Source organism: Periplaneta americana, chromosome 13 (assembly GCF_040183065.1).
Source record: "Periplaneta americana isolate PAMFEO1 chromosome 13, P.americana_PAMFEO1_priV1, whole genome shotgun sequence".
Taxonomy (NCBI): domain Eukaryota; kingdom Metazoa; phylum Arthropoda; class Insecta; order Blattodea; family Blattidae; genus Periplaneta; species Periplaneta americana.
This window is the reverse complement of record NC_091129.1, coordinates 56,349,471-56,410,418: the sequence shown is the minus strand read 5'-3', so window position 1 is coordinate 56,410,418 and position 60,948 is coordinate 56,349,471. Positions and strand designations below refer to the sequence as shown.

The 60,948-nt window shown below is 35.2% G+C and overlaps 1 protein-coding gene across 3 annotated transcripts; it reads left to right on the top strand.

Moving 5' to 3' along the window:
- Positions 1-7,257: 7,257 nt before the first annotated feature.
- On the top strand, positions 7,258-40,787 carry LOC138711954 (SLIT and NTRK-like protein 6). Of its 3 annotated transcripts, none has more exons than XM_069843264.1 (3): positions 7,258-7,359; positions 19,042-20,072; positions 34,867-40,787. In XM_069843264.1, exons 1-3 carry the CDS (start codon positions 7,337-7,339, stop codon positions 34,887-34,889), a joined length of 1,077 nt encoding a protein of 358 aa, XP_069699365.1. In that variant the 5' UTR covers positions 7,258-7,336; the 3' UTR covers positions 34,890-40,787. The 3 variants fall into 3 exon arrangements, with proteins under 3 accessions (XP_069699365.1, XP_069699363.1, XP_069699364.1); XM_069843262.1 differs by having other exon boundaries at positions 20,158-40,787; XM_069843263.1 differs by having other exon boundaries at positions 7,265-7,348; positions 20,158-40,787.
- Positions 40,788-60,948: the final 20,161 nt, after the last annotated feature.

Here is a 60,948-nt window from a genome sequence, read left to right as displayed (position 1 = left end):
ATTCTGTCGCCATCGGAGATAGGTGTGAAACTTGTAATGTTTGCTTACTTTGTGTACGAAAAATATATTTTGAAACAAAAGAAGCGATATTGGATACATCCATTCACTGCTTTAAGACTTACAAAAACTAGATTCCTTACACCGTTTTCGGATTTATGAGAAAACTGACTACTTCTGAACTGAATGTTCAATCATTCAGTGGCGTAGCGTAGTTGCCGACGCAGGGCCCAGGGGAAGCAACCAATATTAAGTTAGTAATAAATACTCTTAAATTTCTTCATAAGAATATAATTATTTTAAATCAGTAGTTAAGAAGCATGGATTTTTGAATAAGTAATAGGCCTAATCCGTATTTGCAATACATTCGAGATATTGCTAATGGCTTGAGCAGCTACTTTCTACTCAGTTAATAGGACTCTACGAATCCTCTGCCTCCTATTTTAGTTAAATGATTGCTGTCCTCTTCTAAATTACCTAATAACGTGATGTCAAACTTATATAATTAGCTAAATTTAGGTATATAATTTTAATTGTGTACATTTTAATTCTAACACTGCTGTCTATAAATTAAATTTGTATAATTGTATTGTATTTAGTTACATAAGTTCAGTTTTCCATAGCTTAATTCTAACACATTGCTATCCTCTTCTGATATGCCTATAAAAACGTTAATACGAGTAATTTAGAGCCTGTTTTAATATAAAAAAAATAAAATACGTTAGGTGCCTAAACGTGTTTTTTAGACTTAAAATATCAGAGGTCTAGGGCCTACTCATAAATGTGACTAAAATCATTTGAATAACTTTGGTGCTACAGGCGTGGACAGATGGGCGAACAGAATCAGGAAAGCCATTCGTAATTAATATTGTTATTATTATTATTATTATTATTATTATTATTATTATTATTATTATTACTACTACTATTATTAACTATCAGTAATGTTACAGTTTATAATTATAGCATTATAGTACTGTAATTTAACTGTTCAAACGCTACACAGTACTGCATTTTGTACTGTACCACATGTTGCATGCTAATGCTTGTCAATACAACGGAGAAACGACAGAAATAAGCTGGAAGTTACTCTCAAGCGTGATGTGTAGGGACCGGATTTTTATGTAATATCAAGGTGTGAAATATGTACATATTTATGTAAGAAAAAGAAGCTGAATATGTACCAAAATATGTAAAATCATGAAAATATTTAATATCAATATCTGGCAGATCTAGGATAGGTAAGACTCTCCAGTTGTGATTTCATAGAGCACCCGACTTTTTTACGGCACACTTGATACATTACTATTTTTCCATCTGTAGTGAAAGCTTCGTCCATTGCAATCCATGATTTTATTTTTGTCATTAAGGTTGACGATACAAGGACCATTTTAGTTAGTTGAAAGCAGTAGATAAACTCACTTGCACTATATACTGTAAGTACTAAAACTAGAGAACTGAGTGGAATAAATGACACAACAGCACTGCAAGCACTGTTTCACTTTACTGGATTAGGAGAAAATAAGAGGAGATGTGGGACACATGCATTTTAGCTGCTCTCTGTAAGAAACAAAGTACCTACTAAAACCTCAAACTATAGGCATTTACAAACTGTTGTTTGAAAAGTGACATTCCTGTCTCATTGAGGAGGGTAGGATTATTTCAGCCGACAACCACACTTTATAATTGCTCGGAAAATTCCATTTCCGTATACGTCTACTAAATTTAAAGTAAAGAGGTCAAGCAATAACCTGAAAAGCTATTTATTTTAATCTTTGAATATCTTTCCAGTTTGTTCCTTTACTCCAGCTTCTTTTCAAAACTCGGCTACTTTATTGGGGCTCATAACAGACTTGACACGGATTTTCCCTGGAAGGAGTAGAAAGAGGGTGGTTAAGGTTGCAAATTGCATGGGAACGGCTTGAGACATGTGCAGAACAATTATAGTTCGAGACAAATCACGTCGTCCTCGTCCAACTCCACCACATGAAGGCAACACTACTTTCTGAGTGATTTTTACAATACAAGGTAGTTGTATGAGAAAGGTTGCCTTTTATTCACTCATATTTAGAGTCGGCAGTATGGGGTGAGTGTCTCTATTACTTCCTGGAACTAAGGATGTTATGTATGATCCCGAAATATATCCTTTCTTGGGAAGGTAAAAAAGTTTTTTAAATCTGTGTATTTCAAATTGTAAACTTCCTCAGCAGAAGTCTTTTTTTCTTTCCTTTTAGAGAAGTAAAAATGAATAAAACCCCTAAATATGTAGATTAATGTAATACCAAGCCATAATATGTAATGTGGGGTAAATATGTAAAAATATTAGTATAAAATTTTAATATATTAATGGAAATTACAAGATTCGCAAAGATTTTTTATATACGGTTAGGTTGAAAGGAATATGTAATTACATAAAAATCCGGTCCCTAGTGATGTGTGTCGCAAGTTACACACCGTGAGAGGGTTAAAGAAAAGGAAAGCATTATGCTTCTGTATCTCTCTATTTCTCCTTTTTTACTCAGCAACCCATTGTCACAACAGGTAGTCGGAAGCTAACTTCTCACATCACCCGCGCGTTCAAATGCATTCCGAGTCTAAACAATGTATAAACACCAAATAATGAAATATAAGAAAAGAAATAATAGATAATTTATTAGTATACACGAAAAAATCTTTCCTTAAAAAGTTAAAAGGAAAGCAATGCTTCAATCACATTAATAGACGCTACGCTCCTGATAGGAATATGTTAGCTCACCCATTAACATAAAATAATTTCGCTACTTACGCAAGACATTTAAAATACTGATCCGATGTGTTTAATTAAAATATAATTATTATGCTACACTACAACGTAAATATAAAAATACGCGTCATGAAAACTACGATTCTTTTATCATATTGAAAATCACATTGACAGCTTGCGGAAAAATGTTCTAAGATTAAGTTGCAAGGGCGTAGAATGATAAGTTTCCAACTTAAGTTTATCTTTGTTATCTATATATAGGCCTAGATAGGCTACTCCACTTTAGCATTGATGTTACAAATTCCACTCTAATGATATATGTCGAGTCCACCGCTGTGGAGTAACGGTTAGGATGTCTGACCATGAAACGAGAGAGCGGGCTCGGATTGAAATCCTGGTTGGGACAAGTTGCCTGGTTGAGTTTTGTTTAGGGTTTTTTCCTCAATCCATAAAGAGCAAATACTGGGTAACTTTCGGCGTGGACCCTGGACTCACCTCGCTAGCAGTAAAACCTTTATCTCATCCAGACGCTAGATAACCACAGCAGTTGATAAAATGTTGTAAAATAACCAATTAAAATATATATTATGTATACGATATATAGAGTTAGACTATGGCGTGTACTTTTTTAGGCATTGTTTTAAGATGAATTTGTAGTTAGAACCTTGTCAGTCACAGAGAAGCAAATCTCGTTGCAAAACAAGGTTAGGTAAAGGTAGCCCCTTCACATGCCATGAAGGCACTTATGGAGGCATGTAGGCAGATCCCCGCACTAGAATGAGGCGGTGTATTCATCACCACGCTCGAACAGTCTTTTACCCGGTACTAATTTGATAGGAGGCTGTGTGAATCTCTGGGCTGTTCTAGAAGTTTGGCGACGAGAAAATTCCGTCGCCAACCGAGACCGAGCGATACAAGGTTCTAACTGCAATTTTAAGTAACATAGTGTGAACTATAACTCAGTAAAATATTTAAATGAATTACAAATAAATTTTGTTTGCTTGTCTCATCCATTATTTAACATTTTAATGCTATTCACAAAATAAAAACATAAGTATTTTTAAATTAAATAAAATTAGTGACATTTCTACGTTATATAACCCATAGAAACAATTTAAAGTAGCCGATACAGTCTAAATCTTGAAACTAAAAATTGAATAGGGTATTGTAATGTTTTCTATTTTCTCTAGCATGTATGTAAACATTTCCTTCAAATCTTTCTTTTTCCTTTGGAGATGTCTGTAATTTTTCTTGTTGGTTTTGGTGTGACCTCTGTAATGTCTTGAACTAATATTGTTCTTTTGCGCCCGTTTTCCAAAAACTTTTAAATTAATTGTAGTTGTTCCTTCATTTGGGTTGTTAGTCAACTTGAATGTCACTTCATGTAGAGTCTGAGTAAATTTGAGCGTTGATATTTTTGAAAATGACATACGCTTGTAATTAGGCTGTAGAAAGAAAATCTTCGCAGTTTAGATCTATCTCCACTTCTCCAATAAACAATTATATATCTAACTCTTCAAACTTGGCAATTTATGATTACGGAAAATCAATGGACGTGTGTATGTTCAACAGACCACACGACTAGTTGCGTGTGTGGTACCGTTGCAGTGTCGTGGGAAACTGCGGCACAAACTGCACGCAAAATGGACGTGCAGTGCCGCAACGTCGCCGGAGGTGTGTGTATGCAGTATCCCATCTGACTTGTAGCACAGTCTAGTATATACAGTCGCGAAGCTTGGGGTGATTTTTTTGCATTTCTCGCTATAGTTGCCATCCGCTTGGAGCGCTGTGTGTACTAGGAACAATAGACATCGTGATCTAATACAGGCCGTAAGGCAGACCATGTGACTCGCTTAACCCGATCACGAAGGGCGGCGTTTCAACCATATAAATTAGAATGCATAAAAAGTAACATATATTTCTCTAAAATGTAGTGTAATTGCATTAATAAAATTTAAAACTGATTAGGAGACACTTCAGACATAATTCCTTGCGAGTTAAGTTGTAATATTATTTTTGGCGTGATAATTACTTTATTCGTATGTGTAATAGACCTACCTGCCTTTATTTCGATTAAATATTGCGAAATAATTGTACGTTCATTTATTCACGATTCAATAATTTTCAGTTGCACCGCACGAATATTTAGATATGTTGAAATTATAGGTTATGTTTATTGTCCCAGTTGCCCCTTTCTGTCTAATTTTAGTGGTCTCCAATACCCTGCCATTCATATGGAAATATTATAGGTTATGTTTACTATATCTTATATTCCTAAATTCTCAATTATACGAGTACATTATAATTAAGCATAATGTCATGTATAATACTCCGCACATTCAATTTTTCTATATTTTAATACAATTGAGTATTGAATTATTGTATTTATCTACTACCTAAGAGACGAAGTAACAATCGTACGTACACTAATTTCATATGGTAAATTTTCTGTCCTTATCAAGGAAGGTAGATGTGCTATATTAAAATCACAATATAAATTTTTTTTTATTAAACCTCAAAATAGCTTCCATTCTAAACTTAAAATGTTGATGCGAAAAGATTATGTAAACATGTAAAATTCTCTTCACATTAAAATAACACAGTTTTGTAATTATTTCTGCAACATATTATGCAACAAGAAGTAAAGGGAACTTGTGGACACATTACACTAGATAAAACTTAGCTATGATACGCAATAAAGTTATAATATAATAATTCACTGAGCTCCATACACTGAAATAGAAAACCCGAACATATATTACGGCCTGGTCTAGATCGAAACGGCATTGACTGTGCCGTATTTCGCATTGTTGTGAAAAGTTGTGTAAACTGTGAAATGTTCGTTATCGGTTGTAATAACTGTAAATGGCTAAAATACAATAATTTGAGTAATAATATGGGACAAGGAAACGTTTGTTGCACTATAAATTCTAAGAAAAAGAGGTCAGAGTTATCCTTCCGAAAGATCCAGGAAGGTGAGTTTATAAAATATAATATGTACTTTATGAAAATAATATATAAACCTTATGTATTTCGTATTTCAATAGTGGAAGGAAGGTGTTAATTTTTCAAAAGAACACGATATCAAAAGTACAATACATTTTATCGTCTGCTAGGGAAAGAGTCTGTGATGAGGTGATAGTAGCGATCCTGGTGGCTAGCAACTATCTATGGATGCATATTTCAACTGTCTATGTTTGCATATTTAGTAAGTATTGAGCTTCGCAACTGTATATACTAAACTGTGCTTGTAGTATGCCATACCGATTTTACGGTGTCGCAGCGGTACCGTACGTTTAAACAACGATGTGTGCACCTGGCTTTATGAAGCAACCACGGACAATGATGCGTGTACTACAACTTCCTGCGTGGAGTATCCAACTATAGTAACATTCCAGTGAATTACACGAGACGCGTACCTGAGATATGGGATTCGTACAAGTCATATGTCAATAAAAACAAACGTAATACAGAACTTGATACACTGCTGGGTGTGCTTAAGAAAATTTAGCCCAATGCAAATCGTGGGGGTGTGAGGAAAAAAATAAATACCTTGCGGTCTAATTATCGTAAGGAGCTAAAGAAGATAATAGCGTCGAAATTCTAAGGATTTGATGCAGATGATGTGTGTGAATCATTATAATGAGTGATTCATGCACTTTATTAATAAAATTATTTGTCATTCTGCATTTCTCCAGTTCAGCTATATCAAAGGAGGCAATTTTTCTTGCTGAACTGATACACGATGGTGCAATTCTAGAAGAAAGCTTTAAGTCTTCAAAACCCCTTTCTAATAAAAGAAATGCATGTTTAGGTATAATTAATATTAGCACTAGCCACAAAACGCAGAGCTGAACGAAAACAATAGGTTTAAGATTGTCTACAAAAGCGAAAGATGCATTCTCACATTAATCTGTTGCAGGAAATATAGCTTATTGATGCAGGAGATTACAAAAAGTATTTCCGAATGAGTGACCGGCTACCTTAGGCAAATTACTTCGAATGGCACATCCTCTTTCAGTCAGGTAGAATACGAACATGAGGACCTGTTTATCAGTCGAAGTGAGACTGGTTGTAACATTCCGATATCTTGCAAATGGATCCATTGTACTTGTGCATCTGTACTGAACAAGAAGGATATTAATACTGATCAGAATTAATATTGGCAGTAATACTGATCATGTAGGTTCGCTGAAATATTGATGAGTATTGTCAGTATTATTAACTCATTATTACTGAGAGTGTAAGGGTTGTATAAATGCGCTTATCATCTGAGCTATCAACTACGCTTGTGGTTCTTCAATCTTAAGGCCTACTTCGGGTATGTTGTATTGATTATATTGTGTTGAGGAAGAAAGTCTTGGGGCGTTATTTTGTCGAAATTTATGGTATAAATGATTGCAGGATCTTGAATGCGAAGTTTAAGTACTTAAAATATCGCTTGTGGCGTAGTAGTTCAGTCATTTAAAGATAAGGAATGTTGTTTGTCTTATCTTTGAGTGAATGTTTAGCAAAAGAAAAATACTGTAATTATCGACAGACATTAGAGACGTAGAACAGTTTAGTATTGCGAAGGGATTAAAACTGACAAGACGGATGATGTTCCTGGTGAGCAGTGTGTATGTATTAATTGATTTACATTTAAAACTAAATTAAAATTAATCAGCGGTAAGAAGTAAGTTAACTTCTGTCGAAAATAGCTCGCAGGGAAAATGAATCATTGACAAAGGCGAAGAAGATGGTGGTTGGATTAAGGTCATGAGTTTGGTGTTTCTTTCACTCGTCAGTTAGATGAAAAAAACTGAATGAACGTAAAATAATAATAAAAGTAATTCACAATGAATGAAGTGATTAAAATTACAAAGATATATTTTCTTTTATGTTAGTTTCTGTATACTGTTCCCCAAAGAAAGGATGGTCTGACTGTTGATGGTGGAAAGTGTATGGTCTATGGAGCGAGTCACACGATAACATTCTTTATCATATTTTGGCACCAAAAGGCTGAACAAATGCTTGTCTGTCCATCTCATCTCGGCGGCTTATACGATTAATATTTAAATGTAGTTATTTTTGTTGTTTAAAAATCAATGCTCATATGTTAGTTTTTAAATTTATTTATTTATTCTGTTAGTGTTAAGGTCATCAGACCTTCTCTTCCACACCACCAGAAATGCAATACAAAAATTATACATTATGATACAATTAATCTAATGTAATAATGTGTGACAGAATGAATATGACATAAAAGAAACAACTGAACATACAAGTAGAAATTAAATATAATAATATTTAGTCTAACATATTAAGCAATGATGCAAAAAAAAATAAAAGTAAAAACATATACAACAAATACAGACACAAAATAACAGTGACACTCAGCGTCGTTATTATTAACCAAGGGACAATAAGCTGTTGTAGTACCCTGACACAAAGGCAAGAGAAAGGTTCAATCTAAGAAAAGGAAATTATTGACGAAATACTAAAGATAAAAACTTCGGCATAAATCTAGAAACTTCTCAGAAACGGATTTCGTGAGATAGAACATAATTTTCTAGTTTACTTTTAAACTGTGACAGTGTCCGGCAATCCCTGACGTCACTAGGTAACGAATTCCAAAGGCAAGGTAATTATACAGTATAGGAGGATGAGTATAGGGAAGCTCTGTACGAAGAATAGAAAGGAGAGATTGATGTTGATTTTGTGAAGTAATGAGGAACTGAAAGCGCGAAGACAAGTAATTTGGAGAAGAGTTACATGGAATTTTGTATAGAAGTGAAAGAATATCATGATTCTTCGTTCCTTTAGACGACCCCACGAGAGGAGCTCAAGTGTCGGTGTTACATGGTCAAATTTTCGAATATTACAGACGAATCATATACATTACTAGCCGTACCCGTGCGCTCCGCTGCACTTGTTAGAAATAAATATAAAGTAATTACATAATTAAAATAGGACATTTGATCCAGGGAACAATCGTGTTTGATAGAAGGCCAAATCGTTTATTGTGTTACTTAATTTAAATTGTATTAAAAAAAATTAAAATGCGATCATTTTGTTCCAGAGACCATTCATTTGGTCATAAAAATTATTTTAGGAAATACAGGAAACGAATGTACAGAATAGCATATCAAGTTTTCTGTGCATAAGAAGCTATTTTAATCTTACCTGTCCTCGATTCACTCAGAAGTTACTGTAATAACATTATAGCATTATGTCCATCTAGAGAAACTGCACTTTCCAATGGTGAAATCATAATTAATTATACAAATCGGTTAATTTAGCTTCTGATATTACTTCATACAAACATAGAAACATTCTCTGTAGGCTATGTTTCATAGCTTTCGATTGTTGTTGTACAAAACCCCTTATAGACGAAGTCATTTGCTTTTTATTTCATTACACCGCCTTAGATGTCGTTATTGTAATTTTGAAACTCATTTATCTCATTAAATATCAGTCCTATCAAAATTTTGCATAGAATAAAACTTATCGAAAATTATTTTTAAAGAAACATTTGTTATGTAATATTTTTCATGAAAATTAATAATAAGGGAGATATTTCGATTTATTTAATTCAAGCCCCCTTATAACCCCCCTTTTAAAGAAAATATTTCGAATGCCATGTAGCCTAAAATCTAAGTTACAATGAACTTAATTTATATTCCAATTTTCATATAAATCGGTTCAGCCATTATCGCGTGAAAAGGTGACAGACAGACAGACAGACAGACAGACAGACAGACAGACAGACAGACAGACAGACAGACAGACAGACAGACAGACAGACAGACAGACAGACAAAAATGTCAAAAAAGCTATTTTTGGTTTCAGGGCGATTAATTATATATGTTAAGACCAATTATTTTTGGAAAATCGAAAATTACCAGAAAAATTTCGGCTACAGATTTATTATTAGTAATAGATGAATACGTTGCAGTCTCTCATTTAAGTTAGAACTTAAGTTTGTTGACAAAGAATCAAAGTAATCGAAATGGGGCCTAACAAGTGTCTGTATAATATTCTTTTTAATGTAAGCAGAGCGTTTAGAATAGAAAGTGTGGTAACTCGGCAAGGGTCTAATGGGACTTTTAAACCCCCTATTGTCGCCACGCAACTGAGCGAAACCTTGGCGTGGCGATCGTTCTAAGATTCCAGTTTTCCTCTTAATACTGTGGACAGGGCAGGTAAAACTCCTTCTGCTATGGAATTAAGAAGATATTTCTTGTGTTGTTCCGGTGATTTTTATTGTGCCGTTTATGTGAGCGAGTAGTAATAAGCCTAATTGTTTTGTTCTTGATGTAAATCCAATTATACTGTATAATCTGTAAGGAAGAGAAGTTTCTTTTATCCACCCAAAGACTAGACTATTTTTCAGAAGTGGTGTAGAGCAATTCCACGAACACAGAAAACCGTATGTTCATTCTTATATCTGTGATATCCATTTTTCTGCGGTTTTGATTGTGATTTTTTAAAATTATGATTTATTTAACGACGTTCGCAACTGCAGAGGTTATATCAGCTTCGCCGGTGTGTCGGAATTTTGTCCCACAAGAGTTTTTTTTACATGCCAGTAAATCAACTGACATGGGCCTGTCGCATTTAAACACACTTAAATGCCATCGATCTCGGGCGGGATCGAACCCGCAGCCTCGAGCATAGAAGGCCAACGAACGCTATACCAACTGCGCTACCGAGGGCGACTATTGATTGTAAGAGCCGATAAATTTATTATTGCCGATAAAGAGGTGGGACTTCCATGCAGTAACAGGCGACCAAAACCGTATGCCATAACACATATTTTCCCAAACTTGCCTCGATATCTTAAAAAAAGAAAAGAAGAGAAAATATCCAACGAAGAGGACATTAATACTTTCTCATAACAATGTACCCTTACCAAATACTATCTGGCTATGACCAATTCCATTGACGCTAAATAACCCAGTAGTTGATACAGCATCGTTAAATATCCGAGTAAAAAATAATTGGATGTGACACCCGAAAATCAGGAGAACACCGTAGCTAATCATGCGACTGTATGCATTTATGTGCCATTACTCTCCACCTGAATGCCCAAAATTATTATAGTTATATTGACCGTAATTCCTTCCATTGAATGAACTCCAAACCAGCATTTCAGCTGTTTAGTGTGAGTTTTTCAAAATCGATACATTTTTTAGAGTCATAAACTGTGATGGGTTCGAGAAAAGTGAAACTACAAAAGAATTCAAAGGTGAATGAACGACCTTGAACTCAAAGACTCCCTCGTCTGCCCTGTACAAATGATTCTAGCATTACACGATTTTAGAAAATATATTACACGTAATTGACAATACAAAGAACACGTTTGCTTAAGAAAGAACCCTTGAATTATTTAGAGTGACAATTCAGAGCAGTAGCGAAATATATTAATTCTTGTGGGATAGCAGATTTAAATATATTCTGACAAAAAATTTAACCAGGATCCTCTAGACTTTAGAGCGACATTTTGAAATTAGAAAATGATTATATTGTGTAATTAGGTACCATAGACTTTCTGCATCTGAACATTTTTCAATCTATGTGCCGGTTAAAAAATGTGCTGTATTCAAGTGCTAATTGTGAACTCCTAATTGAATCCAAGCACCTAGCTTCTACTTCATTAAATACACATGTTTAATTATTAATTATTTTATTTTTGATGATAACACTTTAGTCGTAATTAACGTAAAAGTTATTTCGGTAACAAAAGTACAGTATAATTCTACTTGCATCTAGGCTAGAACTTAATCTAGTTTACAAGTTTATTACATTTATTTATTACGTTTCCACATCATAAGAGATTTCTAATCGAGCATATGAGAAAGTAATAGATCTCACGGAAAAGTCGTTGATTTAATATTCTCCAATAAGTAGCATACAACTACTTAATACAGTGCTACCAAATTGTTTTAATTTTGCAAAACACAAAATAACTTAGGTATTTCAAAAGATCAGAACTTACATTAGCATAGATAGACTATAATATCGAAGCTTAATTTATGAGTCTTATTGCACGTAATATTTTTTGTACCTCTGAATTACGTATAATTCAGATACAACTGCAACTAATGACTAAATAGTAGATAAAAACTATTGGTGAAAATAAAGTGTCTCCTTTATTATATTACATTCTTTCTCGTGTATAAAAACTATAATTTCATGTCAATGCGTACTTTATCATGCCATAAAAATGTTCAGTTTTGCGATGCTGTACTTTTTTGCGTATTTCTGGCTGAAGCCGGCACAATGTTCCATTTTTAGGTTAATTATTATATTTACTATTCAGGGTTGTGTTATATAATTCACATAAAATCACGGAAGATCTGCGTGAGGTCCGGGACGAACGTAAATTAACGATAATGACTTTACTTGACTTCAGCAAAGCCTTCGATTCTGTAGAAATTGACTTGTTAATATGTAAACTCAGAAGACTACACCTAGAAGAGCACGTTGTCCTGTGATTTGCCTCTTACCTTAATGGCAGCCAACAAAGTGTGATAGCTGGAAATCGTTCTTCCTCTTGGCAGGCCGTGAGGTCAGGGATCCCACAGGGATCAGTTCTTGGCCCTTTACTATTTACAATTTATATCAACGACATATCAGAATCTCTAAAGTACTGCCGACACCATCTCTATGCAGACGACCTTCAAATATACATAAAATTCCACACTGGCGAAATAAATGATGCAATAACTAAAATTAATGACGATCTGGACTCAATCTGGACACGGACACGGAAATTCCGACTTAAACTAAATCCAGAAAAATCACAGTCAATCATTGTGGGCCATTCACGTTTGTTAAGCACTATTACCATACCAAATTTGTCTCCGATTAAAATATACGGCACCGAAATTCCGTTCAGAGAATCAGTAAAGAATCTAGGTATTTATATGGATAAAAGTTTAAATTAGAACATTCAAGTTGCAGAAACCTGCAAAAAAGTATTCTCATTAATCCACTCGTTTAGACGATTGAAGAATTTTCTACCCTTTTCCATGAAAAAAATGTTAGTGCAAACACTTGTGATGCCCCACTTCGATTACTGTGATATTCTGCTTACTGACCTAAGCGTTACTTCGGCGCAGAGACTTCAACGTGTTCATAATATGTGCGTCCGTTTCGTCTGCAATATTCGCGGGCTGATCACGTAACACCATCCCTCGAAATGTTGTCCTGGCTCCGTCTAGAAGATCGTAGGAAAATCCACTGTCTTTTCCTTTTCTTTCACATATTGCATTTCTCCACTCCTGTCTATCTCGCGTCTCGTTTTCAAAATTTATCTACCCATCATAACCTAGACACACGATCACAACACTCCTCAATATTATCCATTCCCTCCCACGGAACATCCTCATATTCTTCTTCTTTCACTGTGGCTGTTCCTCGGCTTTGGAATTCCCTACCTAGTAATGTCAGGGACTGTCAGACATCAAACCAATTTAAGAATAGACTAACGAAATATTTTTCTAACAATTCTCGTTAACAATAATAGCTGTTTCAGGTTTCTCACTGTTTAATGGTTTTATATATATCACAGATAAATATCTAAATTATCTCATTATTATTATTAATATTATTATTATTATTATTATTATTATAACTACTTACCAATATTTGTTATTGTCACACTAACATTACTTATCCAACTTTCATTATTTACTTTCATGTTGTTTTATGGTCTAGATATTAATGTAATAACTATGTAAGCAATTGTATTCAATTAGAATTAGAGTCTGGCTGGGCGGAAGAGAAGGCCTACTGGTCTTAGCTCTGCGAGATTAAATAAATAAATAAATAAATAAATAAATAATAATAAATAATTTGTTAATGTAGTAATATTACATTTTTAAAGAAGTAAAATATTGTAACTAAGTACTCTACAATACATTCTTATCTAATGGCTTATTTTTAAAAACCTCTTGCATTCACTTGGATAGCGATCCTGAAACTAGGCACGGAAAACAGGGCTAGCGCCACTCGGCGACGAACCACTGAACTAGAGGAAGTAACGTCACTTTCTCTTCTACCCGTTCTGATGTAAGTAGTAGAAAGTGTTTTACGTGTTTCAAAGGGTGGAGCAGCGACAATATTTCCTTGCATAAATGGGTGACTTGAGTGTTCCAGTTAAGATAAGATTCATAAAGATTCCAAGAGTTTTTACTGCTTAACTGTATTATATTATTTGTACATTTAAACACGATGCTAGGCAAATTCTTACAGTCTACAGTACAGTACTAAGAAGACGTTGATGACCCATCACTATTGCCTGAGATTTCTCTGGGTTCAGCCTCAATCCAAATTTATAAGTCCAAGTCTTCATTGTCTTTTTATTACGTCTATCATTTCGTCAGGATGAAAATCGTTGTATATTTGTAAATCGTCGGCGTACATATGATGTCTACAATGTTTTATCATTTTAGTCATGTCATTGACATATATAATAAACAAAAGAGGTCCAAGTACTGAGCCTTGTAGTACTCCGGACTTCACGACACGTCATTCCGAAGAGAAAATACCTGCTGTAACACTTCGTTGGCGGTCGCGAAGATAGGAGCCAAACCAAGTGACAACAGCGTCAGAAAGATTAAGTTGTCAAAGGTGTAATTCCTATGAAGCGGCTGACGCACGCGGCTGACGGATTGCGTGTGACACACTACACTGCTGCAATGGGATGTTAGGGAAGTGATTCCTATACTGCTTCAACCGTAGTGTAGGTTGAGCCGCGCGGCTGTATCCCTTTGAGAGCAGTACAGACGCAGCCGCAGCGCGTCTAGGAGAAAAGAGCCTCTACTTGACTTGCTGTATAATGTCTGAAGCAAAAGTTTCATTTACTGTTTTGGAAGATGAAAAACTGGTCGAAATGGTGTCGAAGTTTCCATGCATCTTTGATGTCGCGAGCAGTCTACAAAGACAAAATTGTTAAAAGAAATAGAAGAATTTGTCGAGAGATCAGGTAAGAAAAATATAATCTATCCTAAATTTATGTAGTTTATTAGCAGTATGTAACACATTTATATTGTTGTAAACATGTTGTATAATGTGTAAATAATTAGCTTACTGAGTTCTAGTAATAAGATTATTTTGCCAAGGTACTGTCCCTGCGTGACTATTGAAATATTTCGTAAATGAATCTCGCACATAAAACCCATAAATATTCGCAAAACCATCACCCCTAGCAAGTGGTATAAGATTTTTAGATGGGTGGTGGTTCATTAGGGTCTAGTTCATAATACAGTCTAAACCGCGATAAACTGTGAAGTGTAGTAATTTAATTAACAATTAAATTGTTATTTTTAATTCCACAGAAGCATATCCAATATTCAGTGTGACGATACAAGCACCCAAGAAGACGACATGCTAATGATGGAAGACACTGCAACGGAGGACGCTGGTGCACCATCAACTTCTCATATCACAAATCATACTTCAACACAGAATGTGGACAGAACGGTGAATTCTCTTCGACCACCGAGTAAACGCCAAAGACACCACGAAAAAAGTATAGGCTTGCTGGAGGATATGCGTATCGATAGAAAAAATAGACAGTTTGAATCAGAATCGCGATGATGACATTGACTAAAGTATTGCGATCTCCGTAAAAAAAAAAAAAAAAAAAAAAAACTTAGATCAAATGTGATTCATGAGGTGAAAATGAGATCACTGCAGATGGTTTTTGATTTGGAAAGCCGCTACACAAATCCTTTCATTTTGCCACCGGAACTTTCAGCATCAACAAGCACTAGTAGTGACTCGTATGACTATTCGGGATTTGAAACCCGGCAACTTTTGAACCACTGTGATTGTTTTTCAGTGTTGAAAAATAAAACATAAATTAAATCTCTACAGTTTATACCAATAAAGTATTTTTACTTTACACTTTTTGCATTCTTACATTTCAATGTTTGCAAGAAAAAATTGATTAAATAGTAGTAGTATTACTACAATACTACTATAAAGCATTTTTACTTTACATACCTCAGTGTTATGGCTAACTTTTCGTTCGTCAAGAGTTATAGGGTACAGATATCTACTTGAAGAATCTTTCTTGAGATCGTCTTTGTTCAGATCGAGAACATAGTTGAATTGGGCAATGTTTAGTCTGAAAAACTCTCGAAATATCTTGTCATCTTGTAACATGTGCCGATTGATTAGTGTTGTAAAAAACCTTCCTCACGCCTTGTTCTAAAATAAATATGGGATATACTTCGGCGTTTCCCTCATTTATTTGTTGGAGCAGAATTTCTTCCCCTTCATTTTTCTTGCAATAGCAAATGAGGACCTAACATTCTAAATGTGTTAAGTGCTAAAAAACAACTTTCTGAAATATTGATGAAAAACAAATTGCGAAATACATAGGCCTATTAAGATACCTACAACAACGTCTTTTGGCGCATGAATGAGTCACTTACAGTTGAGATACGACTAAGACAATTTAGTATCATATTCTCATATGGATGTTCCTTCCTTAGATTGAATAAAATGAAATTTGAAAAATTGGAAATTCGCATATTTAGAATTAGGTCTTCAAATATAACAATAAATCGCTTTCACTCACTGTGCAAGTGTCCTCTCACTACCAAAAGATCGCACACATCTGACGTTTCATAGAAATCGCCTAATAATGCGCCAGCCGTAAATGTCAGACGCTTCATAGGAATTACACCTTAAGTTTATGTGAGAGAAGTTCAACTGAGTGTAAAGTCCATATGGATGGCTAAGAAATTTTTGCTACGTCTGACTGTAGTTGAGTCTTGTCGATACCTTTTTAAGTCGCGGTATGTAATAAATTTTTATTTTGGTTTAGGACATTTCAAGGAATATACCAGATATATAATATCATGAGATGATATTTCCGGGGCTGCACATTGTCCATGCGTCAGTACTCTATCCGTATTATTGTTAATAATCAGGTCTAGTAGGGAATCAGAAAACTGGTGAGTGTGCTCGGCTAAATCAAGAGCCTGAAACATTGTAATTGTCTCGTGTGGATTGAAGATGGAACTAGTAAATTGTTATTGAATTCGTCCAATATTACATGTTCATAATCTGTAATAATATTCAATAGGGATCTTTCAATGTCTATAATATCGTTAACTTTAGGTGGTTGGTAGATAACACAAATAATACATTTTTGGAAATTAGCATTAATTCCTACGAATAAAATTTTCGGTTTTTAATAATCGCCCGTAGACGCATTTTTTTTTCTTGTTGGGAGGAAGGGAATTATCTCAAGCACTACGACCTGAGGTCTATTGTATAACTCCCTATATGGGATGAGATGCGTGCCCACCGATCCTCTACGCGCACCGACCTAACCACTCGACCCCCTTAACGACCGGTCCCTACAGCCAACAGAGTCCATGTACCACTCCTGCTTCGGCAACCCCCCCCCCAAGACTCCCTTAACGGTCCGAGGCGGAAGTCCCCCCTCCCCGAGAAGCTCTGACCCGGGTTCCGTTGCAGAAGCTATCCATCACCATATGAATACAATCCACGGAGGCCGGTCGAGAGAGCCAGCAGCTTCGGAGGGCTGCCTGTAGAGCGATTTGAAAACGAGAAGTAGTAACGGGATGATGAATGAAATGATGATAGGGGAGGAAAGAAAGTGGCGAAAATGATTGGGGTTCCAATCGCCTGATAAAGTTATTCATCTATAGGATGAAGGGGAAAAACCCCGAAGAAACCTCACCCAGGCAACTCGTCCCGACCGGGGATCGAAGTCGGACCCGCCGGATTCGGAGTTAGACTCGCTAATCCCTCAGCCACAACGGTGGACTTAGACGCATATACAGTATAATATATACAGGTTGAACCGTAAGTATAGTGAGGATCACGTAAGAACAGTTCCTAAACAGTAAATATTGCCGCCTTGTCAGTGTTGCCAATTGTTACCAGATATCACACGATTCTACGAACTGAATGGCGTATTTACTTTATCTTTATGTTGGAAGGTTATTATAAATAATTCAATAATTTGTAATATATTTTCGTAGGCAAACTGTACGACAAAGGGATCGACATGTTATGTGTTTTGTCTGGCAGTATGAAATTTATTGGTTTGACTAAACAATTGACTCACGAGACCTAACCTAAAAATGTATTTTGTTTGGCCACATGAAATTAGTACTAACTCCGAAGACTTCATTTGTTCGGATTAAATTTCTGCACATTTAAAGGACGAATCTAAAATTATTTCTGTCATGTATTATTTATTATACACTGCTCTCTTAAATTGACTGAGCATATTGGGAACTAAATCAATGGCTTCACAAAACACGTTATGAAATATTTCATATAAAACAATTTTTATTTCGAAAAGGAAGCAAAAACGAGCAAAACTATATTTAACTTTTTTTGTTTGAAATATTAGAAAGAATAACCCTCTGAAATTAAATGGCATTACTTACGGTTCACCTTGTATAGACAACGGGCAAAATGTTCGGGATAAATAGAAAATAAGTTCAATTTGGCATTTGCCTTTGCAAGTGGGGAAAAAACTCGAAAAAAACACTCAGATTGGTCGGCTTAGGGTTTTGAAACCGGATCTTCCGAATGCGAGTCCAGGACGATACCGCCTACACCACCGTTCTCGGTACTGTTAATTCTGACGTGAAAATATGGTTGTAACATAACTTTAATTTTATTCCAAGCTGATTCATTAAACTAAACTTGAATCTAAATCTTAATGTCAGTCATGTATAGTGGTGATCTCTTGTCTAGATTCTTTGAAAACAGCGGATTTTGAATGCCTGTTGTGACCTACATCGTCTACTTTGTATTGTGAATTACATGTAAAATACCTCTGCGGTCTCAGAAGACACAGAATTACAGACGCATATCTGGAAATCAAGTGAATTTGGTGTGATTAAGAATATAGTTGACCAGTACTTTTGCAAGGATGATCTATCGATCGTAAATCCAATGCAAGGCGTTTGTAGTTCTCTTGCTTTCTGAAAGAATTCATGTATAAGGATTTTTTTATTGTTCCTAAAGTAATTCGACTTAAAATGATCACGTAGCGATCGATATGATCGATTTTGAATCATAGACCACATTGTAAACTGCTAATAGTAGATTGATTTTTATTCACATTATTGGTGACATCCCTTTGCTTATAGTTACTGCTTGATTAGACAGTAAAACTTTTAAGACTTCATGAAGAATAAATAGGCTTGCACGATTAAGACTAGCAACAATGTGGCGATTGTCTGATAAAATATCTTATAAGAATGATAGCTGTAAATTAAATGTTAATGTACGATGTTTCTGTGAAATTTCAGAAAATCTGGCAGTATGTGGACGAAGGGATGGTTCTTGGCACTACTCGTTTGTCCTACCCTTCCTACTGGAACATATTTTGACTCTTGTCCATCATCGGCCTGTAGCTGTGTGGCGTCCGAAAGAGATAATGACGTCATAGTGACATGCAGTGAGCAACAGCTGATGCACGTTCCGGACATCGTTTCTTCGAGACCCATTACAAGTTTAGACTTATCAAACAATGAGCTGACTTTTCTGGACAATAGTAGCTTCAGCCAGTATGATTCCATCAAGTATCTGGATCTGTCACAAAATGAAATTGAGATCATCGACCATGGAACATTTCATTCTATGGTGCAACTGGAGGAGCTGGACCTTTCCCTCAACGATCTTTTAATCTTACACCCGGAGATTTTCTCACACAATCCTCTTCTAGAGGCAGTGATCTTGAGCGGCAATCCACACCTATACATTCCTGAAAATTCACCCTTCATTGTGTCTTCATCTATATTACTTCTGGATGTCAGTTCGTGCAAACTTACCTCCCTATATCCCGAGACTTTTTCTCTCTTACCAAAACTCCATATTTTGGACTTGAACTCCAACAATCTTCGCAACTTTCCCTTGAGCATTCTCCATAATCTGACGAATGTCAAGGTCCTTGATATAGGGAATAATCTCTGGCATTGTAAATGTGAGTTAGTGATCTTATTGGAGTGGGTAGCAAATCTAGAACGCATTGAGGGGCGGAGTATGACACATAGACCAGTGCGCTGCCTGAAATATGGAATGATCTACACATTGATATCTGCATCTGATAGAGATAAAATGTGTCAGAATGTTCAATTGAAAGAAGATATGTCTGTGAGCCCAACCCAAGAAGTCAAACCTTCAGAAAGAACTGTGAGCCCAACCCAAGAAGTCAAACCTTCGGAAAGAACTGTGAGCCCAACCCAAGAAGTCAAACCTTCAGAAAGAACTGTGAGCTCAACCCAAGAAGTCAAACCTTCAGAAAGAATTAAGAGTATTTTTGGCATCGATAGTTTCAGAGGTAAAATAATCAGTATAAGCAAGTATAAGTACGTCATTATGTTCTTATAAGACAAATTTGTAAGAAATTTTATTTCATATTTCAGATTTGGATACTGACAGGAAGGAATATTATGAAAATATGATACAAGAAATTGAAATTCTTGACGATATGACAATGGAAGAGACCGCTGAACCAGTAGGAAGTTTATCATCTTGGAACATGTTTTATTTCCTCTTAACCTTATGTGGAATTCTTGCAATTTTAATGGTGTTTTCTTGTGTGCTTGCTATCTACTGCATTGTCCGAAGCAGGTTCCAAAAATTATCAATGCATTATTCGTATACAGACAGTATGAGCACTTCGCATAATGACCATATTTATGAGATCATAAAGTAATGCTTACTTACAAATGGGTTTTAAGGAACCCGGAGGTTCATTGCTACCCTCACATAAGCCCGCCATCTGTCCCTATCATAAGCAAGATTAATCTAGTCCCTACCATCATATCCCACCTCCCTCAAATCCATTTTAATATTATCCTGCCATCTACGTCTTGATCTCCTCAAAGTTCATTTCCCCTCATGTCTTCCAACTAACATTCTATAGGCCTATGCATTCCTGGATTCATCCATATATGCTACATGTTCTGACCATCTCAAACATCTGGATTAAATGTTGCTAATTATGTTAGGTGAAGAGTGCAATGCGTACAGTTCTGCGTTGTGTAACTTTGTTCATTATCCTATGATTTCATCCCTCTTAGCTCCAAATATTTTCTTAAGCATCTTATTCTCGAACATCCTTAATCTCTGTTCCTCTCTCAAAGTGACAGTTCAAGTTTCACAAAGATACAGAACAACCGGTAATATAAATGTTTTATAAATTCTAACTTTTAGCATTTTCGAGAGCAGACTAGATGGTAAAAGTTTCTCAGTCGAATAATAACAGGCATTTAATGTTAGTTGCAAAAAATTCAAATCCACAACTCTTACAGCGGAACATAGAGTGAAGTTAAATGTAAGCTCGTTTAAATAATTATAATGCGAAACTAAGTTCGGAACTACTTTGTATATTAGCTTCACTCTACACAGTAATGATATGGAGGAAAATAATATAATCTGAAGAGAATTTTAAAAGGAATGTCGGATATCATAACAGTGAAAGAACTCGGTTCTATGGGATAAACTAAAAAGACGAACATAGGTGTGCAAGTGTTTATTCAACAGATTGTACTTAACGACTGTCAAGTGTGCTATAGCATCATTGGCTTCATTTGGTTAATTTTTACTTCAGATAGGCCTAGCCCTATATTTTGTAAAAGTAGAAATTATATGATATTTTAAAATATAATTTTTTCTGCAAAACATAAAGTAAATAGCCGAGTATAATTATAATGTAGTTACAATATTAATGTTCATCCAATGACAACAAAAGTAACGTAGTGAAATTTGTGTTCAGTATGTTGCATGTAAATCATTATAGCCTACAGACCGGGAAGTTAAAAGTCGCGAAACATTGCTCAGCCGGTCGGCGGGCCGGGCACCGTGAAATCGTGACGCTCTTCCCGCATGCAATCAGTCTTGAATGAGATTTCATCTGAGTAGGACAGTTTTGTTGTACAGTCGTAAGTGAGATTTAATGAGCGAGTACAGTATTGTTGTACAATGGTGTATATTCAATGCATCATCTTTTATTCATCTTGAAGACGTAGTCCTACATGAAATGCAAAATTATGTGTGGCAGAAGAAGTGAAACATTTAGATGTAAATTTCCTATCATTCCATTTCCAATACGAAAGTCAATAGTAGATACATACATTTAATATAACGAGTTTTGTGACTGACCGGAAAGAAAACGAAGAGGTCATGGACTGCCAAGAAATGTGCATCCAAATGCTTGTCTTATTCTGCCACACAACTTTCTGTGTTTGGTGTATTTTCTAAAGATGAAATATTACTTAAGACTGACCGAAGACGAGAAGAGCGCCGCGATTTCATAGAGGGGAATGCCAGCGATTGGATGGGACTCGGGCCACTAACCGGCCGGGCAATGTTTCGGGACTTAAACTGCCCGCACAGTAACTGAATTAAAACTTTTTATGGTGAAAATGAGCAATAAAATAGGTGATAAAATATAATCTATAGAAGCTATTAATATGTGGAGAGTATTCAGTTACGTTCAAAAAGGTATTACATTTGTTAAAGAAAATAAGGTCATACGAAAATTTGTATGCATGAAAATAGCAATAACTATATATATTCACTTAAAATGTTATTAGAAGATTGATAATATAGACCCCTCTAATACCCGTAGTTACAAGCAGATTGCATAATTTGTTAGTATAATGGCTACAAGCAGATTGCATGTTTTAAGCTTGACATGCACAATTCTATTGAAAAAATAATGAGAATGCGATATCTAGTGTCCTAGTTCTATTGTTGTGTTCTACGCAAAATACTGTTACTAAAATTTCTCATAATATGATTGTTAATTCAGCTGCATTGCTGTAGATGTGTTATACATAAAGGTTTATCATCACTTATTACCGCCTTGTGAGCATGATTATGTGAATGAGGTGCAATGCTGCAAATTTGTTCTATATGAAACTTTGTTACTGCTTGTTATCGCGTTGTGAGCATGTGTGTGTGAATGAGGTGCATGACTGAGATGTATTGTACATAAAGTTTTATTACCACATGCTACCGCCTTGTGTGCATGTGAGTGTGAATGAGGTTCATTGCTGTAGATGTCTTCTACGTAAAGCTTCGTTATTATTTGTTACTTCCTTGTGAGTATATGATTGTGAATGAGGTGCATTACTCTAGATGTGTTATCAGTGGCGGCTCGTGGATGAAAATGAGAGTGTGCTACAATATGGGAAATTTAATTTTAAAAAGTTGTTAAAATTTGGTTGATCTACTCACTAGTGGAGTAGTATGAAGTTCATGCTGCAGAATCTGTCAATCAGTATTCCCAACACATACATTGTATCCATGTCAGTCTAACACCTGGAAATCTGCCAGGATCCGTTAAAATTAAAAAAAAGACCCACTTAATATATCTATATAAAAATGAAAGCAAATAGTAACGCAACTTTCTTACCATCTTGATTAAAATAATAATAATTCATCCACATCTTCTGCCTCTAGTTCTGAAGTTTATGTGCTGGGTTGGTCTACATTCCCCCAAAAATTAAACAATTAAAAATGACAGCAGCTAAAAAAGTCAAAAGACGATGTAAATCGTAATTTCCGCCAGAAAATCCGTCACCCGTCAAAGGTATTCTTTTCCCGTCCGCTACATTGAAATTCCATCAGTTTTGACGGAACTGACGGAATTTCCGTTCAGTTGGAAACACTGCTGCCAGTTACTTTGGAGTTAAACTCCTCCATGTCCGCAACCAGCAATCAAAATTTTAAATTCGAATAATATTCCGGTGCATTCAGGCCATCTGTCGGAAGGTTGAAGGAGTAAAATAGGAGGACAGCATCTTTTAATTAAATTGTATTAAATATAGTACATATAAATAAGCTAATAATAAATGTTATAAACAATACGTTTCAGTTTCACAGTAAAGTTTAATAATTAGCATAAGAATAAAATAGTCGTCCCTACATTCTGTGATCACGACTTGTAAAATAGACACACACTCACAAATAGTACACGACTGCTTCTCAGAGTGTCGTGACGTCCGCGTTGTTTGTAGATTGCAACCCATCTATACAGTCACTCACTCCTGATTGGCTGTAGATTTTATAAAACGCCAATGCGAACGAGTCATTTCAATTCGCTGGTTTGGCTTGTAGTTCACACTGTTTATAATGGGAAACCATAGATTACGTCATAAAACAACAAGCGAATGTAAGCTCTCTGCGCATGTGCAAGGTTCACTGCAGTTCACTGCGTTAAGGAAGTCTGCACACACATTACCGACTGGGACTTGCAGATGACGCACAATCTACAGACAATAGCAGTTCCCGATTCTGCGTGCATTGGAACGCGTAACACGAATGAAAGAAAGAAAATATAAATAAGATTATGCTAGGGACAGAAGCGGCCGCCACTGTGTGTTATACGTAAAGATTTGTTGCCGTTTGTTTCCGCCTTGTGGACATGTGTATATGAATGAGGTGCATGGCTATAGATGTATTCTGTATAAAACTTTGCCTTATGAGCATGTGAGTATGATTGAGGTGCATGGCTGTAAAGGTCTTCTGTATAAAGCTTTGCTATCTCTTGCTACTGCCTTGTGAGCATGTGTATGTGAATGAGGTGCTTTGATGTAGATGTGTTCTGCACGAAGCTTTGTTACCGGTACCACTTGTTACCGCTCTTGATCCGTTCTACATAAAGTTTTGTAACCACTTGTTATTGCCTTTCGAACATGTGAGTGAATGAGATGCATTGCTGTAGGTGTAGTCTACAAAGTCTACATAAATCTGTTATCACTTGTTACCGCCTTGTGAATATATGAGTGTGAATGGAGTGAATGGCTTTTACATGGAGCTTTGTTAGAACTTGTTACCGCCTTGTAAGTATGTGAGTAGGAATTAGGTGCGTTGATGTATGTATGTATGTATGTATGTATGTATGTATGTATGTATGTATGTATGTATGTATGTATGTATGTATGTATATATATATATATATATATATATATATATATATATATATATATATATATATAATGTTCTACATCAGGTATGTCAAGGACACGGGCGAGTTACGTACTGTTGTCTATCAGAGTGCAGTTTGTGAGCGCTGTGATTTGAATAAGCGTAAGAGGAATCGTCAGTCAGGGATATTCGTTGTGCAGGGAATAAGTTACTACAACAATGTGAAATTAATACTAGGCTATACATTAGAGTCGGGTAGACTTCCTCTTATTATCGCTCGTTCTCGGTTGCGCAATCTCCACAGTCTCGCTCACAAGTGGTGCTTTCGACGAAAATCGTCACGAAACACAGGTTTATCGGCCAGAGCCTTCGGAAAGAGGGATTTAAATTTACACACAAAAATCATACCACCTAAAACCACAAAGTACTGTCAGCCTCTAGACGTCTACTTATTTCGCAAGTACAAACTATTTGCGCGACGCATTGAAGAGAACATACGTCATGATGAGGGGAATGCCGTCAAGCTGTATGATTAGGATCTTCAGTTTCAAGTTGCATTCCTTGATATACAATCAGTTGAGTGCACCACAGTACCAGCCTATGCTTCGCTATGCGTGGAAGGCGACTGGATACGTGTCACAGGACATGCCACTTCCGTTCCATAATGTGTTGGACATAAATTTTGCTGGTCTTGACATATATAGCATTCCTGACTGTGATTGCAGTTCCGCCATTATTTGCTCGTGGTGTGAAGTTCAACTTTGTTTGCAGCACTGCCTTCTTACACCACATTACCGTGAGGTAGAATGAGGTAGGCCTACGTATATGACAGTTTACAAATCTATCTGTTGTAGGTAATCTCATCATTTACATGTATCATATTTCACAGTAGATGATGTTAGGTACTCTATGACTACAAAAATTACAGTTGCGAATCCTACTTTTATACGCCTTGTTTTAGGGGTAGCAAATGATTGCGAAATGCAACACTTCACACCAATTACTTTGGCTTCATGCTTGTTCAGCCCAGAAAGTTTCGTGGCGATTTTCGTCGGAAGATCCGAAAGCAGCCCTTGTCAGTGCGCGCGAACTTAACGTAGCCAAATGACTCATTAATCGAGAACACGAGATTTTCTTGGTTCCGATATTACCGAGACTACTCACTCTCAACAGTATCTTAAGTCTGTATCTGTAGTAATGATAAGAAAGCAATGCCGCTCGAGCTGTGCAGTTCTATAGGAAGCATTGGCTTATACATTTCCCGATCCTTTAACTATATATCATGTCGTAGCTCCTATGATACTTAATCGCGCTGTAATTTTTTGAATTGATAGCTCAATGTCTAAGGAAAGCATAGAAAATAAATCGAACTGAAAATCTTTTTTGGAAAGTGAGGAAAAAAAAAAAAATTAACTTCGATGGAGATTTACAACTTCACCTTTGGTAAGCGGCAAACTTTTTTTTGTTTTTCACGTTAGATGGGGATTAAAGCGAGGGAAATATTGAGAAAGAATGGAAATTACTTTTAAAAGTGATGGCCATCAAAATCTTTACTGGTTTTCGAATAACGGCGAGTTAACCAAAGGAGCTGTTGGCGAAAGACTCATGACTCAAACGTTTGTTCCGTAAAAATTGTACGGAACCCTTGAACGCACGAAACCCCGTTATTGTATGGATGGTATTAAATGGTATTTTAATAAACTGTAGATAGTTGAAAATGAGGCTATATAGTCCAAGATGGTTTACACTTTACAATAATTAGGCTATCTTTTATTGCAACTAAATAAAAAATAGTTTTTAACACAATGATATGAAACATGAAAATATTAAAAGCTGGTTCACAGTAAACCGGGAACGGAAACGACAACGAGAACTAGTACGGAAATATTGTTAAAATAAATGTATTTAAATGTGAGCATTCACAATTAACTATTCTGAATGCTCAGATTTAAATACTGTACCTTTATTTTAACATTATTTCCGTTCTAGTTCTCGTTTCCGTTTCCTGTTTATTGTGAACCAGCCTGACAACTACACTTTCTATTGGTGTGCAAGTTATAAATTATTGTTACAGAACAATCCTTATTGTATTGTAGCCATGTTGCAATATAAAATGATGTAGGCCTATTTGGTTTAATTATCCTATATGATATAGGAACGAGAACAACAAATTAAGAATTAATAAGATTTCTAATACGTTGTACCTAATGATATGATGATAGAGACTGGATTAATCTTGCACAGGATAGGGACCGAAGGCGGGCTTATGTGAGGGCGGCAATGAACCTTCGGGTTCCTTAAAAGCCATTTGTAAGTAAGTATGTACCTAATGATACTTACAAGACAATAATAATTAATAACCATCTTAATAATCCTGATAATCATAATCTTGATCATCCTAATGATTACGTTTATGATAATGATACCAGTGATACTACTAATAATAATGATATAATAATCATACAATAATAATAATAATAATAATAATAATAATAATAATAATAATAATAATAATAATAATATCCATTGCTGTAGAGTAACGGTTAGCACGCCTGACTGTGAAACGATCGGGTCCCGGTTCGAATCTTGGTTGGGACAAGTTACGGCTGGTCCACAATAAACCGGGAACGGAAACGACAACGACAACGATAACGGAAATATTGTTAAAATAAATGCATTTAAATGTGAGCATTCACAAGTAACTTTCACGTTCCCGTTCCCGGGCTCCGGCAATCTTCTCGTTAATTGTGAATGCTCACATTTAAATATATTTACTTTAACAATATTTCTCGTTGTCGTTTCCGTACCAGCCTTTACCTAGCTGAGGTTTCTCGCCCCAACCCATTGAGAGCAAATGCTGGGTAACTTTCGGCGCTGGACCCTGGACTCTTGTCGCTGGCATCATCATCTCATTCAGACTCTAGATAACTATAGCAGTTGATAAAGCATCGTAAAGTAACTAATTTAAAATTAATAAAAATAATAATAATAATAATAATAATAATAATAATAATAATAATCTTTTATTCTCTGTTATTATGATAAACAAATATAAGTGACACTCGGGAGGAAACGCAGAATAAATATGGGAAATGCCTGTTATTATTCGGTTGAGAAGTTTTTGTCATCCAGCCTGCTCTTAAAAAACCTGAAAGTTAGAATTTATAAAACAGTTATATTACTGGTTGTTCTGTTTGGTTGTGAAACTTGGACTCTCACTTTGAGAGAGGAACAGAGGTTAAGGGTGTTTGAGAATAAGGTTCTTAGGAAGATATTTGGGATTAAGAGGGATGGAGAATGGAGGAAGTTGCACAATGTAGAACTGCAAGCATTGTATTCCTCACCTGATATAATTAGGAATATTAAATTCAGAGGTTTGAGATGAACAGAGCATCTAGCACGTATGGGCGAATCCAGAAATGCATATAGAGTGTTAGTTGGATGGCCGGAAGAAAAAGACGTTTGGAGAGGCAGAGACGTAGATGGGAAGATAATATAAAAATGGATATGATGGTAGAGATGGATTAATCTTGCTCAGGATAGGGACCGATGGCGGGCTTATGTGAGAGCGGCAATGAACCTTCGGGTTCCTTAAAACACATTTGTAAGTAATTATGAAAGGATCTACTCTATTTCGTAATTCTGTCCTTCCTCTTGCAAAAGTGTTCCCATTTCGCATTCAGCATTTTATCAGTTGGGAAACAAAATGCTGATGAAGATGCCGTTGCATAACAACGAAACATCCAGATATGAACACGCAATATAATAATCAGTTGTGTGATATCCATTCCCGGGCGGCCAAAAGGATCCTCTGCGCCGAATCACTTGCAAGACGCTACTTGAGCATAAGCTCATGACTTCGGGTGGGAGGTTTGAAGGTGTGGGTAGCGACAGGTGAGTTAACTAGAACAGTGGCAGGTTTATTGTACGCTAGACATCACTGCGGAAGTTCGTGTACTCTCATTACCATCACAATTTGTTAATTAATACAAATAAAAATACAAATAAATACATGAACTATAGACGTTGGAACAGTATAACTACTCGTAGTATAAACCATTAAATAGATTCAAAACACTTTGGAAATAAACAATTATAAGGAATTAAAAGTCCCATGTAAATTGAAATTAAATACATAATTATCATTAGTCTGATGTAAAAATAAACCAACATTTAATAATAATAATAATAATAATAATAATAATAATAATAATAATAATAATAATAATGTTTTATTTTCGCTGGCAGAATTAAGGCCATAAGGCTTTCTCTTCCACTCAACCAGCCTTAATCAATACAATACATATTTAAATTACAAATATTACACTACACTTAAAAGGTTCTCCAGCTATATTCTTCAGTTAAGTTTTAAAGTTTTAAATACTAGTACACTACATATTTATTTAAATTTAGATAAACCTATAAGGTAAAGTAGTAACTTAATTTATGAGCTAATTTAATTCAAGCAATTATAATTAATTTAAGATTTGAGTTAGCTAGTAAAATGATGAAAATTAATTTAATATAAGCTTACTAGGACTATGTTACAGGGAGAAAAAAAATATATAAATCTAAAATATATTTCTATAATGAGAATATTAATGTAATATAATATTTATGTCTACGTATAATAAGGAATGAAATGCATTCTGCTGAAATTAGCTTTCTTCAGTTTCACATTTGTTTCAGCAATATTGCATTGAAATCCGGAGTTACATCACACACTGCCAACCGACTCTGGTCACGAAGATGTTCATCTGTCATGTGGGTCCTACATTTTGACTTTGGGCTGTTTCGAATTTTGTTTATATTACGTATCACCACATCCATGACGTGCTGAAAATTCAAAGTTTTCGCACAAAAGGCTTCTTGATGAAGAATGCAATGTACTGTATAGAAATCTGATACAACACTTTCGTTAAGAAACACAGTCTGCCAATTAAACACTTTTTTGTCGGCAACAATGGAACGGGCTCCATCAGTTGCTATGGACACTAGCTTCAACCACTATAAATTATGTTTATGTACGCACAAGCAAAGGCCATTGAATATTTCTTCTCCAGTGGTGTCACTTTTTAAAGGAATCGGGTCTAATAAATATTCCTCAATATTAAGCTGTTTGTCAACACCGCGTATAAATGCAGATAACTGAGCTGTATCTGTCAAACTATTGCTTCATTACAAGCGAGAGAAAAATGTACAAAGTTATGAATTGTGGCATCAATCAGCCTAGATACGTCGTTAGAAATGATTTCAATTCTTCGTGCAACAGTTTGTCGAGAAAGGTGTAAATTGCGAAAATGTTGCAATTCTTTGGGGCACAAAATTTCTGCAACTTTAACAATGCATGTTTTTACAAACTCCCCTCCCTGAAATCATTTGAGACAATTGGCTATCTTCCATGACACAATGTAACTAACAAGTCTTCTTTTTCTGTCATGTCAGGTGCAGGAACGTCAATATGAAGAGCATGCTTACTTAACAGGTTACTCAGTTCTTTTGCTCCATCTACTCCTGGAATAATGAGGGAATAATAATAATAATAATAATAATAATAATAATAATAGTAGTAGTAATAATAATATTAATATTTCAGAAAGAGTCGCTAATTGCAGTGATGAACGGCAAATACGCCGGCAGTCAATGTACGAATTTCATAACGATAACAGTCGGCCGTGCGATAACCGAGCCCCTACCACACCGTAGCGGAGAAGTGAGAAATATGTTCCCAAATTGAAGCAGCAGAAAGCCGCCATTTGTTAGGTAGAAAACGCGCGGGATTTCGAAACCGCTATTTGAATAAGTGTTGTACTGCGTATCCGAAAGCTAAATGTTTTTGTTTAAAGGAGCAATACTTCCTTTGCGATACCTTGAATACCGTGTTTCTACTGTCAGCAAAGTTGCTAGGTTTTCTGCGAGGGAAGTCGGGATATCAGAAGCTAACCTAAGACATTAGACTTGTCAACAATTTAGCCTATCATAAGATTTATAGCAGTTTTCTGCACGTGTTCACGTGCTTTTTAATGTAATAGGCCTATTCGCCTCCGTGAGAAACACTAAAATACGAAGGACACACAGTACAGTGAACACTACAGTAATTTTTTCTTTTACTAACCGGGAATAGCCTATGTTTTAACAATTTGCTAATAAATTAATTTTGGAACCGGTACTGCAACAGTTTCACTATCTGACGATGAATCCATGTTTAAACATAGTTCACTAAACTATAAAACGCAGCAATTGTATGTCTTTGTTATTAGTGTAAAGCACGATATCAAAACGCCATCTTTCTTGCCAGTCAACGCACTTGAAATACACAATGTTTACTAATTGCGAGAACAGCGACTAGGGACCGGAACGGAATAATCAACAATGCAGTAGAACTAGAAGAAGTATTATTTTGCGAGTTTAGTTGCCTTACGGCAATCAGCTGGCTACCTCATAGACTTACTAAATATCCGCAGGTTATCTCTGTGTTTTACAATGTTACCATTTGAGTCAATACATAAATAAAAATATCGGATAATAGGAAATACAGACTAATTTGTTTAAATATGTTCAAGGCTAATATCTATAAAATCGGGATTTTTGTCAATCCCGACTCCCTTTAATCGGGACTCAACCAGAAAATTGGGAGAATCCCGCCTAAATTGGGATACCGACAACCCTGGCTGTCAGACATAGGTACAGTGTTCAGACTTGCATCATTTTCATAGGAACACTGAATGTAAACATTCATAACCAAGGCTAATAAAATAATTAATATGTCAACTTTTTAATTCAATCTGTAGGTTAAACTGCTGTATGAAGTCAAAAAAGTAGTAGCAGGAATAGTAGTAGTAATAATAGCAGTAGCAGCAGCGGTAGCATCAGAAAATGTTTCATTAATCCGTAAGTAAGACAGGAATTACTTTCAATCAGTTATATTAAAAAATATATATTTTTATAATTTATGCAGTTTCTGTATGTTTAAGTTCGGTAAATAATTTTATTATTCATGTATGCACTCAAACAACAGCTGTTTGAAAAAATGAATGATATAGAGTGAGTGAAGGACAATAACAGTGTATAATGACATAGTTTGAAAGGTAGTTACTATCTTCGAAATGACTTGATTCAATGAAGGGTAGAAATTCTCTGTGCGGATTGCATCTATCCACTTTCGGTTAAGGGAATCTTTACTCAGAGGAAACTTGAAGCATAAAGAGTCAAATGGCAAGTACAATAGTTAGTCTTCTGTAACTAATATGGAGAAAAAATCGTCGTAGAAATTAAGGATTAACTAACCAGTGAAATATAACATTCCTTCCTTCTTTATCGTTACATCTGTGTGCATTGCTGCAATAAAAAGCAGCACACGAAAGAACCATACTTCTTCAGCTCTACCAAACAAATGGCCGCTCGTCGACTGTTCAATTTGGGAACATAACACTAGCGCCAGTGAGCGGTCTAGCGGTTATTTAGTAAGTCTATGGCGATAACAGGCCGAGTTCTGGTATTCCTCGTTCCCGAGACTGACAGTCTCGAGAATACGATTCTCGGAACTGGCGTTATCGGCCAGCTAGTATCGCCTGCGAGAAGGAGCGGGACTAAGAGGCTGTTTGCCCGGCTCTACTATACATAGCCCTACTAGGATAATTTATTTAGAATATTTATTTTTCGACCATCATGTTAAATATTTCTTTTGCGGTATAGTTCTATTTCAAAATAATTCTTAATAAAAATTATTTTACATTATAACACAAACAGTCTTAAATATTACATACTGCATTGTGAATGACACTACCAGTTCATGAATAAATGCCCTGTAGGTTATATCTTGACACTTTTTCAAAACTTTTATATGACGAATTTTTCAAAATAAAACTAAAATAATTCAAATCTCTTCTGTTTTTATTCATATACTGTATACAAACATCTGGGTTTGTATATTTGAAAGTTTCAATCTTCTAAATTTGTGTGACGTTCTCTAAAAATAATTCTTTCAATGCCAGTCTTGCTGGATACTATTTTCATAATGTACTCTATGGAATAATCTGTCAAACGTGGTCTTCGCCTGGATTTATTGAGATTTATTTGTAAAGAAAACTTCCCACCTATAAGTGCTCCAAAATATTGACATTATTTCTGAAAATTTAAGAGTGAGATGGAATTTAAACAAATAAATAATCACAGTAAAACTTTTTTAAAAAATTGTTAACAACGCAGCGTTATAACTTCTAGTTATATTATCAATATTTTAGTAAAATTTTGGACTTCTTTTATTTACAAATTTTTTTATACTCATCGATAATTTTCATTCTATCACCTTCCACGACTTTCTTGTATTCATGTGAAATATATTATAATGGGATTTTAAGGTGCAAATTATGGTCGGAAAAGGAGGTAAAAAGGTTCTGAAAGTACATACAAAAAGGTGCAAAAAAGGTGTTGATGAATGACTTTATTAAGGTTTAAACAAGTTACATGATTGATCATGAACATCCTTTATCTCATTTACTGGGTTTTAATCAACTTATTATATTGGCTTACACACAACATTTCAATGTTTTCGACAGTAAGTCGCGGGCGCTTTGAGCTCAGGACATCCTTGTATGTAGAGAAACTCCGCTCGACATCTACAAAAACCAATGGAGCATATCTTGTCAGCGCTCGTAAAGGGAGTTCAGTCAAAATTGCAAAGGTTTTCATATCCGGATTGTTCTTCAAATTTTATTCGAATTTGACTTTGACAAATCCGTCAAGGTTGTCCCTAATACTCATCACCTTCTTTCACTGTTTCTCTTTCTCCATACTTTCTCCTTCCAAACTCTGAATCACATCAGACAAATACTTGTAACCATGCACTGCAAAAAGTTCCAACTCGAAGTCTTTGTTGTTGAGTAATTGTTGGGCCTGTTTGATGGCTGCTGCTTCCGTTGAATCTAGGGCACATATGAAGCATTTGATTTTATCAGACTTTGCACAAGAAAACTGAGCATCTTATCCAAGTGCCCCACCTTGTTATGACAGGGAATTGTGGTAGGTGGAGCCCAGTGACTTCTTGTTACAAAACTTGACGACTAGGGGCTTTTAGAAGAATCTTCTTCAAAGCAACAATGAAGTCATTTACACAGCTGTAATTATCCCTGATAATTTCACAAACACGGTGCAGTCCATGTCCAATACAGGTCACATGGTTGAGGTTGGGGTACATGCCCTTCAATTGTTGGAAAGCCGAAAGCATATAGCGTGCTTGATCAGTTACCACAAGCCTGACTTTTTCGTATTGTACGTTCCCTGGCTACAGCTTCATGCACGAGTCATTGATTGATTACTTTATTGTGCAGGCATTTGTCTTCTCGTGTTGGCACATCTTAAAAAGCATAGGTTTAACCCATTCACCAGATAATAGAAACACCAACAAATTCAAAATATATCTTAGCAGCTCATCAGTAGTTTCATTTAAAATTAATCCCACTTTATGTTTACCGACCGCCTCTTTTATTTTCTGGAAGAAGTACTAATAAATGGGCTGTATGTAATTTTTTCTCAGTGTGCTCTCATCCGGTATTGATCTTTGCATTACTTCTCAAGGAATGATTTTAATGCAGGATTGTTTACCTCGTGGATTCTTTACCTCGTGGATTGGAATTCCTGACTGGATTAATACCATGGTAAAATCTGCGCTGAACTCACTCAATGACCGCTGCTTTTCAGATTCGACTTGTGAAGTTGAACGTTCTTCACATGTTTCGAGTACTGGATGTGCTGTTTTTTCCTGTTTCTTTTTTGATGCTTCTAATCAATTGCAATAATGTACTTCGCAGACCGTACATCGAAGAATGAAGCCATCAGTTTCCATAAATTGCATCTTGAATTCTTCTGAAAGTGCGTACAACTTATCCTTCTTAACTTTCTCCATGTTTTTGTTGTGAAAAATACGTTCTTGTTCGAACTGGTTAAAACACTAACACGGCCAACAAGAGAGTAAAGTGTAAAATTAATGCCAGTCTTGAACCTGGATCGCCTTAATGCAGATGGCAGGCTGCTTGAGAAGTGGGTCTATGTGGCCTAGACTGCAGGTTGCGTGATGAGGAGACCTAAGTGGCTTGGATACGAACCCGGGTCGACTTATTGCAGGAGGCAGGCTGCGTGATGAGAAGTTCCAAGTTGCCTAGATTCCAACTGGTGTCGTCTGTGTCGTCTTGTTGCAGGTGGCAGGCTGCGTGATGAGTAGGCCTGAGTGGCCTGCGATTGTCCGATTCACGAGCACTCGTTTCTACACCACACACGACTCACTGCACTATTCACCAACTGTCCTCTGCTGATTCTCGTCTCCTTATATCGTCTCAGCGTCCGGGAGAGCCATGTAGGTATTCTCCCCGAAAGTAAAGGGGAGCTACCAAATTGTTCTGCCGCAAACTCAGCGTCTTGACACAGCTGCATAATTAGGGCAAACTGTCTGTCGCAACAATGCATGTTCCCAAATGTTCCTCTTACCTACGTATGGGTTTGGCCGGCCGGAATCTGTGGATGGGCAGTCTTCTTCTGTATCAAGTTCGATTCCCGAAGATGTATACATTACACATAAAGAATACTTTTACGGTCATGAAAAGGGATATTTTACAACAATTTTAATTTGATTTCACAGCTGTAGGTTGGCCATTGTTGCTGCGATATGAATTACTGGTGGTTTACATAAATTATATCTGATATGTATTGACTATTGTTGAGTTCTGATTAAACGAGATTTAAAGGAACTGTTTAAGAAGATAGAAAATATCTGTTTTTCTGTCCAATCGTTCAAAAACGCAGAGAAATGTGCTGAAGCATAAAAAAGGAGGGAAAAGGTGGTGAAATGTAGTAATCTCATGAAAAGGTGCAAAAAGGTGCAACAAATTGTGTTTATTTCGCTTTATTTCATTCCCCAAATACATATCTTGACCTATCTGTAAGAAAACAGCTATATCTTTGGAAAGGTCCTGCACCTTAAAATTCTTTCCCTAAATAATGCCGCTGTATATTAAATTTCTTACAGATAATAGGTATTTCCTTAGACATTATACCTTTCCATCGTGATTGAGACTTGAAAGCTTGAATAGCCTATCTTCATGCTGATTGAATAACAGCTACAGAACTGCTACTGCTACTACTACTACTACTACTACTACTACTACTACTACTACTACTACTACTACTATTACTGCTACTACTACTACTACTACTACTACTACTACTACTACTTTTAAGGAACCCGGAGATTCATTGCCGCTCTCACATAAGCCTGCCATAAGTCCCTATCCTGAGCAAGATTAATCCAGTCTCTATCATCATATCCCATCTCCCTCAAATTCATTTTAACATTATCATCCCATGTACGTCTCGGCCTCCCTAAAGGTCTTTTTCCCTCCGACCTTCCACCTAACACTCTATAGTAGTGCGATTTGAGTATCAATTAAGTCTTCATAATTAGACTGATATTCAAAACGTAATTTAATCGTATAATGAACAAAAATTGATCAGCTTCCCATAAATAAACGTATACATATAAAAAGGGTTAATTATAAATTATATATTTTAAAATGAAATAATAAAAAAAACAATACATGAATATATAAACTATATGCTCTCATTAACATGTGCCATCGTGTTGTTTTCAGTAGATACCGTAAAGCAAGCAATCGTATGTTTTGTATTACCAATGTACTTATTCATCCTTGCCATCCCTCTTGCAACGAAGGAGTGGAATAGTACAGACGCCTACGAGCTTGACTCTTTACACGGTAGGCGACGTACTCACGGCGAGCTGATGCTGACATGACTGTTCTACATAAAGCTTTGTTACCACTTGTTATCTCATCGTGAGTATGTGAGTATGAATTAGGTGCATTGCTGTAGATGTTCTACATGAGGCGTCTAGTATCAAAACTGGCCAAGTCACAAAATTTAAGAAAATGATTTTTAAATATAAACTGATAGTAGTAGTGTATCTCTATCTGATGAAGAAGGAATTTGCTACATAAGTGTTTGAGAAAGTTGTCTATAATACATTATACATTATACTATTATCTGGAATCCAACAATATTTTAGTTCTAGAGCAGTTTGGATTTAGGAAACAAAAATCGACAGAGAATGCTGGTTTTAGGTTGGTGGATGAAGTACTAAGTTCTTTAAATTCGAAATTTAATGTCGGAGAGATTTTTTTGTGACTTGATTAAAGCATTTGATTGTGTAGATCACAATATATTAGTAAAAAATGAAGTTTTATGGTATTAAAGATGAAATGTTAGATTGGTTACATCTTACTTATCAAATAGAAAACAAAAAGTAGAAATAAATATACCAAATAGTTACAAACTTACTTATCTAGAATTTATAAATATTAAACTTGGAGTTCACCCAGGGGTCAATTTTAGGCCCATTGTTGTTTGTAGTTTATATTAATGAGTTAACCTTAACCATAAATAATTTATGCCATGTAATTTTTATTTGCAGATGATTCAAGTGTGATTATTTGAAGCAAAATATGATCACTATATAAACCCTTCTAATACAGTGCAAAATCTAATGAATGAATGGTTCCATTGAAATAAAGTAGCACTTAATGTTGTTGAAACCAGTGTAGTCAAATTTAATACACATAATAGTGCTCAGTTTTCCTGCAGTATTAGATTAAATGGAACTCATCTGAAAGAATCTATAAGCACAAAGTTTCTTCGTTTAGAGTTGGATAATCACTTGAACTGGAAAACACACGTAGAATGTATTACAGTGGAGCCTCAATTGTAGGCAGTTTGATTTTAGGCAGTTCGATTCTAGGATGGAGCATATCGACTCAGAGTTCAGCCACCTTACAGGGTCTGCAAGAACAATGTTCAGTATTTCAAATTCTCATTGTATATCGTAATTTTACCAACAGAGAATGGGGGCAATTTCGTAAATTAGACCACAAGAATGTAACAAGTAGGTATATTTTAAAAGAAATTAATTTATTGCGGTTGAATTTAAACATCTGATAAATAAATGGACGATTATTAAAACAAGGAAAAAATTTAAACTTTGGTGACATCTTTTTCATGGAAGAACTTACTCTGCGCTCTAGAGAATGATAAATACTCAAATAAAATAAAGTTAATTATTGCTTGTGCCACCGCATAATATATACTTCCTTTATATATCACAGTATATACTGATCCTTTTGAGAGAGCAAAGAAAGATCATAATCTCGCCATTGTTTATAGTTCTCTTTTCAAGAATTGAACTAGAAATAAGTAGTATCAAAATCCCTTTTGCATGTAATAGTCTCTTCCACTTCGCTAATGTACTCTCTGGTATGAGAAGTTCTATAGCTAAACTTAGGCCTGAACCTGGATTGCCTTGATGCAGGCACACTGTCACCTTTCTTTACTCTATCTATCACAGCGAACTTAGTTTTCATCGAGTACGAATTCTTTTTTCTTTTAAGCGTGGTTGCGCTCAATACGAAACACCCGACTACAAAAGAGGCAACTGTACACTAATACTTCACCTTGGTTCACTCACTCCCCACCCTCTACTGCCATATAAAGAAAGGATAAACAAGACTTTTCCCTAAAATTGAGGCTCCAGTATACTTCTAAATTGAGCTCTGCCTGTTATGCATTAAGTTCTTTATTTTCTATTGGTGATATAAACCTACTTGAAATGTCATACTTTGCATATTTCCATTCTGTAACGAAATATGGATTAATATTCTGGGCCAACTCGTCTGAAGCTAAACACATTTTTGTTTTACAAAAGAAAACTCTAAGAATAATGGCTGGTGTGCATAAAAGGACATGTAAAAATATTTTCCAATTTAGAAATCTTGATCTTAGCTTGTGTGTATATTCTTTATTCATGTATTGCAGTCTTCAGTGCACTGCCTAATTATCTTAAAGCTTTTAAGGAGCATGAGAAAAGGTTTATAACAGAATTAACAAAATTTCTACATACTCATACTTTCTACACAACTGATGAATTGTTTATGTTTGTAAATTGAATTATTCTACTTGATAAGAAATGTACAATGTTTTATAGCTCAATTAAAATATGCTTTTTTTTTAAGTCAATATGAGAGTTGATTTCAGATAAGTTGAAAATTATATTAAATTATAGTTGTATGGTTTCAGTCTACAACTTATCATTCTAAATTAATTCAGATTAAGTTTCTATCTTATTACACTACAAAGTTATATTTCCACAAATATTTTCGATTTAGTTGAAAAGTCATTTTCAGGTGGAGAACACAATCAATGGCACATTGAACACAGGTGATGTACAGTGAGAACATTTGTGCATATTATAAAATTGAACATGTGTAAAAGTATTATAAAATTATATGTGAATACTACAGTGGTTTTGAGTCATTTTAGCCTACAATATATAACTTAATAAAACTTGTAATATATTAAAAAGTAAAAGTTAATCGTACAATATAATAACCACTTTAGTTGAGTTTATAAATGTTATATAACCAATTTTTGGTCATTTTGTATGCACATATTTGAAATTTAAAATATTTAAAGGTTTAAAATAGCAGTAATTACCCGCCAGTGATGCTATGTCCAGATGAGAAATGTCATTAAAAAGATACAAGCGTTGGCATTCTGTGTGTGTTTGATTTTCAATCACTCGTGGCGATGAGTTGTAATAGACATAATATTTAAGCTGAAGAATGTGGAGCCAGAGTCACATTCACTGTAACGTAACGATTAGACGGCTTCGACATCTGGCTCCAACTGATGAATTGTTTATGCTTATAAATTGAAATAATCTACTTGTACAATTTTGTATATCGTAACTAAAGTATGCTTGTAAATTGAACTAATTTATTTACTATCTATTGGCTAATGAATTGTACTCGTATATACTTTAAATTGAATAGTAATCTGTATATCTCAACTGATGAATTGTTTATGCTTGTAATTTGAATATGTATTATCAATTTTTGTGTATCTCAACTGATTGAATTGTTTATGCTTTTAAATTGAATTAACTTGCTACGTATTATATTTTATGGCTCAACTGATGAATAATTGTTTATTGTTGTAAATGTAATCATCTGATTACTATGTACCTCCTGTATATTTTTTGTAGAGCCACCAACGTAGTTCAGTCGGCAGACCTGCTGATCCGGAGCTGCGCTCGGGTTTGGGTTAGATCCCCGTTTTCTCTAATTACCTGGTTGGGTTTGCGAGGTTTTACCCAACCACAAGGCAAATGCCAAGTAATTTATGGCGAATTCTTGGCCTTACCTCACATAATCTCACTTCATCTTGCCAAAAAATTGTAATCTTGTAAAATTTTGACTTGTTCCACATCTTTTAAATAAAATAAAAAAGTGAATAATTAATAGCGATATCTGTATTACAGTTATACCGGTGTTTTAAGTTAAAATGTTTACAACGACGATTATCGTAAAATGGACTTAAACGTTACATTAAGAGCGGTATCTGTTGAACAGTAACTAAAATTTTACATCAAAGTTTATTGTAATATAGGCTAAAACATGTTAAGAGTAGTGCCTCTGATACAGCAACATTTTCAGTTAAAATTTTACGTCATAGATTGTTCCATATACTGTTGGCTTGAACTTTCATTAAGAAAGGTGCCTGTGAAACAGTAACATTTTAATTTAAAAGTTATTTTGTAATTCACAACAACAGTCCTACTCTTAAAATCATTATTTTATGTGTATAGTGTGGTTGCTGATCTTGATGCGGGGATAGTTTCTTTTGAATCGTACAGCAGCACGCGCCAATACCCTTCGACATCATTTGGTTCATTGCACAAACTCCGTACTCACTTAAATTGAAACAGTAGTGGCTAAGATTACGGTCTCTACTCATCACCAGACATCGGATTTTAGGGCAAATGCCTATTTTGTTCCTTTAGGACAAATGCCCTAAAATCATTGTTAGGGCTTAACTTGTTAATATTCGACTTACAATGCCTAAATAAATGTGAAGTTTCGTTATTTCACTATTTACTCACTTGCTCGTACATGTAAGCCATTTTAAAAGTTAGTTTTTCAAGGATTAACACTACCAGGAAATGCAACAATGGATGGAACTTTGTATTTTTGTCAAATATAAGTTCAACGACAATGCTCTATGACAGTTAGTTTGAATGTCTGTTAGCCCTTTCTCTTTCCCTCTCCTTATTTGTGTTAAGAAGTTTTAAGTGGTAGGACGTCATCCTGTGCAGCTTATTGGCGAAAGATAAAAGTACTGTACTTTAATTTTACAATATTCTTATTCGCCGCGATTTTTGCCGGCATACAAGTCCATTTCCTCGATGAAATTAGTGTGTAATTTCTCTGGCCCTTCAATATAAATTTTAATGCATTTATTAAGTTCCTCTTGTCCCATTCTTATCTTGTGCAAATGCGATTCATTGCGCTGAAAAAGAAATAGCTTACAAAGTTATGTTAGATGTTCGTACCCAACGTTAGACTGATGAACATAAGATACAAGAATTTTCTATTTGCAATACGTATTCAAACGAATAAATATGAGCCCACACGGTTTTTTTTATTAGATAAATAGTCAAGGTGATGACATCATCATGAGTTAGTGTGTTAAATGCTTTTATTGAGTGAAATTTGGCACTTAGACTTATTTATCATTAAACTCAGCCATAATTTGGTGCATCACTGTATCTACGAATTTATTGACAGATTTCAAAGTGTCGCCAATTGATTCGTTAGGAACAATACGTCGGGATGAAGATGGCTTCTTCTTCATGTCCTCAACAGTTAGGAGAATTTCACTATCTGGGTTTGGAAAAAACATTTTGAAGCAATACTTGCAGATGATTGTAAGTTTCTGATATCGAAGTAGGAAGTGTTGACAATAATAGTCTCTTTTTGTAATATTTAGCTTAAATTTGAAACAGCCAACAGTATCACCTGTATCTCATGAATTATTTCTCGTTTGCTTAATCTATGAAACAGGTGATATACAGGGTATCCCATAAGTCGGAAAATATAGGGAAAATATATTTTTTCTTTTTACTCTAGATTGACATTTAAACGATGAAGTTGAGCAAAGAGGAACGTATCGAAGTCATTTTTCTGTATGGTGGAAGAAATCTGAGAGATGTGGCTGATGAATTCAACAGACTGCATCCCGAACGTGCACCCATTTTATTCTCACGTGTTTACAAATTAGTGGAAAAATTTAAGCAAAGAAGTTTTGTCGTACATAAGACGCGTAATGGTCCTCCACGGTAGTCCACCGACGAAGAAACATCAATCGCTGTCCTTGGTCAGTTTGCAGTAAGTCCCAATAAATCTTTGAGGCGAATGACCAATGAAACGGACAGCATCCAATGGATTTTGAAGGCACTTAAATGCTGCAGAAGTTAAGCGAGGATGATCCAGATCGACGAATGCAATTTTGTGTATGGGTCCTGAAAAAATGTGTTGAGGATCCTGGCTTTCCAAGCAGCATTCTATTCAGTAATGAAGCCAATTTTTATGTCTGTGATAAAGTTAATCAGCAAAACACGCGTTACTGCTCTCTGTACGAAGCCCAGATCTGACACCTTTGAATTTTATCTCTGGGGTCAATTGAAGTCAATGGTGTACGCTGAGAAGATTCGATTCTGTCTCATCTGCAGGCGCACATCATTGACGCGTGTTCACAAATCACACCAGACATCATCATCAACGTGTTCTCCTGGATTGGGTTTCTCGGCTGTGTAAATGCAGATGGCAGAATGGGGAACATATCGAGCACTTTCTGTAAAAGTTCATTTCCCTATGTTTCTAGACCTATGGGAGGTGCTGTATATTACATGAAGGACACGTTTAATGGGAGGATATTTGCTGCATGCGTTAGTCAAAGCTAGAGAAAAACGTGGGCTCTACAACACACATAATTATGATACTTCTCTTTGAACTCTTTCTGACAAGCGCCGTCTTGCTCCTGCAATGTTGTCTGAAAAATTTGCGCCCCATAAAATGTACAAGCAATTAATTTATGTAAATCAATTTTTCTTTTCTGAGTTTTGCAATGCAACTAAGTATAACAATTTTGTCTAATTTTATTCCTATCATCAAAATAGCGAATAATGACAGTTAATTCTGACACATTGTTTGTATTTGTTGCTTTATCAGCCATTACTGGAAAACGCTTATTTTGTAATTCTTAAGAATCATGCTTGTCTAAAACCTCACCAATAAAGTTAAAAAATTCAATACACGTTGCCTTGCTTACATGAGCGAGAATTGTAACTATTTACACAATCATTTAGTGTGTTACTGTTTTTCAGTATTATTGTCTTTACAAAGGGTTCATATTTGGTAGTATGGGGAATCTTTTCCTTGGCCAAGAGAAATGCAGACCAGTAATCAGTGATGACAATGACTATCTATTTTCTAATCTTTGTTTTCATTATGCATTATTGTGTCAATGGGTTTCTTAATATTTTGTAAATGCAGTATTTCCATGGAAAAACTTTGTTTGTGACACTGAGAACTAGCATGTTTATCCAATTTGCCAGATTTACTCACTGGCTTACTGTAATCTATAAAAGGCATTTGATAAATTTGCCACCAGTCTTCTGTAAAGCATTGTTATAATTTTTTAAAAAGTTTGTACACTACATACAGAATGTGACGCCGCCTTGATTATTACTACCATCATAATAAAGCTAGTCATATTTTACATCTCATTTCTTTACAGTTTTTCTTTTGTCCGATATGTCACTTTTACATACATTTGTATTAACTTTTGCAAACTGTTTAATCACTTTCTCACTAACAGAAAAGTTTTCGCTACTTTTATGATCAATTTTTCCCTCTCAATTTATTACCAATCCTACTTCACCAACAGTAACACTGTCTTCAGCCACTTTATCGCTTTTTCCTCCTGAGTTACTTTTACCATTTCGACTATTTCAACACTTTGTCCCTTACTGAAATACTCTTCGATTTTTTTCCCGGCCTGAATAGCACACGCAATCTTTGTTTGCTCTCGTTCAACTCTTAATGATAGAAGTCCGGAGAATCGCTGCTTATTATCTAACTAAATCTAGGGTAATGTTTAAAAATCGAGTTAGATTAGAGGAATAATTGGATTTTGGTATGAATACAATAACTAGAACCGGGAGGAACTCTATGATTGCCAGGATTTCCCCCCAGTACCTCCTTTGGATTCAACACTAGTGTATCGCTTAAGTTTTATTCCAGCATGATGGTTTTGTCTCCTGTTGTTGAGAATGTGGTTCATATGTGTAATAAACAGTAGGGGTGAGAGGCCACAACCTTGTCGAATGTTTTGATTTGAATGTAAATATTAATGACCCTTTTTTTTTTTCCTAGAATCCACATTATTTGCAAACTTCTGAAATTGGCTAAATACATATTTGGAGGTTCGACCACAATTGTGCTGCATCTGCAATTGAAGTGTCTGGTTTCTGAGAAATAGTAATTAGTGTGCAAATCAGATTAAAAAGTCTCTTCATGAAACTCATCGTAAAATAGATCTGTTTAAGGATTTTGATTGTTTTACTTTCTTAAACCTATTATAATTTGCAATAAGCATTTTATTATGTTAATTTTTTTTACTTGCATTGCATAGACTTAATTTAATGAATTAAAAAAGATTGCATTTGTGTACATAGATTATAGTTTACGTATATACTTGCTGTCTTACCAATAAAAACTTTACACAGACGTTTAACTCTCTTACAGTTGCACAGCGAATAGCTCGTTTATAAGTCGTGTGTAAATTCCTTACTAATAATCACTACATTCGTCGTGTGTAACAACACAACTGTTACACAACCACGTCATGGTTTCTCATTATTTTATTACGAAAGGTAACAGAAAACTGAGATTCTCCATTTTATCCGATAGTTTGAGCTAGTGTGCCGCGCTAAATATATCAATAGTACAAGCCATCTTGACAAGAAACTGTGATTGCATTTACACTTATGGTGTAGCTATGTTTTCAGTTATTAAGAGTAATATTTTGATAAATTCAGATATGCTGAACTGCGTGGTGCTTGCAGAAATACTTAGTCCAAGAAGTTACCTGGAATATGTGTAAGTATAGCAGATCAATGACACTAGGCCTATGTACTACGTAAATATAGGATATTGTCGTCTAGTTTCTTAATATTTAAATATAATTTGTATTACAACTTTCCAAAGGATCCTGAGGTGAAAGACAAGTGGGTCAAAGCTGTCAGGAGGGAAAACTGGACGACTATTCGTTGCAGCACAATTTGTTCCAATGACTTCAGGGAGGAGGATATGGATGTAACGTTCTTCTCATGTATTCCTATCAGAAAGGGGGCGGTGTCGTCTATATATCCAGCCTACCCAAAATATTTGCAGCCTATAGAACCAAAGGTTTGTAGTATGAACATTAAAGTACAGGGACATTATTTTATTTTTACTTCAAATTTTATTGTACCTGAGTTTTTGAATGTACACTTAGCGGCAAAAAGAATGGGCCGACTCTTGGTCGATAGAAATGCTAAGTTCTATCGCGCGGTTCACTCGTGTAAACGTAACCCAGTGCAAGGCATTGCTGTGGTGTCTCTTCATTGAAAATCGTCCGTCTATAATGCAATACACCTTACGAGCAGTGTGTGGCCAAGTGGTAAGAAGTCTGACATCCGTGCCAGAGGTTGTGAGTTCGCTTCCTGGTATGGTGAAATTATTTTTTTTATTTTAACTTTTATTTAATTTATTAGTTTAAATGTGAAATGGCATTTGTTAACAAACTTCGTTATGCCTGCCTTGTAAAAATATTATTGCCCATATTGGGATATTAATAGGTGAGACCTGATCTGTTAACAAAAACAAACAATTTGTTAATATGTTAACAAAACAAGGCTGTGGTGGGGACTAGTATCTCGTCTACAAACCACCTGCGTCAACATCTGCCCTCATTCTGCGCGGTATGGAGTCCACAAGATTATGGAACAGGTCTAAATTCTTGGCCAACTTCTCCCGCGCATCTAGAACTCTGTCCCACAATTCCTCAGGTGTCCGAACGGGTGGTTGTTCTGCCCAATTAGAGCTTAGGATCCTTTTGACTGCAGCCCACAAATTTTGAAACGGATTCATATCTGGTGAATTTGGAGGCCAGTCGACTAGGTCGACATCACGCCTCCTCGTAAACCATCTTTGAATCCTGTTGGCGTTGTGTATCGGATGATTATCCTGCTGGAAGAAAAGTGTTCCTTCTGGATATCGTTTTCAGGCGGAAGGGATCATTACATTTGCCAAAATGTGTTCCTAGACTTCTGCCGTAAACAGACCGTGGATGCGTTCCAGAAGTCCTGCTCCATCGTATGACATCCACTCCCAACACGCGACCCTCACGCGAAGCGTATCGGTGGTCATTCATACAATTAACTAGGGCAGTACTATCATTGCTATTGGAGACAATTACCTCGTCGGAGAAAATGACATTTCTCCAATCAAAGTCCTGTCGGAGAGTAGCATACACAGAATGTTACTGGAGACAATTACCTGATCGGAGAAAATGACATTTCTCCAATCGAAGTCCTGCCGGAGAGTAGCATACGCAGAATAACCTATGCGAACCAGGGCAATGAGTTATTGTTTCTGTGCCATTTTCAAGCGTAATGACGAGACAGAACGTTATATTAACAGATAGCAGTATTGCTTGAAAGAGTGAGGGAGGGTAATTATTTATTAGAGTTTGGGCATATTCTAAGAGATATCTCCACATAATTATAGCTTTGCGAGACACATATGACGGCAAATTTGTAATAAAAAAAGATGATTGGGGGAGATTTGAACCTTGAGCTACCTCTTCTAACTTGTTCAATATACCAATGCCGTAACAACTTACGCTACTGTAACTGTTTATATCGGTTCGGCATAATACATGGTTTTCCTGTTCATATTCGCTCCAGTTGATTTTGTATTTATCAATTTTATTATTATTTCACTTTTCAAGGGCCCTGATGTATCTAGAATCAACCCGCAAATTTGATTTTATTACATATTTTAGCCTCATAAACAAAATACAGCAAATTTAAATGGTTTAATTATGTGTTACCTAGTGAACTACTGCGTTGACGAGACGAGCATGCGCAATGTATGTCTCTGGAACTTAGAAATTGTCGGCCGGCCCATTCTTTTTGCTGCTAAGTGTACTTCACTCCCTCCCCATCTACTAGTAAACTTCCAATTGTCCTCCACACAGAACCAAGGCCGCGTACATACAGCGTTAGTGAGTATAGTACGTTCCAGAAATATGTTCGCGTTTTCCCGTGACGAAAGAGCTTTCAATATTAAATCATATTTTCGCACAGGTACTATTGTCCGTTTGCCTACGTCACATCTCGGTCCTCCCCCCCCGCTTCTGCTCGCCCCTCTGTAAAGGCTAATGGCTGGGCTGTTTTAACTCTTTTCTGAAAATATTAATTTCTGTTAGGAATTGGAGGTCTACGTAATATTATGCAACTGTTTAAAATAACTTAAATAAAAGGGCCTCGTTAAGTAATTAACTGTAACGTGATTTCCCCCATTTCTACGACGCTGCGACAAAACCCCTTGGACGGAGAGTAGATAGCATGTCTGAGTAATTTTATCATTTAGGATCGGGAAGAAGTTAATATTGAATTTACAGTACGTAAGGTACTCCTTTATAAAGTAGGTACAGAATTATTTCAACATGAGTTACTATTACGAAGGACGAAACTGGTAATTGGAATTAGGTACAATAGTCTACAGAGCGATAATATGCACAAAAGAACTGAAGCCTGTATCGAAATGAACGGCCACCATTTTAAAAAATGTGTTTAAACATCCACATTATGATTATTGCAATTGTATTCAATTTGAATTAGAGTCTGGCTGGGCGGAAGAGAAGGCCTACTGGCCTTAGCTCTGCCAGATTAAATAAATAAATAATTATTATTATTATTTTCAATTTAACTTCATTCTCTAAATTGTACGGTAATGTGCTGTAGACAGTATAATATACACTGCATAATGAATACGTCCGACTGGATAGCTCAGTTCGTGAGTAAAAACACTTACTGTTAATACAATGCTGTATTTTGATTAAACAAAAACCTAATGAAAATTATCAAACTCAAAATCGCGATATTTCCTAGTTTATGTAAATGGATGAACTACTTTTCTTCCCTCCTATACCTAATAAAGTGATTTGTTTGTATTTTACGCCAGTCTCATCGGTACATGAAAACGGGGGTTTATGCTGTTGACAGTTGAAAGGAACAGTACTGATCGTAATGAAACATCAGTTATAGGTGTTCGATGCCTGCCTTTATTAATAATAATAATAATAATAATAATAATAATAATAATAATAATAATTTCTTTATTTATACTGGCAGAGTTAAGGCCATAGGGCCTTCCCTTACACTCTAACTTACCAGGTCACAAAGTATACAAGCAGTGAAAATTTAACAAAACGTTAACCCAGATATGCCTACTGTCCAATTAAAAGGATTCAAATTACCCTCTCTACAGTAAACGCATTTACTTTTTCACAGGTGTCACTATTACTGGTCTTAATTAGAGGCTTGCTAGGTGTGGTAAGACTGGTAATTAGAGTTCTGGTCATCGTTGAGTTTGAGATGTGGACGTGAGAATTGTTCGTTTATTTCAGCTATGGCATCCGAGACACAAATCAGATAAGAATGTTAAATATTTTTACAGTTCGGAATTATTTTACAAATTGTTGTAGATCAAATGACTCCTAATAAACATAAATATAACGTGAAACCACAATGTGTTCGAAATATCTATTCATTGCGGCATTACAATGACGAAAACTTATGTGTCCTTTTAAAAGGACAGTAGGCATATCCCCATATATTTTGAAATTGTTTCGCTTTTTCAATTTTACTGGATTTTCCCTGCATGAAATGCTATCTATGTTTGAAAATTATGCTACGGGCGAAATTTCATCTCAAATACAGTCATATCACTATAATGCAGCCCACAAATGCCACACAGAGTTCGTGTGCTCTCAAAATTGGGTTTCTGGCGTCTTGTCAGCCCACTGAGGTGTGTGGATATGAAGGGAAAAGTTGAGACAGTGTCGGGTGTAGTTGCTGGTTAGCTAGTCGGCAGAGCGTTGGTGCGCTAAGCCAAAGGTCCCGGGATCAATACCCGGCTCCAGAACAATTTTTCATTTGAAATTATTCAAGTCTGCTTCACAAGGAGATATACCTGAAAGCCAGATTTGCACAGCACGATCTGTTTACAAGTGGAGGACTGGTGACGTTCTGGAGGGAGATATTGAACGGACATAAGTTTCTATTGTTTTTCATTTAGTATTTTTGGAAGAGGTCTTATTTTCTATCTAAATTGTCATTGTCATAACAATGTAGATTTTAGAAAATGAACTGAAACCTGTCTTTCTACATTGCCACAGCAATTGCTTCATTATATGTATCGTCACTTCTCTCCCAATATAACCTCCTCCTCGAAACTTCAACACTCTTTTCGCCTGTTACTTATTTTTGTGTATCAATAGCAATACTTTACTATTCAATGACGAAAGCATTCCAGAGTTAAAACGAATTTAGCCACAGTGCATCATTCTTCAGAATAATATTAGTAGTAATAATAAAGAAACTATAATAAAATAACGTAATAATTTGTTAATAATAATAATAATAATAATAATAATAATAATAATTGTAAATTACAACAATTACATTGTTTCCTTTCATGTAAGCTTAGTATACAATTATTCCTCAAAATGTATGCTCATATGCCTACTGTCCTTTTAAAAGGACACCTGTTTCTAGCTCAACCAGTTACAACTAGAATGTTTCGACACCATACAAATACTTCAGTTATATACTGCATTAAATGAGATTTGAAAAATACACAAAAATTGCAAAAAAAATATTTCAGGCATATCTGGGTTAAAGAACAGAATACTAAAAAAATAATAATAGCATAATAAAATCGACACTAAACAACATGAAAATAATACAGTAATAGGAAAAAAGAAAGTAAAATACATTGGAATATAGTACAAATAGTTAATATGGAAAACGTAAGGAAGAATATAACAAAATGAAATGTAATATAATAATAATAACAATAACAATAACAATAATAATAATAATAATAATAATAATAATAATAATAATAATAATAATAATAAAGAAAAGAAATATATATATTTTTACAAAACTATCGCAGAGAAAAGGGCTTATAACTGAAAGGAATCTGAATTGAAAACGTGAAATTTTAGTTTATTTTTGAAACTAGATAATGTCCGACAGTCACTGACATTCTGTGGTAGAGAGTTCCAGAGATGAGCTGCAGAGACGGTGAAAGATGAAGACTAGGAGGATGTTCTGTGTTTAGGAATAGAGAGTCTGATATAGTGAGTGTTGTGAGCGAGTATTTATTTCGTGATATGAGAACAAATGTTGAAAACGAGAAGCTAAGTAGCTAGGGTTACAGTTTTGAAGAACAATGAAGAGTAAAGTGAGAGAGTGAATAGTTCTTCGCTCTTTGAGACGGCCCCAGGACAGCATATTTAGTGAAAGTGTGATACGGTCAGATCTACGGACGTTGCAAATAAATCGAACACATGCATTATGAATACGCTGTAGTCTGTCTGTCAGTCTCATGTTAAGGTCAGTGTAGAGAGTGCCACAGTAATCAAAATGAGGCATCAAGAGCGACTGCACTCAATTCTTCTTGAGAACCAACGGAAGGAAATTTCGAATTCTTTTTAGTGTGTGAATTTTTATAAAATTTATTTGACATGTGCGTGTGATTTGAGTATTCCAACTTAAGTTTTTGTCCATATAAATTCCTAGATAGATTAAAGTTGATTATAGATAACAGTTACTCACAAAATATAAATGTTGAGCCAAACATAGCAATCATTTTCACAGCCAACCTGTGTAGTCGTGGATATTATTGCTAAGGTTTAGTTTAGCAGCTGGAGAACATTCTCAGTGCCTTAGGTTCTATATCAGAAAATTATAAAAGTAAGACGAAAACATAATATAATGTGCCACTACGACACCATACATAAAGCTGTGTATCACGATTTTGTTGGCGAAGATCGCAAGAGAAAAGTTGACGGGTTAAAATTATCCCTGAGGTAGGTTATAAATGTATCGTCACATATTGAGTGTTTTAAGCATTTAAAATATATATTTTAGTTTTATTTATAAAATGCTACAAAATTAAAAGCTCATTATATTTAGTAATTCTGTATTACAATTTTGAAATATTCTAATATTTATTAATTGCTGTGCAATATGTTTCTACAGTTCATAAAAATTACTTAAATCAGAAATGCAAATAGTTAGAAGAGACAACACTACCTACTACTACTACTACTACTACTACTACTACTACTACTACTACTACTACTACTACTACTACTACTACTACTACTACTACTACTGCTGCTGCTGCTGCTGCTGCTACAGGGTCGCAGTATTGAAAGTAAAATATATTGAAAAAATATATTTCTACAGTTCATGAAACTTATTTAAATCATAAATAATAATAATAATAATAAAGATAATGATAATGATAATAGTAATAATAATAATAATAATAATAATAATAATAATAATGAAACAGGATCGCAGTATTAAACGTAAAATACATTGAAAAAATTTCCATCTGGATTGACAATAAAGTTAATGAACTTCAATTCAAAATTGCATAGGTAGAAAACTTTATTTATTTTCATTTCTTTCAATATATAGGATTCTGACCAATATACTCTCAAAATAAATACAAATATATTCAATTAATTCTAACTTCATAATATGAAGATGCTATTTCTTCTGTGTATGTGTGTACATTTTTATTCGCCTGTAAACTCTCAACTCTTCTTTTACTTCTTATCCTCTCTCACTCCTTTTCCGTATGGCGGCCGAGCGTTCTATGCAATCTGTTTCGCTCGCGAGTAGCGAGTCTGCTCAGTGAGTACAAATCGTGTACAGTCATGCTCTATACAGGTTCTCTACTTTGCTCTCTTCTGGTGGCAAGTAAATGTCTAGCACATTTTATTAGGTTGCTTTATAGACTATGTAGAGTATTGAGAATACCTAAGAATTTTCATAATTATGTATAAATTTCACTTATAAAACAATAAACAGGAAGAAACACATAATTAATCAGACTTAACTTATCTGAATTCTGAAAAAGTAATGGCAGTGCAGATAAAAAGTATCGAAAGAATTCAGCCAATGAGTCCATTCTTTGTTAGCTGAATCAGAATTAGGATTAGTATCAAATTTTCCTGGTCTGAGGTATTTATCCATAATTAATTTTGTTATTTTGTTGATTTTGTAATAAAAATGCCTTGTCTAGGCTTTAATCAACAAAACTCAACATACGTTTTAAGTGCGGTAGTATAACTATGTAGAACAGGATTGTCAGAATATTTTACCACAATCTTTCGCGAGTTCTTTTTCACCATACGTTTCGTAGGCCTACATATAAATTTTCTGTTCTACAGATCTAGATTATGCTCATTTGCAAGAAGAGCGCTGTTTTAATGAACTGATTAACAGAACAGTTGCTTCTGTTTGATATATTTTTTTTACATTTCTGTGTTTATAAACTTCAAATAAATACTGTATGTACAAGTTGGGTTAACCCATGGAAGCCTATTAGTATGTTTTGGTGACAGAATCATGTAACTGGCAAAGAAAAATCCATACAAATTTGTGAATGTACTCGCGATGTGCATTGTTTAGCGCGACCAATTATGTCTAGCACGCAGGAATCTAATAACCCAAAACCGGCCCTGTAGGTAGGTATTATGTTTGGGAAGGGACGCATATTATGCTTTGTGCCTAGAAACTCAAAAATTTTAAATCCGTCACTAGGTAGGTAAACACAAGGCTTTATTCAGTTCAGTCGTAATGATTAACTGTCCATCCTTCTTCAGCTAGCTCTGCATTCTGCATCTGCAAGTATTTTGTTGGCAACATTGTAAAAACTGCCTTGGGGAGAGCAACTTCAGAGTAGATCTTCAATAAATCAACACGCATATTAGTGATCACTAGACTTCGTGGAATTGCCACGAGAATCGTAAGGTTTACTGCGGACGCAGTATAGACTGTATGGTAAGGGGACGTGCAACGCCTGGAGTATGCCTCTTATGTAAACATTGAACAGTATACTGCGGTTACAATAAAACCTGTATCCTGCATTAAAGAAATATAATGAATGATCTTTGAAGTAGGAAATGTCTAAACAATTATTTTATAGTGAGATATATTAACTCTTAAAATTTAATGTAAGATACTCGCATCATCCTTGAATATGTGCATTGCAGTGAAGAGTTACGTACATTTTGAGCGACTGCAAAGTGAACTTCCTCCGATGGTCACTCAAACACTTTTTATATTGGGAAAATGTACGTTCAACATCACACGATGTAATAGGTGCATATTTGAAGAATGGAAAGTCACTACTTTTTAGTACACCAACTTCAGAAGTCTTGTCGTGACCTGATAGTACATCATTTATAATACAAAGTTGTAAATAGGCAGAATTTTTAGCAATAATGTTTCTCAACTTACATTTCACTTTTTCTGAAATTATTGAATTGTTATTTTGGATAACGGTTTGTAATGCTTTATACACTATATTAAGGGCTTGTGAGAGTTGTTGTTTAGACGATTCTAACAGGGTGATGCTTTTGGACACGATTTTAAAATTAGAATCAGTGAACAGAATATCTTCCAATTGCTGTTCAGAAGGCAATGATTTTACAGCTGCAACAGCAGAACTGTCTGTGTTATCCATTGCATAAATTACCTCCATTATTTTGCCGTAATATTCTGCATAATAATTAACAGCATCCAACCACGTTCCCCAACGGGTCAAGACTGGCTACGGGGATAAGGGTATTCCAGGGGCAATTGTTTGGAACAGCAACATTTTCATTGTAGTATGTTTGATTGAATTCTTGTCTGGACTGAAGAAATGTTAAGCTTTCACTATTCCAACCACAGTAATGCAAAAACAAGTGCTTACATAGGTATACATTAGCTGTAGCTGCTCTATCTATTTGGACCGGTCACAACTCTTAACATGAACTTCTTATACTACGAGACCGAGCGGTCGCTCACCTTTTCTATACTACCGTACATCGGGAACCTGATTGCATGCTGCGTGTGGCAATTCAACGAAGTCTAGTGATCACGTTATGCTGTGTAGAGACAAAAAATAAAAGAAAAAAATACAAAAGGCGAGACCATGGCTGATTAAACTATAAGAAGGCACAACAAAATTAAAAAAAAAAAAAAAAAATGGAGCCGATGGAAATTGTATAGTAGGCCCTAATCTCGTTTTCATTATAGGCAAGGGGCATGTAAAAGACTTTCGTTATGCGTTACTATTGTTGTTCAGTTCTTTGAAATCGGAACCGTTCCGCGCTTTAACTGCCATTTTTAGCTCTTTATCATTCCACTTGGGGTGCCTCGTTACCAGAGCTTAGTTCAGACCTGCAGAACTGTAGCTCCTGAGAGCCACTGGTTTTCTCCCCTTTCTTACCCCACCCACCTTTTCTACCTGTGTGGTCATGGCGTTCTAGTTACGTTCGGCTGCATCAACATTCATTCTCGCTGCGGAAGTGGAGTGAGACTGACGTCATATTTCCCCTACTTGCGAGTTCTGCAGGCCTGGCTTAGTTAATGGTAGCAACAATTAAACATTTTCTAGGCTCAGACACCACAGAGAAAAATCTAGACGTGTTAATCCATAGGTCAATCCAGCACACGTTTTAAAGTGGGTCAGGAGGTTACAATAATTATTTTTATAAATAAATAATGCAACTGAGATCGGAAGTTCACAAACGAATGCTGCTTGTCCATAATGAAAACGACACTACTATAGTAGCAAATATCAATTAGAGAAGAAGGAAATATTTACGATATGTGAAGGATCATGCAAACTATCTCGTACCAACGTCATGTTCTATTTTTGGTTTCGTGAGAATAATTCTTACATTACGAAAACACTCGTAAAAATGGTGTATGTCTGATGGAAGAAAAGTATTACCAATTGTTTATTGTAGCATTATGGACACATCAGAACGACACTGTTACTAGGCAGTGAAGTATTCTGGAACCTAGAGCGGCCATGTTAGTTTGATTCTTGCAACTAAAACTGTGAATGATCGAAATCACTCTAAAGAAGAAAATTCAATTGGGGAAGTACTGGCACACAGATTCGATGATTGAAGATAAGTTTCTTGCGATATTACATTTTTACTGTAGATAAAGATGTCTTCACTTGAGTGATCGTGTGATTCCCCACAGATTTAAATAGATCATATTATCTGATCGAATCGACAGCTGAATTGCATTAGGCGAACAAACAAACCACTCTAGGTTCTGTGTCGTGTGCAAATGTCTTTATCCATGACTGGTAGGCTATCTAAACTTGTCTTAATTTCATTGTTCTTAGCAACGTAAACAATATCTTTATTCACAGCACTGAACCCATGACTACTCGCGCTTTGTTGTGTAACGCGATCACTATCGTAGTTTCCCCTAACTATGCTCCACATTTTTCACGTTTTTCTTTGTATATTCAGTACTATTCATCCAGATTAAGAGAAATTTTGGCTTCGGGCTCTTGTAAGTGTGTGTTAAATAAATATTGACATATGTGTTTGAATTTATTTAATTACAAGTACTAAAGAAATAATAAGCATTGGTACATAGTTGTATTCTGAGTTGCCCAACTATGGTCCACTTATATTCATGCTTGAAAGCATGAATGGACTATAGCTGGAGCTGTAATTATTCGTAAATGAATACATTGAGTTTCTAATTTAAGGGTAGAAACATAATCTAGCACAGAAATATAAAAAATAAATGAAAAGTACATGGATTATTTTTATTAGTACACACTGTATAAACACACATAAAAATGAAACATGAAAGTCATTTTCCTGCAATAATGAACATCTACACTCACCCGCAAAAAATCCAGGCCACCTAAAGTTTCTCAATTTTTTTTATGAGGTGAGAATCAGAAAACCCATTATGAAATGAAGAAAACATTGCTTTCCAGAAAAAAAAACTATTTTTTATTATGACTTGCTTTATTATTTTCAACGCCAAACAATGGATATAATTAAAAGGTGTAAAAACTTACAAATTGTATCAATTTTCTTCCAAATGTTCAACTGATTTTGTGGCCACCCAAATGTTGCTAATAGTGTTTATTGCCTCCCCGTGATTGTATGACTGTTACAATTCGCCGATTCAACCCTTCTATCAGATTCTGGATGACAGTTGGTCGATTCTATTCCATTCTTTACTAAGAACATTTCGGAGCTACTGTAAGTTGCTGTGAGGAGGTAGACGACTTCTAACTCGCTTCCCTAGTATTCCCACACATGTTCAATAGGGTTTATCAGGACTTCTTACTGGCCACACCATCCTATTCAATCCAACGTCATGAAGGAACTCATCCACGATTCTTGTAGCATGAGGGCGAGCATTGTCATGCATTAACAGGAACTTTTCACCAATAAGTGGGGCATATGGTACCACATGTTCAATTAGACCCTCTTGAAGCAGTCAAAGCACCTCCATTAATGAAAACAAGTTCTGTGCGAGCTTCATACGAAAAGCCACTCCATACCATTACTGATCCACCTTGGAAACTGACATGTGAATTGAAGGTACATGGAGAAAAACGTTCTCCTTCTCTTCTCCATACTCTTTCACGTCCCTCTGTAAACCAAATCTCGATTCATCTGTGAAGAGCTCTCGTCGTCACTGCCCCAGGTTCCAATTAGCATGATTGTGAGCAAAACGTAAACGTTCAACATGATTTTGCTGGAGCAATTCTGGGCCTTTAGCTGGTCTTCTGGAATTCAGCCCACATTCATCTAGACGTCCTCTTACAGTTCTCTCACTCACGTTAACTTGTCTTATTTCCTGGAGGACCCTTATGGTCTCAACAGCTGTGGAATGGCGTTCTCTTATGTTTAGGAGAATAAAATGGTCGTCACGAACCGAAGTTACTTGTTTTCTCCCTAAACCGGGTCTCCTGGAATAATGGACTTAAATTAATAAAAAATGGTTTGGCATAAATTATCTTTCTATCAACGAAAATAAAACCATAATTATTCCATTCTCATTATCTGAAAAATGTAACAAACCTCTTACATCTATATTAAGTATTAAATTACATAAGTATTAAATTACAGTGTAAATGTCCGATTATTTAAGAGTCCTCTGAAGTTAAGTATTTAGGCATCATTTTCGATAATCATTTAAAATGGAACCAACACATTAATTACCTTTGTAATAAATTACGTAAAATAGTATATAGGCCCTAATTTTGTTTTATTGAGGAATTACTTGTCAATAAGTTTATTACGTACAATATATTTAACTTTATTTCAATCGGTAATTATGTGTGGAATTATAGGATGGGGTAGCTCATTTAAATCCAATTTTAATCCACTTTATTTATTACAGAAGAAAATAATTAAAATATGTCTTCATAAACCTATTGATTTTCCATCTCAAAATTTGTTTCTAGACTTCAATGTACTTAACGTAAGACAAATTTATTATATTGTATTAATAAAATTCATACATATAAATCGAAATAATTTTGAATTGTATTCTCATAGTTATGAAACAAAAGGTATGAATTCTTCAAGATTGTTTGAACCAAAATGCAACACTGTTACAGTATTTAATCATAGCAGTAATTTAGGCTCAAGAATATATAACAAATTTATATTTAAATATCCTAATCTTGTCAATTCTAATAGTTCTAGTATTAAATAAAAAAAGTTATGTATGGATTTTATAAAAATTGAAAAATTGTAAATTTAAATTTATATAATTATAATTGTACAGTAGACATAAGACAAATTGTATTGTATAATTATTAATTTCAATTCAGGAATCCGCCCCTGAGCACAAGTTCTACTCTTTGATGGGCGAGCTAAAGTTTTTCTGTATATATTATATTTTATGTTACAATTATTAGCAAAATAAATAAATAAATAAATAAATAAATAAATAAATAAATAAATAAATAAATAAATAAATAAATAAATAAATAAATAAATAAATAAATAAATAACGCTGACTATTCCCATCTTCTATCAATGCAACCACTTTTGCTGAATCGGTAGGACTTAGCGACATTTGTGTATAATGAAGTACTCCAATACTGCCTCAAAAGAGCTTACTAGTCTGTAGACTTCTTCACCTTAGCTTGAAATGAGTCCGAGAAGTTTAGACACAATATTGCAAGAAGAACGAATCTTCTTTTCAGATCACTGTTGGCTATTACTAGACATCGGATTTTTAGGCACTAAAAATTGCAGTTTTAGGCGCCTAAAATAAGCTCAAAATTTGTAAAATTAGGCTCTATTTTAATGAAAATAGGCATTTTAGGCACATCAAGGTATCATTCTTATTTCTTTCACTGAAATTTTTAGTTATACACTAAAATACGCACAAAAAAGTATGTTTAAACATTAAAAAAGAATATTATATTATATTTATAAACAGAGCTGCACAAAATTTAATATATTGAAACTAATGAAATAATGATTATTGATATCAAAATTACTCATTTTAAGTTATTGAAATTCAGTTCCATGCTCAGACTTTATTATAATTATCTGCACAGTACACCATCAGAATTTTTTCTAAATTCTCCACAGTTAACCTTTACCTTTTGTCACTGAGAATCATTTTGAAAGCAGAAAAACTTCTTTCAACCGAAACTGATGTGAGAGGCGCAAGTTTTAAATTAGGTACAATAGAAACATCAATACTTACTGGAACATTTACACTTTCCCCCGATATCTCTCTTGATACTTTTTCCAACAATGAAAATCCTACATTCTTATTTAATACGTTGTCCCACTTATTTTTAACTTTTTTCCCCAGTTTCGCCCAAAGCAGAATGTATGTTCACTTGAGCTTCCTTTACTATTGCTATTTGGCTACAAAGAGATTGTTTTTCACGTTCTAATTGTTCAATGCTTGCAGGTATGAAAGAAAAGTTTGATGTTATGTAGGCAATATCGTTTTTCACTCGTGAGTCATTCAGACAATCTTTCACTGTTTTCACACACGCTGCACTATCAGTTTCAGGTAATTTATCAATAACTGTGACCACTTCTTTAAAATACTTAGAATAATACACCACTGACTGAATCCAGGTTCCCCATCGTGTAACAACCGGCTGAGGTGGGAGTGGGATATCTGGAAAGTTCTCTCTGAATATTTAAATCCTGGATGGGGCTTTACAAAAACATTCTTTTGTGTTAGAAATAAACGAATTGACAAGAGGAAATTCATTCCGGATTGTTTCAGAAACCCTGTGAAGGCCATGTGCTAGACAGGTTACATGCGTGAGGTTAGGATAAAATGTTTTAAGAAGTGGAGCTGCAGCAACCATGTATGAGGCAGCATCAGTACAAAACAACAGAACTTTAGAATCGTCTATATTACCTGAGTATAAAGACTGTAGGCCTTTATTTACAAAATAAGCAATGGCTTGGCTATTCACTTTCGAAAGTTCCTTAACACATACGAGGTGTGGAATCGAAGGTCCATCAGTACTAAGTTTTCCTATTACCATATTTGCTATATACCTATTCATAGGATCTGAGGTTTCATCCACAGAGACCCATATTTAAGAATCACCTATATCCTCCCGAATGGAAGCTAAAGTTTCATTGTATATTCTGTCTAAGTAATTTTTTCTTAGGGTCGACTCAGATGGGATATTTTGTTTGCAGTATTTTTGTAAAAACTGTCTTAAAACCGGATTTTCAATTGCATTCCAGGGAATGTTAGCAGCAACAAACGCTCTGGTTAAATCAGCATAGAAATTGCTGCTGAGATTGGATGAAGTAGGCTGTGTTGGTAAAGTTTGTTGCAGTTGAGTTTTCTGCTGAGCTTTAGCCTTATGAGCCGCTCCTTGCACATGCTGCTTTAGGTGGCACTTCTTTTCTTGCTAAATCTAAAAATGTAAAGTAAACTGAATTAAAATAAAATCCTAATTGTTGTATTGCCGCATTTCTATCACAAAGTTAGTGGGTTCGAACAATCAAAATTTTAATGACCTGCAAATACTTTAACTATCGGAATTTAAAAGGTTAAAGTGTAGTGGTCTTAAAAAGAATTATACCTCAGGATAGCTCAGTCAATGTATAAATATTATAGGCCTACTCATTAAAATTAATAGAATTTATATATTTCAACTATTGTTACATACCTGTTTGCTACAAATCTTGCAGAATATTATTTTTCCATCATAAGTGAATTCTGAATATTCTGTTAGCCATTGCCGGATCAATGTAGATTTTGCACTTATATTTTTCGGCATTATCGCGTTAAACTTCACAGGAAAACGTCCTACCGCTCAAAACTTCTCAACACAAATAAGGTGAGGGAAAGAGCAACTGTTAACGAGCATTCAAATGAACCGTTGTTATTGAGATTCAATTGGACAAAAATACAAAGTTCCACTTATTGTTGCATTTCCTGGTAGTGTTAACACTAGGAGGGCCATTCTTTTAAATATTTTGTAACGGTTTACCCTACTAATTCGCAGTTTCACGACTTTTCATAAATATTTCAAAAACACTCTTTCTCCAAAAATTGTGATTTTATGACACTCTGAAGGGCAGTACAGCTAATCGGTTTCAGACCGAAAACAGTCATTTTTATAGTATAGTATATCTCTGAATCGGTAGCAGCACATGTTGTGATTGTTGCCTGCTTCAAAACTAAGGTTGGTTCTTTGTCGGCATTTATGCCTCCAAACATGTTAAATTCGGTGAAATCTATTGCGAGTGTCGTGAGATTCAAAACATTTTGTTTCCTTTATCAATGGTTTCATGGCCGGTGTGAAGCAAACTTTCCACTTTTTAAATGCCTTAAATTTCGCAGTGAATGCATGTATAAATATTAAAAAGTAAGAGTAAAATGCGAAACTTTACAGTGAGTTAGGCATTTTTAGGCGAATATTAACAAATTAGGCTCTAATAACCGTTTTAGGGCATTTTAGGGCACTATAAAACTCTTTGAATACCTTTCAATTTCCATGAAACACAAATATTAATAATTATTTTTACTTTTCTCCTAAAGAAACAAAATAGGCATTTGCCCTAGAATCCGATGTCTGGCTATTACGTATTCAGTATTACATTGTTACGTATCACTAACTAAATGAATGACTAAATGAACCTCAGCACACCAACAATTACTTTAAAAATCCTACAATTTTAAATAATTTAAA

Bases quoted from the DNA above. Each gene is read 5' to 3' on its own strand.
- LOC138711954 (XM_069843262.1), top strand. From the start codon at position 7,337: ATGATGTTCCTGGTGAGCAGTGT. The intron at 7,360-19,041 runs GTATGTATTAAT...GTGAAATTTCAG, and splicing joins ATGTTCCTGGTGAGCAGTGT to AAAATCTGGCAGTATGTGGA. The intron at 20,073-20,157 runs GTAAAATAATCA...TTCATATTTCAG, and splicing joins TGGCATCGATAGTTTCAGAG to ATTTGGATACTGACAGGAAG.